This window comes from Manacus vitellinus, unplaced genomic scaffold (assembly GCF_001715985.3).
Source record: "Manacus vitellinus isolate BGI_N305 unplaced genomic scaffold, ASM171598v3 scaffold_1_pilon, whole genome shotgun sequence".
NCBI lineage: Eukaryota > Metazoa > Chordata > Aves > Passeriformes > Pipridae > Manacus > Manacus vitellinus.
Window position 1 is genome coordinate 19,307,030 of NW_021939396.1, and position 59,965 is coordinate 19,366,994.

The 59,965-nt window shown below is 39.5% G+C and overlaps 3 protein-coding genes across 3 annotated transcripts; 1 reads left to right on the top strand and 2 right to left on the bottom strand.

Moving 5' to 3' along the window:
* Positions 1–9,818: 9,818 nt before the first annotated feature.
* Positions 9,819–33,784, bottom strand: DCAF13 (DDB1 and CUL4 associated factor 13). Its single transcript, XM_018077823.2, has 11 exons — positions 33,654–33,784; positions 32,726–32,925; positions 31,361–31,468; positions 29,542–29,631; positions 28,544–28,699; positions 27,749–27,826; positions 23,857–23,939; positions 22,396–22,560; positions 19,163–19,298; positions 11,118–11,281; positions 9,819–10,386 (listed from the first exon to the last, which is right to left on the bottom strand). Exons 1-11 carry the CDS (start codon positions 33,721–33,723, stop codon positions 10,299–10,301), a joined length of 1,338 nt encoding a protein of 445 aa, XP_017933312.1. The 5' UTR covers positions 33,724–33,784; the 3' UTR covers positions 9,819–10,298.
* A 53-nt stretch (positions 33,785–33,837) lies between these two features.
* On the top strand, positions 33,838–52,592 carry SLC25A32 (solute carrier family 25 member 32; the record flags this gene model as incomplete). The annotated part of the gene is given in 8 exon segments (XM_018074548.2): positions 33,838–33,930; positions 33,933–34,029; positions 36,728–36,878; positions 37,926–38,011; positions 40,052–40,212; positions 46,839–46,952; positions 47,500–47,645; positions 49,265–52,592. Coding segments are annotated over 8 exon segments (984 nt in total), but the record flags the coding sequence as incomplete, so codon positions are not given.
* A 1-nt stretch (position 52,593) lies between these two features.
* On the bottom strand, positions 52,594–59,161 carry CTHRC1 (collagen triple helix repeat containing 1). Its single transcript, XM_018078090.2, has 4 exons — positions 59,097–59,161; positions 55,749–55,970; positions 54,244–54,460; positions 52,594–53,058 (listed from the first exon to the last, which is right to left on the bottom strand). The coding sequence occupies exons 2-4, from the start codon at positions 55,959–55,961 to the stop codon at positions 52,916–52,918; spliced, it is 573 nt and encodes a 190-aa protein (XP_017933579.1). The 5' UTR covers positions 55,962–55,970; positions 59,097–59,161; the 3' UTR covers positions 52,594–52,915.
* Between the last annotated feature and the right edge of the window lie 804 nt (positions 59,162–59,965).

Consider the following 59,965-nt stretch of genomic DNA (forward strand, 5'->3'; position numbering starts at 1 on the left):
CAGACAACACATAACAGTTGTAGTATTTTCTATGTAAATGAAATTAACTGATGGCTGAGAATAGGATTTTCCAAATCCTCTAAGCACCAGATATGAACAAATAGAGGAAAAGCTAAATTAACCTGCTTATTTCTAAGTACAGTAGAATACAAATTGCCAGAATTATGCAAAGTACACACATGCGCGTGCAGGCACACACACCCCACACAGAGGCAAAGCCACCTTTCCCCCCATTACAGAACCTAGTACCTTGCTGTGTTGGGTTGCTTAGGAGACTCTGATCCAAAGAGTTATGTCAGCAGGATTATGTAAACTCACGACAGGTCTACCAAGGCTGGGTACATCAAAGATAGAGGGAAGACAGAAATTTCTCTCTTGATTCTTCAAGCGTGGGAGCTGCATGCAAGGCTGACCACCTTCCTCTTTAGAAATATTACTGGCTAAGCCTTTGCTTTGTCTCCATGACAATTTCCATCTCAGTTCCTTGGATTAGTGGATAGCCCCAAACAAATATGTGCAACAAGCATCGGTCCAATCATGCCTCAGCAAGGAGCTCAAACCTTGAAGTAGCTGCTGCTCCAGAGTCACTCCATCCTATATAGAAGATTCTGGCATGTACATACAATGCTGCAAGCAGGAAAAATCAGCTCAAGTTATGAGGGAGATGGAAAATTACAGTATTGATATTCCCAGCATGAGTGGGTACAGATGGTCAGGAACAGATTGTATCAAATTGAAGAACAATAATAAAATCATGAACTAGAGGTTCTCCAGCTGGAGGGAAACAGAGAGTTGCAGTGATTGTGAGTGACACCATGTAAAGAGCCCTGTGAGACAGACGAGGAACCAATTAGTGGCAAAACAGCAGGTACACAGTTCAAGTAGGTGAGGATGAAAACCCTCCAAATGCTACCACGACACAAAACCACTTTCTAAAACATCTTACAGAGCCTTATTAGCAGCAGCACGCCCTCATTGACATGGCTGGGCATGAATGGGAAAGTAGGGAGAACTAATTATGGACTAAACAGGATTTGGGTATCTGGAATTTGTTCACACAGCAGCACATAGCTTATCCAACTTTGATAATTAAGTCACCCCTGATGGCAAGAACATGGTCTTCTGCCCACAAAATCACGTCAGACTGGTTGTAATAAAACACGGGCACAACAGTTTTTGTTTGTTCAATGAATGTTTGGACATATGAATTTTAGGTGCCAACAATGAGTATGACATATATGCTGCCTTTGGAAAAAATAAATTTAAGTCAAATACTTGCAAAAGAAGCAAGTAAGAAAATCACCACTCAAATGTATGGGGTTTAAATGTCAATTCTTTAAAAAGTAATTTTTCCACTGACAGGCATAACTTTCAGGTTTCACAGAAACAAATTTTGAGTATCTTTAGCAAAACATGTTAGCAGAACTAAGAATTTCCTGGTATTTTTCAATGGCTAGAAATAGGAAGGCTGGGTCACTGCAATGCTGTGGAGTGAAAGTATGAGAGAGGGACCAGCAAAGCAGAATTTCCCAAACACTCAGGACACAATGCCATTCATATGGAAAAAGGGAATAAATGTTTATGAAGAAAAGATAATCACATTGGCAGGCAGCAAAAAGGGGGCTCTGGATTTTAATCATAGCTAGAATATATAAATAAAAAACAAAGGAGGAAATACTATTACCATCAAAAAACCCCCCAAACTATCCCAAATTAAAGAGGAGACTTCCACCTCATACTGAAACTGTCCTATCACCTGAAAAATAATCAATTTGGCTAATTCAAATGAGACAATAACCGTGAGAAAATCATCTTGCATTAAGATGAAAGTAACTTAAAAATGAAGAATTGGAAGGCACAGAGTAGGATAAACCAGATCAGATCTGCTCCAATAAGGCAGCAAAAAGGAACACAAAATGATACTCTAAACCTTGAACTGAGCACAGGAAAGTGAATCTACTGTAGAAGAACATAGAAGAAAAACCTTCAAAAGACCTGAAAGACAATTTTAGTGACTGTAAGACTGACAAAGTATCACAGTTTCCCCACAGAAAATTCTTCTACATACTTACATTGAATTGAATTTGCAACATCACTGCATCTTCAGGTACTTTAAGAACAGATTACTTCTGGCAGCCTGATCTTATGCTGACCATATTTTCAGGCTGTGCACCGTCACTGAACAAACAATGCACAGCAGCAACACATGACACATACCAAACACATTGTGGTTGTCTGGATTGTGTTTTCTTTCAGAAAGTTTTCAAGAGGATCTCTTGAAATTTTTTTGTGATTCTGTACGATACCCAGAAAATGTTGCAGTTTTCCTTAGGACACCCGATGGGCCAAGATCTCTAACCAGTTGGCTTGAAGTTAATACTGAAATTCCTGTATTTTGGAGTTAACAGATCTTCAAGACGGTGAAATTCTGTGGTCAGGTCACGCTCATGTAGGTCTGGACATTGCTGATGGTATCTGCTTCCTGGAGACACTGATAAAAAACGTGCTGCTAAAGAACTGTCAGAACTGAATAAAATGTCCTGAAGTCTGAAAGTCAATAAACAAACATGGTGAAAAACAGTGTGAGGGAAGTCTGAGAAGTGTTATTAGCTCACCTACTAAAACAGCAACTTTTGCATGATTGCAACTATGAGTAAATGACTCAAGTGGAAAGCTTTGCTTTGCCATGGCCAGCCTCCAGCAGGGAAATCTAATGCCCTACATAACAAGCTAGGAGTATTTTGTAGCTATGCATTAAACATATACCTGTCAGCATTAGTATTCCCCTTGGTTACTCAGAGACATGGCTGCACAGAGTAAAGCAGGCCCTGATCTTGGACTGGACACGCCTTTACATCATGGCCCAACGCATCTGAATTTTGGCATCCCCAAAGCCAACAAAACCAAAGAGACATTTTCAGCAGAGTACCCACTAAAGCAGCAGTTTTGCAAGAAAATCTGGAAAACTGTGACAGCATTGGCTTCTGATAGTACAGCTACAAGACAGCTGAAGTCTTATTCTGGTGATACGAAAAGTAGGTTGAATTAAGACAGATGGATAAAATGAGAACCTGACTGACTTGCAGTTTCTTCCTTCAGGTATCTCTTGCTGATACTTAACTGGTTAGTTTAGCAACCCACTGCACACTATTTCAGCTTTTCCTGTCTTGTGAATAAAATATTTGGTTACTAAACATTTTAACAAAACTTATTTTAATAGATTTTTTGAGCATTTAGTTCTGATCTGTTCTGCCACATTTTTCTGTGTCTGCTACCATGACTGCATCTCTTAGTGTGACCATACATTTGAATTTTGGCTCAGTCCAAATTCACCATGACAGTTTTTCAATGTAGAGAGCTCAGACAAAAATCTCTCTCTAGGGCTGTACACACAAAAGATTCTCCACAGAATAAGGCACAAAACACATAAAGGTATTTGTCTTTTGAAGCAAATTATTACACATTGTCCATAATTTAAAGAACTGTCACTGAGCCAGATTCCTGGTTTTATTCCTTTTATTCCTGGAGGGAAAAAAACCATCTTTTGACTAAACCTTAGTTTCAAACCACATTTAGACACCCAATTACTGTATTAAGTTTATTACACAGTTTGACATCAATATCATAATCCAGTTACCTACCCCATGCTGCTTTAACTTGTGATAGTAAACATTTTCTGTTCAAGATATTGTACCGCAGCCACTGGACAGCCCTAACTGATAGGATTATGTAAAAACAGCAGCTTATCACGGATGTCCTAACGTTTTCTGATGTTAAATACTCACTTGAGAATGACGCAACTGCAAATATTGCCAGTGGTTTTGTTTGCCAAGGTTATATTTTGCCTTCAGTGATGCAAAAAACCACAGGCTCTATTCCTGAAATAGCTGGTCTATAAATATGATACCTTTAGATACCCAGCTGAGCCAATGATTCTTTTGCCTTCAGACTTAAATGTTGGATTATCCCACTTGTGTGAAAAAAAATAGGCATTTTAGATATTTCACCTTACATTCTTATATCATAAGAGAGATTGAATTTTCCCTATCATCTTCACTCAAACTGAGTGAGAAAACTGTTCATGTGCTCCTTTCTTTTCCATCTGTGCCTTGCAGCTCCCCCAGCTCCTGCCACACCAAACTCCACCTGTTTGGCCAGTTCGCAAAACATTGTTATATTCTGGTAATAATCCTTCCTCTTTGGCTCTCCTGTCTTCTCATCCTCCAAGCGTTTTTGAGACCAGGTTTCCTTTCCCTTAATACATCCCAAATACTATGCAAACCATAGCGTAAGTTCGTAGGCATCTGCAAATGGTTAAAGCAACCATAGGTCTTCAAGAGCCTAACAATTCTCATTTTTGGAGGGATTCAGGGTAATATTCCAGCAGATATTATATGGTAGAAATAACCTCAAGTAAGAGGTATTTCCATTTTCTGATTAGCAAATGCTAAATGATACAGCTGAGTCAATGATGACCACAGAGAAAGCAAGAACTTCTAAGGAGCTATTTTGGGAGGCAGGGATGTGAAGAGAACAAACCCAGAAGAGAATGAAAACCATAATGCTGAAAAATCTGTAACCCTCTAATAAAAACAGTTTTACAAATAGGAAGAAGTGATTTCATCCTCAGGTACTGTTCAATCTCTACCCTAGATCTCAAAGTGCAGAAAAACAGCCAACAGCTGTTCTTGCAGGACAAAGTGAAAGGGAAATGAGTAATGACCAAATGCTGCTGCCTAGTTAACCAGGGATGTTTGCCCCAGATAGCAAAAGCAGGAGCACCCAGACTGGGACTCTGCAGCTGTTGATAAGCTTTGGCTCTGTCATGGACTAGTGGACTTGTTTCATGCAGGTGTTTGATGCGATGGCCTCTCTTAGAAGATATAACAGGTCCCCTATCCCTTGCTACATTCCACCATTTACTTGTACCTTATGCAATGACAGTTTTCATACACTGTTTTGTAAATTAATGACATTTCTCAAGTTGCTGAAAAAAAATTGTCATATTCTACAATAAGGTTCTCAGAAAAAAGCCACATCTTCAAATAATTCCACTCTGGTTGAATACCAGTTAGAGGCTTAGATGTCAGTCTTGCAATAAATACGTGAGTGCAACATGTCTGCTAAATCTATATTAAATCTGTGGGTTTCTATCCTACTATGTTTTTTAATCACATTTTTACAATGACAGTCAAAATATGATCTCCATCCATTTATCTTCTTAATAATCAGCAATGCTCTTTTGTCTGCTGAAAGATCTTTGGTTTTGCCCACATAAGCTCTAAAAGTAGAAAACACGATGCAACATGCTATAAACTCCTGATCATTTCCATCTACCCACTGAACACACATTGTTTGCATCTGCTGAAACTGCTCCAGCCTTGGATAAAATGAAATCATTATTAACATAAGAAAAATTTCAAACCCCAAGATCTTCCACTATATATTCTAAAAACCTCAGAGATCCCAGATCAAACTTTTAAGGCACTGAAAAACAGCAGCTCTGCCTAAAGTCAGCAAAAGTCATTACCCATTACCTTTGAAAATAAGTCCTTAAATTTGTTTCAAACTGCGTATAAAGAACACAATCTTCAACTGAGAGGAAGTATGTATTTTTTTCATTTAACATAGTAAGGAATGACACTTTCAGCAGTTTTTAGTTGGTGGTATTTGAACTATGATCTTTGATTTTGTCCTAGAATTCTTCACATACCTTTTAAAGCCCCAGAAGTCCTAGGTGAGCACATCACAGTCTTTTCTTTCTAATTAAGGTCCCTCTTCTTCAAACCCCTTTCCATCTTTCTCTTAGTGTAACACTGAGCTTATTTCCCAAAACCATTATCCAGAAATTTCTTTGTCCTCAGTTACAAAATCTCATTCATCTCCCTTCAAATATTTTTAGACTTTTGTGGTTCTGAGGAGCAGACAAGAACTTCCAGGAAGTGCAGAAGGTATTCACTTCTCACTGGTTTTGCCCGTCTTAAACTTAATTGCTTCTGTGTGCAATTCTGTGTAAGCCTTGGCAGATATTCACAACTTAACTAGCCACCTTTTGTATCACAATATTAATTATAAAATAAAACAAGGTTTTAAATAATAGTATAAATGTCTGAAGGATGGGAGAAACATCTCCTGAAATAAATAATTATGTCCACTGAGTATAGATCAGGTGTGCAAAGCTGTTCACCATGCCTGCAGTGCAGACATCTAAGGTTAAGCAAGATGAATTCTACTGCATCCACCACATTCTTGGTCCACTCACTGGGATCAGAAGGTACTGCAGAGATATTTTCATATAACAGACCATGTTAGGTTATCTGACTAGGCTAAGCAGTTAAACACAAAGCCATCGCAAGGATCAGAAGAACAATTAGTGAAAACTGAGTGCACAGACTCACTAGTCCTAAAAAACATGGAAGGGGAATGATCCAGATCACTGCTCGTGGTGCAAAACCCACAAAACAAGTGTAGGAAACTCCCTAGCAAACTGAGGGATTACCTAAAGGCTTATAAGACTTCTTACTCGTGTAAGATACAGGGGAATAAGAATTCCGTGACAGAACAGAGAGAAATTAGGGACTATGTAAAATTTATTACAGGTTTTTTTAGGGTATTGCAGCAATGTGCAAAATTTACTCTGAGATGTTTAAGGGAACCACTAAAGGTATGTAAAGGGAAGGACTAAGGTAGACTGAAGACAACCAGGTATGGAGAACCCAAAGACAGAGGATAAAGGGGGCCAGTCCCATGTGGACAGCTTCCCAATTACACTTCACGGCACAAGGCTTGCACTTCACTGCTGCAGTCCATCCCATATTCTCATTGCACCCTAGTTCTAACTGGTCTTGTGTGCATGTACCTGTCAAGGCTAGCAAACTTCAAGTGGGACTAGCCCATGAGCAGGACAATAGGAGTATGAGCCACTGGAGCAGGACCACATGTCTGAGGGACCTGAGGGTCCAGGGGCCAGCAACTGGGAGACACGGGCTGGATTGGCAGTCACTGCCTGGACTCCTGCCTCACACACAGCAGGTACCAGAGCCCCCCAGGCACCACAGGCAGAGATTCGTGCACACAGTGAGGTTCAGTCCTGGCCAGTTGGAGAGAAGAGGGCGCAGCAGCGACCCCGGAGCACAGCCCTGTTTACACAGGTGCGGGAACAGGCACTGCACTCTGCCCCTGTGCATCTGTGCTTGGCAGTGGGTTTGTTGTTCGTATTGCGTGGGGGTGTGCACACAGGTATTGTTTTGTATTGTTACAGGCTTGCTGATACAGAATCACAACAGCCTGGGGTCCTTTGGCTTGGGAGAGGAAAAAAGCCCTGGTCCTAAAGGCCAGGGAATTCTACAATGAGCACAGTGAAGAATGCCCACACCAACACTGGAAAAAAAAACTCCTGTCAAATTTTTTAGTTGTTCTAAAATTTTTACATATTCCATATACCTGAGAGGTCATTTAGTTTGTTTTAAATATCTAGAACATACATAGGGTCAAAGAAATTATCTGTTTCATTACATAGCTTGGTTACAACAAAGCAGGAATAAAACACTGATGACTCCATAGCTGCTCTATCACGAAACATCTAAAATTTACAAATCCTATGAATATTGACTTAAGTATTTCTGCATTAAAGAAGCTATTTCTCTTTCAAAATACTCTTTGAGTATCTTCACAAAGTAAGAATGCGTACAGAAATTCTTTTTTTTTTAATCAGCAGGTCTGTAGGCACTGCACTGATTTAGAAAATAAACCGTCATGTCCCTTCTTCCCCTCAGTCAATGACACCAAAATTCTGAAGGTAAAAATAAAATTCCTTATTATTATTTCCTTAATTATTCATTATATTTTCAATATCTTATGTGATGCTAAGGATTTTATTCTGCATACACTTGGGTACACACACATGTAGATGCATGCATCCATATTCTTTTTACATATAATGATTATTTCAGAGACAAACTGAAAGAGTTTTCAAAAGGGATAAAGCAACTGCAGCCAGCCCAACAGTGTAAAAATCCATGGCCAGGGATCCTCAGAACTGACAGATTGCAATGCCACCTGCAAAATTCCAAATGACTGATTTCCAACCAGAAAGCCCCAACTCAGACCTACATTGGTTTTACAACTAGTATGTTTCTAGAAGTCATAGCAAGATTTGATTTTGGAAAACAGACTTTTTCCTGGAATGCTAAGAGGGCACCCCACTTGATGCCAAGACAGATCTCTATGTATGACTACACCCACTGAAGTTGGAAAAGGAATTCATAACCAAATGCACAGACTCCAAGTACCCTCCTAACTTTAAAATTCCTTTTTTTCAGCATGCTGTTACAACCCTTCTAGCAATTTTTAGCCAACCCTGCTCCTCTGAGTTGCACCACTTGGGTCCTGTCTGAAAGCAACTCTGCAAAAAAGGTCTTGGAGCATAATGAGATCCTTTGGCCATAGCTCATGCCATACTGCTCACATCAATACCACACCATAACCAAAGCTTGGAAATGAAAGCTCTCGTCACATTCAGAGTTCTGCACCAAAGCTCATAAATTCCAAGCAACAGGACTTGCTCAAACCAGAGGTATCATGACTCAACAAATCAAGAACCAACTACTTCAACTCAAGCTAAACTGACAAGGCTGAAAATTTTTAATCACATTTTAGAAGATTAGTCTGGTTTTGCAAATTGTGCAAGACTTGACTACAGCTGTGTCACAAGCCATACTTTGGACCATATATTCTCCCTCAATTTTTTCAGTATTTTAGGAAGGAAATAAACTGTATTTGGCACAGAGTGCACTATATTAGTACAACAGGCACACAGCCAGCATCAGTCTATTCCCTGATCTGTTCCACTCCTTCCCATCATCCTACTTATAGCTCTTCATATTTCCTTCTCTTCCTGCATCATCCCATAAGGTAAGTGGTCCAGAGAGTAAAAGATACATTATGGCCTCTTATCACCAAAGAGCCATAATTTTGCTATGATGATTCAGGAATCTTGCCCAAACAGTACTGCAAGAGACAACTGAAGAGTAAGAACTAGAAATGCATATGGATTAGTGTCAGTAGATACACTGAACAGGATACTACAGGAAGGAAAGTGCTCAAAGTGTTTAATTTCCATACTAAAAAAAAAAAAAGTTTAAAAGTATAAAGTTTATTATAATTTTATTTATTTTTTGTGCATAAACTCAGGGTGGGGAGAGTGTTGTTACAGACTGCACCGTAGTGCAAAGGCTAAAGAAGATCCTTTTGTACAAAAGATGTTAAGCAAAATTATTGTTATTACATATCTCATCTGTCTGAAAGAGAAGCTTTCATCCTAGAAAGCCTAGTTGAATTCCAGCATCATTTTCTGATCACCTTAGTATCTTCAGTAAAAGGTTAAGTTTATCCCACAGGAAGAGAAGCAGAACAGTAGAGGACAAACAGTAGAGGAAGTGTGGGCTACAGGTACCTACCTTGTGAAGCATGAAACTTCTGTTTTCCTTCTATAAATTTAAAATAGAAGGCTTATGATAAATCTCATCTAAAGAAGTTTCTGTGGTTTATACAATTTATGTTATCTTTCATCCAGATTTTAGAAATTTTAAATAAGTTAAAGAGAAAAAATTATTCAACTACGTCATTGTCAATTTTAGGAACTTAACAGTGTGAAGTTTTGTCAAGTTATATAACAACAGTTAAGAAGACAGAACAAAATTATGTTTACAGATGTCAGAAAATACTAAGAAATTCCTTTTGGATAAAAGAAAGATAATATATTGTATGTAAGAAGTATAATGCAGGATATTTGTTAAGTTGGAATAATCAAGATCTAGTCCATTGCCTTAAGGTCACTTGTTTTCTTTATTAAATTTGTTTGAATAAAAATTAAAAACCAGACAGCATAAGGAGAATCAATTTTATAACTCTGTTTGGAACAAGGGGTTTTTTGCTTTGATAAATAAGAATCTATTTCATACTTTTTTTGTAGTAACAGTACCAAGGAATAAGACAGGAACTACAGACATTCTCCACCAAGTTATCTGCTTGTATCAAAAGGGTCAAACTCCACTGCAATACACAGTGTTGTGGCAGTAACGTCAGACAGACAAATGGCAATGAAAGATTACAGTGCTAATTCTCAGAAGTACCCAAAGCAGATGATGACTTCAGAAGTCGGAGGATGTATAAAGCTGAAGAAAAGCCACGTTCCTGGAGCCATATGCTGTCTTACCAACGTCCATCATATTTTGTAGTGTATTCATTCAATAGTGACATTTTTCTTTCATTGTGACATTTTGTACATGAGAAAACAATTATTTCACTACCGCCACAATATGTTTCTTCCTCTCTGACACAAATGGCACAGATCCCGGTTTGCTGTGCTTGCGACGATTCAGTTCCCTAGAAACAAAAATAAAACAGAAAAATGAAATTCAGTAGTCAGCACAAATGTTAAACAAATAACAGCTTCCTCCTCAAGGTATTAATGGAGACATCCTACAAGTGAAAAAGAAAAGAACTGCTCTTCTTTTATCAATCACTAGCCACGTATTCCTATTTCAAGAACAAATACTGTTCCTTTTAAAAGTAACTTTAAAGTTGGCTAATTTAGAAAAGTTTCAAATCAAGCCTTTTCTTGGGAACTCAGCTTGATTTTCATGCGATAGAATTGGCTGCTCAAGTCTGTAGAGTCTTTCAGCAGATAAAGATGACTAAAACCCACTTCTAAGCTTAGCTTTGGCTACAGCAAAGCATGCCACCTCCTGCTCCTAGAAATTCCAATATGGCAATGATCTAGGTGACAGCAAACAATCATCATGGAGTCTCACATTATACAAAAAACCCAAAACAACACAGACCCACAAAAAACCAAACAAAACCAAAAAACCCGCCACACCAAACACAGTCCATTCTGCTTCCATTGCCATGTGGCATCACGTCGTGCTAAACAAAGCATTTTCCTTATAATCAACCCAGTAGTTCGTGATCACTCGTTCAGATGTTAAAAGTAGCTCATACTCGTTCCTCCCACATGGTATCTCTATCATTCCCATCCATTGCTGCAGCAGCAGCACTGCAGTGCTGCATGGTTTAAGATTAAGAGAAAACAAATCCAGAAGAGGGTGACATACTTTCGCCGACGAGCCTCCCTCATGATGCGCTGCTCCTTGATTTGGCAATATATGCTCTTGGGCAAGTGCCGGTGCTGAGCGATGCGCCTGATCTGGGGGTGAAACTGGAACTTCTCCTTCAGCTTCTGATTGTAATTCATTGCTGCCTTCTCTCGCGGTGCAAGCTACAGTGAAAACACAGACAAGCACCTTATGAAAGAACAGGGATTTAACTGTCAATCTTTTTAACTTTTAATTCAAGTGGCTTCCTTCTAGCAAATGGTTGTAACCACAGGATCTTCAGAGTTAGGGTAGGGAAATATTAAAAAAAACTAAAATTCCAACAATATCCCAATGCTCAAACGCAAAAGTTTATTCACAGTTTCAAAGTTGAGTGAAGTAACCAAATTTAACTCCTGAAAATCAGATTTTAATGTGCTGTAGAAAAACAGGAGGGAATATAAATAGGAGACAGTAAAAGCTCATTGATCAGTCTTTCCTAATCTCAGATGATCAACTTTACCTGTAAAACAAAGATTTGCAGGCATTTTAATCACTAGCCAGTTCAAGTACAAATGCTGTAAATGAACTGCCTTAATGAACAGCTTTACCGACATCTTTTTAGGTGGCCTAAATCTTACCCAGCACCTTGATCCCTGAGGAAGCACGGTGCACACATCAGATTTCAAGTATTAGCTTCACTTTATGACACCCGGGAGTTCCCACTTTCATCAAGCTGCTAAAAAAATCTTAGTGGCACAAACATATGAAATTCAGGTGAGCCAGTACTGCCACAAAAGACTAATCTTTTATCCATGTTCAAAATTATGTCTGAGCCACCATTAACAACCCTGGAAGTGAAAAACGCCTTCTCCTGACAACCAACCTACAGAATATTATTTTTTTTCAACTAGGCATTTTTTCTTGGGTCCTAATACTTATTTATCGAAAGGAAAAAAATATGTGTGTGCTGTATATTTGCCTAAAGCATTCACTGCTTCATGAGGAATATCAGTCTCTACGTATTTCGGATTTGCTCAGATCTCTAGGAATTTCAGCTGCATTTCAGTCTAGTGAATTTTCACATAAACATAAAATCTGTTAATATTAAATATTAACAGATGATAATCCCACTCTCTTTTTTTCCTACCCTCCTGCCCAAAATACGCTCTATAGCTCCAGTGTTTCAGACACATTTTCAAACTAGCTGTGGAACAAGTCTTTTGCCCTCTCACATTTATTTCACACACTACCATCTGCACCTAAAATACTAAAAACTCAGACAACTTTTTATTTATTCAGCTTTGAAAATGACTCAGTTTCACTAATTTCTAATTTTCAAGAAAAGACAGAACCCAAGTTTCAGATGCTAAGAGAAAAAAAGCAGTAACAAAACCAACAACTTTATTACACACAGAAAGTTTGGAAATTCCACCTACATTATAAATGGAATGTGTTTTTCCCCTTTGAAATCACCAGTTGGCTATTTATTCTCCACTCTGGAGACCACTTTTATAAGTGACTTCTGTTAAAATATTTAATGAATTCTGAAAAAATAAATATCATGCTCAGAAGATTTTGGTTTGGAATACCATAAATGGTCTGAAAGCAAGTATTGATAAAATATATAGCAATGGAGTTTCTCATTTGGGACAATAAAGAAACCAGGTACCATATGCAGAGTTGCTCATTGCTCAAAAAATTCTTATTCAGGCATCAGAGATACATAATGCTCTTAACCTCTGTTTCACTCTACCCTCTTGTTCGGAAAACCCAAATCTTTTTGCTTTACTTATATTTTTGTGACCTCTCTAAGTGAAACAGAGTAAATTTTACAACCCTAACCCACTAAAGCTACACCCTCTGCTTTTTACTGAAATTCCTTCTAGCAAGCCAACCTGAATAGCTGGTTCACTCTTAATAAATCCCAGGTGTTCCCACTCTGCAGAAAACTGCCAACGTAATCCAAATTAAAGGGCTTTTATTTTAATTAAATGCAATGATTTTCCTTTAATTTAAGAAAAGCAAATTGCTGCCGATTTAGTATAACCTTGATGATTCTACAGACAAGAGGTGAATCTGTAAATTAAAGATAAATCCAGGCTATCTTATTTTAAAAAGTAATATAGATCAAGAGGTTGTTGAGTCTGACTCCATTTCTGTGTGCAGTGTGGTATACAAAAAGGCACACAGTTGGTGACTTTCCATCCAACTATCAAATGCCAGTGGACAAAAAAACCAGGCTGTGCTAAATGCACCCTCATCTACACGATGGTAAAAGAAAATTAAAATTTTGCAGTAATGACAAGTTTCTGTTTATGGGAGATAGCAGCTAGCTAAGAAATCAAACTGCAATAATCCACTGAATTCCAACCTCTCTCTTGCAAGTCATTTTACAAAGGTCAATGTGAACAGCTGAAGAGAACAGCATTACTCCCCATTCTGTTTTGGGCTGGAGAAGATGCACGGCATGATTTAGCAGGAGTAGAGATTTTATTTATAGGGACTAGAACACTGTATAATATAATAAATTGGGATTTATATGACATCATGAGACATGCTCAAAGATGACATATGACTCTTTTTTCCATACATTCAATTTCATACATACGTAAGTGAATGTGCAACTTCCTTCCTACATGAGGAAAGTAAAAATTATGTGGCAGAAAGAGAACTGATTTGTGCCACTTCACAGTGAATACCTAGAGTGAAAAAGGGAGAAAAAGAAATCTTTAAATGCAACCAAGTTGCCAGCAATAGGAAAATGCCTCCTCTAATAAACTGCCCATGTCTCTCTCCTCCCTCCTGATGATGGAGGCTGGTTATTTTTCACATCTAAATGGAAGGTAAGCATTTTTCCAGAGCCCTGATTGAAGAGCTAAAACCACCTTTAAAAAAAAAATTATCCTTTTCAAAAGAGCTGTATTTGTACTGTGCAGTATTTAAAACTCCATGCTGTTAGACTTCCATAATTCAGCATAAGAATATGAAATTAATGTTTATCAGTCCTCTTCAGGTTGCCCTTCTAGATTAGGGCAGGCAAGAGCACTGATGTAATATATTTTTAGAATCGAAACATATCCCAGCAGTTTTCTAAACCATAGCTTCTCTTCATTTATTTTTCCATTGCTCTGCTGAAAACACCTTTCTAAATCTGTTGCCATTAAGTTTATTATTCACTGTTTCCTGAACCAAAAAATTTTGGCTTCTTTACACCTAAATGGATGACAAAAATAAAAAAAGAAAGGTAATGTAAGGCAATGTGGATGTTAAGAGCACAAAATCATAGCTAAAGGGCTGAAGTTACAGGTACACTGAATCAATCACAAGCCCAAAATCACTATGAAAAGAATGCCATGTCACACAGTATCTGGTACTGCTTGTTATCAGCATTACCTCAGAAAATGGAAATACTAGAACCAGACCGAAAGGATAAACAATTACTTCAGACAGTTTTGATGTGCTGCTGCTAATGCACTTTGCTAGATCAAAACCAAGACTCGTAACTGCACTTCCTCCTCTCTTTCGAACTTTACTCAAATCTGTTATTTCTGCATCTTGTAAGAAAGCAGCAAACCTATGCTCCACTAGCACTGTGCTCAGCACTAGTTTTACTGAAATACTAAGCAGAAGATTATCTTATTCAATTGTCCGGTGCTCTGTTTTAATTCAGAATTGTAACACAGCCAAATTTTGCAGTTGTAACTCTCTGAGGTAATGTTACTAAGCATTTATACGCTAAGAACTGTGGGTATAATTTCTTTTTTAGTGTGTCAGTAGACTGAAGAGCAATACAGCTTTTAAAAGTTTTACTGATGGTTCATTGTTTTCGCTATAATTAAAAAACCCCTAATATATCTTTTCTAATCTATCCTTTTATCTAATTTATCTTTCTTTCTATTAATTACATTAATTGTACACTATTAATGGAAGTCTACTCTATAACTGCTGCTTTTCCAGCCTTTTCATTCAATTGAGGTTCTATTTTCCTCTTTTCATCAAAAGTCAAAATCATTTACCTTTCAGAAATCCCAAACTTTTTCAAGAGCACAGGTAAAAAAGCCTCAAACATACTTAACAAGCCATATTTTATGTACAGTATTTGAACAGTATGCAGTTTCTCAAAAGTCTTGTTTAATTGAGTCTTTTGCTTCTGGACATGCAGAGATAGATGTTTACTGCTTTAAAAATAACACCTGTTAAGTCCTATTTAATAATACATATTTGTCAATTAATCAATTTTTATTAAAAACTAAATATTGCAAATTATTTTAAAGCAACTTCTGCAGTATCTCCAACAGAGAGATCTGGGTTTTGTTACCCCTATGCAAAACCCATGCAGGTTCAATTGTCAGTGGTGTAGAGACACAAGATGCCTCTGGCTCCTCAAGAGACTTTTATTCTTTCTTTCATGTTTCAATGATTTTGAATAATGAGTGCAGTGCCAAATAAATTAAAACCCAAAAGACAACATGCATGTCAGAACTGATGAGTGCTTGGACAGCCACGGTTCAGAAAGTACAACTTTCCAACTGGATAAATGTTCACCAGCCACAACATGAGTACTGTATGTTCACTATAACTTCCCTGGAACCCAGCAATGCTAAAAAACAACTAAGGCTAAGTACTCATCAAAGAAAAAAAAAGGTTTGATTACTATTTTTCTTTCTCTTTCAGGATGTTGGTTTCCACTCATCCTGAGCCCAAAAATATCCATCTTAAAATACAATGTATTGCAAGATTTTAGCATTATATCAGAAATACAGTGACCTTTGGATGAGTCATTCAATCAAGTCTTCTCAGCAAAGAAAAATAGCAGACCAAGCAACTAAGCATTTAAGACATATTCTGACACTTCTGACAGAATTACTGAATGCTCAGCTCTGGATATTCAAAACATTCAAAAAATAGCCACAGACTGTGGAAGAACTGGACACTTATAAAAGGAGCAAGCACATGCCTGTGAAGATAAGAACATCAATCCTATAAAAAAAGAAGAAGCAGGTACTGAAGAAAAGTAGTGGAACCTGCTAAATAGCATTAACAATTGCAATGTTAAGAATATCAGGAACTACCAGATTGGATCAAACAAGGAACGGCACAGTTGCCTGAACCCAAACATTTCCAAGGTATATCCAAGACTGTGATAAGCCATGAGGATTCTACTCTTGAGTCCTATTAGCAACAATTACTCTAAATAGCTGAAAAATAAAATTTCTTAGTGCTTCTAAAGAAAAAATTTTAACAACTATAGTAGCTTCAGACATTCAAATTCCATGTCTTGCTAAATTCAAGGCTTCAGCAACCTCATGCTTGAACACACTTCCACACAAGATTCGGGGATCTGAAACATTACCTCTGCTCATTATAATGTAATTCTTTACAAGTTCATTGATGTTCTCCATGAGAAGTGAGAGCAGTTTTTCTACATAATACACTATTGTCCCTTTTAAGTTCTTCCTGTATTTCTAAATAATTTTGCTTTCTTAAGATGTCTTTTGTTGTTGTGGGGTGTTTTTTCTAAGATACCTTGACAAGTTTTGTATTCTAAAGGATGGGATGACTTTCACTTCTGACAGTAAAAAAACCCCAAACAAACCCACAAAAAAAGAATCCCAAAAAAACTAACTCGAAAAACAGGAGGGAAAAAAAAATCAAATAATAAACCACATGTCACTTGACCTGTGTCACAGACAGATATTGATTTAGCTCTCTTGGGAGCCAACAGCCAAAGTGCTTTGACAGAAATGCTTACACACCCTTACACACAGAATGTTACAAAAGCTTGTTTGGTCTGATCCCACAAGAGCAGAACCAAATTGTAGCAACAGCTTCCAAGAGGCATATGAAGTGACAAAACTGAACTTACAGAAAAACAAAAAAGGCTATTTTATGTAGGATTCACTGTCAGACCAAGGAACACAAGTATTAATGTGCAGACCACATCCAACAGCCAATAGCCACAATTAGTAGTGCCTTTTTTAGGCACATCCATGGCCAGTTTTCACTGATGCAAATACTGCAGAAAACAGCAGAATGTTGTTTACCAGTCTACATTCTGAATACTTAAACAATAGTTTAGTTGTCCTTTTGGCACACAGTATTTCTATAATGCAGAAGGAGGTGGGTTTGCCCATTACTTCCCAGAGCCAATTATCCTCAGTCTTTCATAAGAAAATGAGCCAATACCATCTAGTAGTCAATACAGTGAATTTTTTGTTCACATCTGAAAATATCAGGAACCCTTCTATATGAAAATGTTATTTCTGACATTTTTCTTACCCACTTGACCTTCACACAGAGGGCATGGAGTAAAGATGCACATCAAGATTACCAGACAATTCTGTTACAGAACAACATCTTAGAGATCATAATCTCTCACTAAGAATATAGTGAATTAACAGAGAAAGTTTCAGTTAATATTGTAAAATCAGGTGAAAAGTTTGTTGCCATGAGCATATGGATACAACAGAAGGAAAACAGGTAATAATTTCTCCCCAATCCCACACTGGTTAAACAAATTCAACATAAAAAGTTAAATCAAAAAGTAAAGTCTCTAAGGAGCTTTATGGAGCCCCTGGAATTAGCAAGTATGGGACTGATATTTGTGTTTGACCACATGGGAAAATCCCAAGAATCAACACAGAAGAGGAAAAAAAAAGGTATTCTCAAAAAAAGAAGTTACCACGTTTAAAAAAATTCATATTTACAAACTTAAATAGTAGTTTGTAACCACAATTACTGCACAGTACACAAAGCTGTGGGTTTTTTACCTACAGCTCTATAGCAAAAATGAGAATAACAGGACTTCCCAAAACCTATGGTGGGGTCATGGCTGAAGATTTACATGTTATTTTATCTATGCTACTCCATATCCAGTGCTTCACAGTGCACAATAATCCATGAACTGTCCCATTCCACAGAGTAGCTCTAAGTACTTCTACTACTCCCATTCACCTGCCACCTCTCCCAGCTCTGCTCCACTTCCCTCCTACAGATACTATAAGCTGATGGAGCTTCAGGTAATCACAAGCAGCCCTAGACATAACTATGCAATAGATGTCCCCTTAACTGCACAGTGTTCTTCCCTGAATTACAGCTTCCCTTTCCCCACAATCTTTCACAAGATCAAGTAGAAATCCCCACAGGCATTATCTGACAGCTGTGCCAATAGGCTCAGAAAAAGCAATGTAAGCACCTCCAAAACACTGTAACAATATGAAGCTACATAAGGGGATCACTCGCAGCAAAGTATCAAATTCATTCCCCACAGTCACTCAATACTTCCAACTGTGCAGATGAATATATACAGCTGAGAACCATAAAGGAAGATTTTGGCTTTGTCTATACATAAACATTTGAACAAGTGTAACTGAAAAGACTTATTTAATTAGACCGGTGTCTGTTCCTGCTAGGGACACTTCAACCAAACAGACTTACATTGAATCCAGTGGACTTCAGACACCACACCAGTTTGCCCAGTTGGTATCTGAGAGTTACACAGGCTAATGACAATCTCACCTATGCATCAGTGCCAATGGTTTATTTTACAATGCACGGGCTTATCACAGTATGATTTTTTAAAATTTTTATCTTTTTTTTTATTTGAACAAACCAACTTCATGAACAAATATGAACCAATCACATACCAGTCAAAAATTTTAAACGTAGTAACCCAAAACTTCAACAGAATTACTTAAGTATGGTAAAGCAGAATTTATTGCCTTTTCTCTAGTGCAAAGGGATGAATCCTAACCTTTAGCACACAGGTTAAAAACTCAACTCTAGTTTAGATCGAGCTGATGATTATTGTTAAACAAGACCAAAAAAAGTCACCCTGTGTAACAGTGAGGTATGTAATTTCATAATTATTACTACAGACCACAGTAAATGCAATGAGCTGTACTGCACATGTCAGTCTGCAAATTAAACACAAATGTCAAACTACAATTTTACCGTTTCCCTTTAGAAATAAGATTTTTAAGGCTGAACAGGTTAACCAGCTGTAAGAACAACAAAAAACCCCAAACATCTTGTGATAACAAAAAGCAAAATGCAACTCTTACCACTCCCAGTTTTTCAGAAGCATTGGCTTTCCACAGGCGAATATTCATCTCATCTGAGCCACACAGAATATACTTGTTATCTGAAGTCCATTTTACAGTGATGACGTGCTGCATTCGTTTGGTATGATATACCTCCCTAAAGCAAAGAGAAACATTTTAAAATGAGCTATTGTCACTCTTCCCACCAACACTACCTTTCAAATAGCAGAAAGCATTCTGTGCAAGGCAAATTTTTTTTTTACTTTTTGTTGCTGCTGTTTTTAAAAAAAATCTGACTTTTTTAACACTATGCTGATCTTATCTCTCTATACATAGAGATTCCAGTAAAGTGTAACAGACTGATAAAGGACCATCTCGGATAAGATGCTTTTTAAATAAATGCTTTCATAGAAACTACAGTAAATAGTTAAAAAATAACTCTTCTTGCAAAACATGCCATAGGTATACAATATGATATCCATACTGTTCCTGAAATAATTTTGATTAATGTGCATTGGGAATATTACAGAATGGGAATGCAGAAAAACAGGTGCCAAAGAATCTGACACCACCATTACGAATAAGAAAAAGAACAGCAAATAAACACCTATCCATTTATGATATATGGCAATGGATTTGCTACTCCTCATTGTGATTTCCCTCCTTTGCCCAAAGATGGACTTCCTTTCTTTTCTAATTTCTTCCAATCAGAATTTCTCCTGCTCGACAAGTGCTAACACCTGTTGAAAAACGTTTCTGCATGCTACAGTTAAACCAATATTAAATTAAACTCTTATCTTATTTTCATTAAGTATGTATCAAACAAATTTATTCTTTCATTTCTGCTATGAAAATAAAGGACTAGGTACACTTTTCTGGTAATTTTAGCTACTTTTTAGCATTCTGAAAGTGAAGAAAAATAAGGCCTACTTATTGACCACCAATAGCCACTTCTTCAGTGCATCAGACACGCACTACAGCTTATAGACCATTCTCTTTCTTCTACTCAGTTATTTTTATAAGGAAAAAACAAGCAATACGGTAAAGGAAACATGAAAACAACACCTATTCAAGAGCTGTGGGAAAACTAGACTGGAATTTAATTGGAGAGGTTTTGAGAAAAACAAAAGTAATCAATATATCAGCTTAATAAGCTTTAATAAGCTTAATCACCTCTTGTAATTCACTAGCAAGCAATGCTCTACAAGAACAACCACGCTGAAGACTGAGCACAAGTACCTTCAGAAAATACATCAGCTTTTCACTGATGTTGAGTTTAACGGTGTGTGTGCACATCTGCACTTTCACAAGCATTTCTATGTTTACTTTCATTCTACTATGTGACTCAATAACAAAGCTTTTCTTCACTGTTTGGGGAACTCAGTACTTTTCCCTTCCTTACTCTGAATTTGCAGCCTTTGCCTCTCCTGTTGCTGTCATCACAAGCTATTAAATATCACTTTCAGAGACAGGGAGAACACAAAACATGGCCAAATAACCTGGATCTGTCATTTAAAAGTTCACACAGAAATACAGTTCTGTTTACCAAGCATTTATTAAATTTAATCAACTTGATAATAAATCTTATTTCTTAGGGTTAAAGAATTTAATTATTTAAATTTTCATTTAAAAATAAAATAGAAAGCAATTGAAGTTAGGAGTTTTCGTATTGGCAGGAGATCAGAAGTCATAACAGGAATACCATCAGGATCCTTATTTACAGATACTCTTAACTGCCCTCTCAGTTTTCCAAGTAGGATCACATCTATTTAGAGACTTTTCTCCATTCCATGAGATTAATATCAAGTGTGTAATTCTGAAAAAGTCCATCTTCTAAGGAATTTTGTGTGTCCCAGAACACTCTAGTCAGCCTATACAAGGCAAAGTTCTTCATTTGTAAGGCTTCTCCTCAATAGATTTACGGCCACCACACAAAAGGGGAAAAAAATGGGGATAAAGAGTAAAATTCCTTCCACAGGTCTTGGCAACAATCTGCTATAACGTGGAATAAAGCCTTTTACTGTTGCACTATGGGGTCTGCAAACTTCCCCTCAGTGATGTGCTTTAGCTTTGCATATCACCACTTTTGTGAACATTATTAATCCATATAAAGGAGCTGCTAACCATATTGTTTAATAATGCAAGAATCTGAAAAAAAACAAACCTACAAAGGAACTGCACTACCTATTTACATTTAAAATATTATTGCAAGACAAAAAGAAGATGAAATCTATCTGTAGATTAGATATAGAGGGAATGTAAACAGCCCCTCTCTTTAATGCAGCACAGTTACATTGCATACATAATTTCATCAATCAATAATAAAAATATACTCCTTCACCAACATTTCAATATTTCCACCCTCAAACTACGCAGAACCTGACCTAGTAAAAACCTTTTGGGGCACTGAGGTTGGAGAGAGGTAGATAAGTAGAAGTAAAATAAAGTTAAGAAAAGAGAAAAAGGAGGAAGAACTGACAACAGAGAATAATGAAGGGAGGTTTATGAAGACCATTTGATACCACACAGATCAGATAACTTGCTTCAGTTTTCATCAAACTGAAAGGAAAATAAAAAATAATGGAGACACAGTAGATATTCAATCTGAACTTCAGCAAAATACTTAATATACTGCCTTATGAAATCTTACATGAAAACTAAATCAAAATGAATTCTATTCAAAGCACTGTCATATGAATCAAAACCTGGTTAACAAAATGTGAATAAAAGGTAGTAAGCACACTGAAACAGATCACAAGAGTGTCCCAAACTAATTCTCAGGAATTCATACAGCAATACATTTACATAATGTCTTTAGTAATCATCCATATAGGATGAAGACGATCCCTAGAAAACCAAATGCTACAATGCTGTAATACACTGCAAACCTAAGTGGTGACAGATACAGTACAAAGTGATCTAAAAACATTCAAGATGAACAGAGGGAAATAAAATGGGATTCACCTTGGTAAAATACAAATGACTACATCCAAGCACAATAATCCACTGTAATTTTAATTCCATACTGCATAAGTACTGCTACCTGTGGAGTGGTTCTACTTTTGATACAGACTCCAGAATTAGATCAACTACAAGGCCTGCCGGTTTCAAGCTATCAAGAGTCAGATTTCAACATTCACAGGAAGTGAATGCTCCAAGGAAGATGTTAATGAATGAATTAATAGTTTTGAAGACTTGGGAGGGAAGTCACTGAAATGAATGACAGCGAGACAGAAAGGTGTAAAACCACTCACCTGCTATGACCTTTGTCTACAGGAAAAATGCGGATAGACTTATCAAAGCTGGCAGACACAAATTCTTTCCCAGTGGGTGAATAATCCACATCAAGAACAGCAGACACATGATCCATATGCACCATCACAGGTGATTCAAGATAGCGCATATCAAAAGTATATAAGCTTTAAAATAAATACATCAACAGCTTAATACCATAAAAACTCCTTAAGTAAATAGAACATTTTACATAAAACACACTTAAGGATAGATCCATATTGCAGAGGAAACTTCTGAAAGGTTTCTAAATATTCTCATATTGTGAACTCCTTGTAATTTTTAACTCAGCAGGTTTCTCACCCTCCTTTATTCGAGTGAATGCATAGCTGAAATTAAATGTATCTTACTGAATAGTATACCGGCAACTGTTGCCTTTTCCTTTTAAATTCAAGAGAAAGTATGGAGCATCATATTCAAAACTGCTGTTCCACATAATCAGTGAACACTTGCAAGTGTAAGTGTTGATATATGTTGATATATGCATTTGCCATTGCATATTAACTGCTTTAGGCTGCAGGACGACAGTTGCCCCTGACAGTAATAGCTATTGGTTTTAGTTTAGGAAGGGGAAGACCAAAAAAAAATTAATAATCCCCAAACCAACCAAACAAAAAACCAGAAAAACAACTAAAAAGCAAATTTATAAACAAAACTCCAAACTTTCAAACAGATTAGGTAGCCTAGTGGCTTTATCATATCATAACCCAAACACAAGAAAAACAGCACATTGAATATAAAACCCGCTTTCAAGGTCTGAGCCAGACTACATTTTCTTTGAAAAACAGCCTTAAGTGATAAAATTCCTATGTTCTAGAAGAAAACAGTGATCTATTGTTAGATCACCAACTTCCTGGAAAAGAGGATATGGAGCACATTTGCAATGCCCTAGTTTTGAAGAGACAGCTTTTTCAATATCAGATTAGCTGTTCACATGAATAGTATTGTTCAAAAGTAAAAAACTGCTTCGAGACATTGAAAGGATAAGTATTGCAGTCTCCAGAACTGTTTCAGAGAAGATTAAATTCTTTTTTTAAGAAATGTTTTTATCAAAATAGCTGATCAGTACAATATATCAAGCTTTGCAAGAGCCAGCAAGACAATAAACACGTATATTGCCTCAGACTGGACTAATAGTAGTTATTTTCTGGGTCCCATTGCAAGTTACATTTGCATTGGTTCAACTACACTTTTTCTAAGTTACACTGCTTTTTATCCCTCAAGTACTGAAATGCAGAAAAAAAGGTATTCTACTATCAAATCATATTTCTTACAATCAGTAAGCCTGTAATTCTCTAGGCTATTAAGTGATTCAAATTTAGAGTAGTCTTTTAAAAATTCATTTTAGCATGCTCATAAATCACCAAGACACAGATTAAAAATGTAACATGTCCAGAAGTATTGAAAAGCAAGGTCACACTTACTTGTAATCTTCATTTGCTGCAGTAAAAACAAAAGCTTCCATGGGGTTCCAACACAGTGTATTTGTCCTCATGTTCAAGATAACCTGAAAAATATTTACACATTGCTACCTTGTTACACCAGTAAAATATTCACTATAGTTCAAAACTTCCTATACACCACCGGAGACAAATTCCTAAACACACAACCATGCCAGAGAAACAGTGACATGACAGAATGTTGCCTGAGCAGTGTTAGAATCCAAACTCAAGAACCTCCTGTCCCTCATCATATGCCCACTGCTTTGGGCTACACAGACATTAAATTTTCCTCGTTAATCACCTTAGAATTCTTCTAAGAGGTCACTGAACATGGCAACGCACTAGTGGTCTACAAGTAAACCTGGAACTTCTGAAAAATTTCCCTTCTCTATCATATTTACAGGAACCTTTGGTTAAGTAATCTAGAGACATGCCTAATTAAATGGTTATTTCAAGGGATATAATCATTAATTGAAGCTGTGAATCAGCATTTGCAAAGCAATTATAACATTTTAATGTTCTCCCAGTTATTACTATCCCTTCCTTATTTTATCTCTGAAATTGCAGTTCATGAATTCTCCTGGACAGTTGCCATTTCTTGTTGAAGTGCCAAGCAGTGTATACAAAAGTTACTGTGTTGAAATCTGCTCCCTACTATCACAGTATCAGCACTGAGTCATTCGCTCCACATTCATAAGATTTGCTTGCTGCTAGCAAGCATATGGCTAACAAAGGGGCCAGTTGGCCCTGAAGTGGGAAGAGGGCAGCTGATAACAGACCAAGACCCTTCTGCTTTGCTAACTGCAGACTAGACAAGAGGCATTAAGAAGCTGTATGTCAGACATCCCCACCTTGGAGGACAGCTGTGGCAGTAACAGCTGGGCCTCTGTAGGAGAAGGGAAGGCAGGGAGGAGGTCATTGCACACACCATACACAGCAGCTTTGGCCATATTTAAAAATAAAAACTATACAGTATGCCTGACACAAAGTGGATGTGTAATTACAGAGCAACTTATTAACACACTGAACAACTCTAAACAGGATTTTCTACAGTGCTCCAGGCCAGCTATAATCCTTCTTAAAGATCCTGAAATTTGGGTGTTTGGTGCTATGGTACTCCAAACTCATTTTTGTTCTTGGCTTACTACACCAAACACCATACATTTACATACATATTTTAGAATACAGTTGTACAATTATAACCCTTACAGGAATGACTCTACCCAACATCTCTCCAAAAGACTGTGAGCTTATGAGTGTGTGCATATTCTCGTAATTCTCACTTCTTCATAAGTCATTTCTTAGGTGACGTTATCCTGTTATAAAGTCTGTGCTGCAGAACATTGCTCATTTTCAGAAACTGTGTGCATTCAGAACCGAATGTAATCATCAGATGTCTAAAGTGATGTCTAGTTTAAAAAGTGGTCACTGAAAAGCCCTATGTGTACAGTAATATGACAACTGGAATTTGTTCAAGATTTCAATATTGTTCTAGTTACAAACCTTGCACATATATGGGAAGTTATTAATCAAGGAGTGTTCTTTATTCCTCCCTGTACAAGTTTATCAACCATTGCAAAATGAGCACACGATTAATGTTAACCCATTATATGTATAAGTATTTTCCATCATGTCACAAAATAACTTCACTATAGCTGAAAAATCCAGCTCTTTCAAAAGGAGTCAAGTTTGGTCACAGTCCATGCTCCACATCACTATTTTTTCACTGACATTTACAAGCATTCAGTTCATTTCAGCAGTACCTTTTTGAATTAAAATAGTGCCTAAGAAACGGATTCTCTGTACAGTTCTAGGATTATGTAAGGCAACCTGGGTTGGAAGTGATTTAAGTTGCTGTAAACACATTAATAATGGCATTTCAGAACTATCTAAACCTGTAGTGGAGCCATCTTCTGACACTACTTTTAATCTACCGTAGATCTTCTTACGAAATGAGTAAGTGTAAGTCCTTATTAAGACAAGCCAAAATTGTGAAGTCCCTGAAGATTTAGCTATCTTGGTTTATTTATTTTAACTACGAACACTTGCTTACTAAGAGCTTTAGCTTGGAGATGTTAAGACTACTTTAACACAAAACCTGCTCACCCAAAAAAATAATCTGTCTTCTTTTACTACCTACAAGGTATTTGGTTGAAATGAACAGCTAAGAATACAGCAAGCAAGAGAAAGCACAGTTCCTGTCAGCGAAAGTCCATCTTTAAAATATCCTAAGCTTTCCTGTTTCCACAGGTTGCACAAAAATGACTTTTAAAGTGTACCAATCTTCCTCTTGTGTAAAAGTGTAAAAATCTTCCTCTTGTTTTTCAACAGAATTGTTTTCCTTCATCTTTTCCCAGCTTTTTTAGACTAGTTCGTACTTTGCACTTAGGCAGCATCTCACCATCTTATCCCTCCCTCTTTGAAACTTAAGGCTTTGAAACCCATAGACAGGACAAATGGGCAAGAGAGCTACCACTTCATGATGTGGGAAGTTGTATTCCTATTGCCATTAATGAAGGGACTCCCACTGAATCCCAACTGCTTTGCTGATCAAACCCCAAGAACGCAGCAGTGCTGGAAACAAGTGCCTGTACAGAAGTAAGGTACCTCTAATAAGAAGCACCCTTCTCTTAGAGTTACAGAGCTCTTAGCTCTCAATACAGAAATGGACATTTCACTTCCACTCCACAGGAGAATCATCTCTATTCCAGGAGAAAACCCATTACTGTATCCATGGATGCAAGGAAGTACTCATCAGTGTTTTACTCCCATAGCAGGAAATGCACCCGAGCACACTGCTTACATGAGATACACATATACATACAAGCAATTATGCAGGTGTATGTAGAGTTTTATATCTTTAGCATATATACATATGTAAAATTCTGTTAGATTAGAACTTAGTTCACAAAGGCTCAAACTGCATCCTCTGAGTTTGTAACTGCAGCTTTACAGAATTGGCTGCGTTCATGTCAACATTCAGGTCTCCAACTGGCATCACTGACAAGTTTTTATAAACACTGTCTCAGTGTTTATAAATTTTTACTTTATTAAAAATTGCTGGGGCACAGGGAGACAAAGAAATACTGTTATGCCAACAACATTCCTATTTTATAACTAAGTTAAGTACCATTACAGTGTTCTAGTGATCAATGTCATTTCAGAAAGTATGCAGCACAGAAGGATGTTGAATGTATATTCACAAGCCAAAATAACATATTTCAAGAAGAATATTGTTAAAACAGTTCAGAGGCTCAATAATGAAATTGTTTAATATGTGCGTATGAATTACCGGCTTCTTGTTTAAAATAAATACATACATTCTGTTAAACAGGAATCTTCACATCATCAGTATGTTCCACATATAGATACAATTCTGATTACACTGTAAAGGATTTCTGAATATTTATGGTAGGTGCATAGGGGAGAGTTTATCTCCCTGCAAAGGAAAAACACCTTTTCAAATGCAGAGCAAGGCTCTCCAGTGGTGGAAAGGAAATGCCATAGAAGATACCTTGCTTCCTTCTGGCAAGGAGGAGAAAAAAAAATTTAAAAAAACCCACACATACACAGACAGAATGCAATACAGGAACATAAAGTTCTTATTGTGAAATTGCTGTCAGGTCAGGCACTTGATCAAGAATTACAACAGAGTGAGCATGACAGCCTGTCTGAATGCAGAAAAGGGCCCTTCTAACTCTGTATTGTTTCAATCCCAACATTAATTTAAACTCAGAAGACTCAGACAATGAAAACTCAATGAACTCACCGCTCAGAGCATCCTTTTCTCTATTGCCATCAACAGTTATAGGCTATTAACATATCCACTATTATCATTAGTGCCATTAATTATTCTTAAAAAGAAAAATATTACCTTCTTTAATGGAGTTGATTTTCTCATATCATATAGCACAATATTTCTGTCAGAAGCACAGCTTCCCAAAAGGTATGTCTAAAAAAAAAAAAAAAAAGAAAAAGAAAACCAGTGTGTATGGTCTTTGAATGCTTCTAGAGTGTAGTTAACAGCTAAAATTAAATACCTAAGCTATTTCACATAGTTGGTAGTCAAACGGTTTCTTTTTCAGTCAAGGGAATACATTCATCATTTTTTCTGTGCAGCTGATTATCCAGCACAAACATTTTAAATAGCTTTCCCTGTAAGATTCAGAATCCACCCAGTGCCCTCTACTTTAGAACTAACAAGCAATTCCTCATAAACACTTAAGCTACGAACACAGTCCAGTCAAGAGATGTAACAGGAAGTGCTGTAAAAGATCAAATGCAATTGTTTTGCCAAGGAGAGGGTGAGAAGTCTCAGTCACAGATAGTACAATACTGGAACAGGTAACAGCTCCACAGCCACATAACTCCTACACTGCATGACTGAGGTACCAGATCTGTATTGCTGTGGGCAGAATGGAGACTGCTCTGCTTTTGTTTCTGCTCTCCCTGACTAAGAGAGATAAAATACAAAAATATAAAAACATACAGTACTACATTCCAAATCAGTATAGCCATAAAAATCTATGTATACCCCCCACAAATAATCTGTTAAAACATATATCAAAATCTAAATTTGGAAAAAAAAAATCAAGATGATGTAAATAGAGTTTAGATCTTATACTGTTCAAGAAAAATACTGATTTCCAATATATAACATAAACATTACCTCAATGGGATTAAATTTTACACTGCTAATGCTATCAAAACCCCAAGTCAAAGAACACTTGGGACTTGTCCTTTGTTCATCCCAAATGTCCACTTGATGGCCACAGGTGGCAAAAACAGGTTCCTTCCAGTGGTGATCAATTCCTGTATACACTGTCTTTAAAGAAAAAAAAAACAAAAAAGCAAAAATTTACAAAACCAATTGTAAGTATAAATACGCAAGTATGTTCTGTTACCAAAAAGATCAACAAATCATTGCATATGGAGTCTCCCATGTTTTTATTCATTTATATTACTGAAAATCAAGCCACCAATGAAAGAAGAAACTAAGTCTTATCAGATGTGCCTCTACCAGTAGCCAAGTTTTCTTTTTCATTTAAGGTGCATGCATGCATTTCTTGTTAATTTACAATGGAGCTGGCATTAAAAGTACATTTACAAAGTCCTGGTTGACTTTCAAGCAAATGGAAATGTTAAGGGTACGACTATGAATTTTCAATGGGGACCTGAATGGATTCCAAAGACATTACAACTAAAGAGTTTCAAACTATCTATTTACAAAAAGTATTTAATTTTTTTTCTAAAATAAGCTGATCGTAAATTGAAAGTGCCAAAGTATATATTTTTCCTCTGCTTTTGTCAAAAAGAAAGACATAAAGTTAGTATTTTGTATTGAATAGCTGCAAGGTACTGCCATGAAAAGAAATTTAATGCAGATTAAGCCCTGAAGAGAAAGAGACTACAGAAAGATCTGACCAGTTTGCAGGAGAGGGATGATTAGCAGAGACAGAGCTCAGCATCTCTGATGGCATTTGAGATATTCCTTTCTGGTTACACGTAAAATAAATGTAATAAAAAAATTTGATGCCATCACCTTACAACCCTTAAGATAACAGGTAATATCAAACTATATCTCTCTTCTCCAAAAGCTAGATAAGAATTGGTTCAAACTTAATTCAAAAGAAGAGATGTAGGAAAATCAAAACTCATATTCACTACCTTTCCAAGAATTGTATGAATAGGTTCTTCTTCTTCTCCATATTCCGGGCTCTCCATTTTCCACTGCTTCACAGTTTTGTCATCACCAACCTGGAAATATTGGAGAAAGCATGTACAGTTTTATGTAAATATATTGTGTTTATTTTGCTAGATGTGCTTTGCAATTAAATACAGGCAGCCTTTCAAAGAGAATGTTCTATGATATACACAGGTGCTTTCTCCTACCTGTCACTGTTCTGTTTTATACTTCCAAGCTGCAGATTAGCCCTCCTGGTCATAAGATTTTGCTAGAAACATGTACATGGTCTGGCTGGAGTGGAGTTAACATTCTTCATAGTAGCCCATCTGGCACTGTGGTTTGGGTGTGTGGCTAAAACAGTGCTGATAAAGCACCAAAGTCTTGGCTATTGCTGAACAGTGTTTGCACGGCACAGAGCATTTCCCTCTGCTCTCACTGGGTCAGTCATCACCCCTGCCTTCCCCACCAGCAAATGGGCTCAGTGTGGGCAACAGACTGGGGGGGACACAGGTGTGACAGCTGTCCTGAATTGGCCAAAGGAGTATTCCTTACCACAGAACATCATGCTCAGCAATAAAAACTGGGACAGTGGAAGCAGAAAGGGGAGGTGGGGGCTGGCTTCCACAGTGGCTGCTGCTCAGAGATTTTCTGGGGATCTGTCTGCTTGTGAAAGCAGGTGACTGATTTCCAGTTTGTCACTGTTTCCTACCACCACCTATTCAACTGTCTATCCTCATTCACAAAGCTTTTCCAAAACAGATATTTCCAGGGTTGAATAGGCAAAAGGTGAGTTGGAGTGGTGACTATTTTCCAAAAGACACATTTTACGATTCTTAATAACTGGCACCTTAAACTGCAAAGCACTTTCTTGAACTCACTTTGATGAGCATGTAAACAGTTAAAAGGCACTTTCCACCTCAGTTGCTCAGCTGCCTGTTTCAAATGCCATTCTACCTCTTGCACTAATGCCAGCACAAGCTTTTGCATGGCTGTGCAGTGACCTGGATCACGCAAAAAGGCCTAAAAAAACGTTAGGTCTACAAGTTTAACTTTCTTTCCTGAGTGCAGTACTACTGTTTCTTCTCTCCCTCCCTCAATTTTCAGGCAGAGGGATTGTCAAAAGGGGATTCTAATCTGATGCCACTTGGAATTTTTTACTATGACTTCCCCTATATCCTAACTACTGTCCTTGTGACCCGGTATATACTTCAGAAAAGATAAATATCCTCTAGTGAAAATGGCTCTTCTATACCCAGTTCAAAAGAAACAAAATCTCGGGGCACTCTAGGTTTTAAAAACAGTTCTTCTTATTGTGTCATCTTAGGACTGTTTTAATGTAAACAGGAGGACATACTATTTCCAGACCGTTTACATGCAACTGAACCTGCTGGGATTGATTTCAGTTAATAAAGCTTAATTCACATGGAGTGATCTTGACTCAATCAGATTATCTTTAATCATAGTATATGCAAATGGTTAACTTTTTACACTTTTCTATGTCTTTCAATGAACATAATCTATTTACTACTTTAATGAGAAGTAGTTTATTCAAGTTTTAATTACACGACCATCTGCTAGCTATTTTCTGGTCTCTATCCTTTCAATTGTCTCGAATAGTATCCGTATCACAGAAAGAATTTTATCATAAATAGAACTGTCAGGTTCACTGACAAATTTAATAAGCGTATTCATACAATATTTAAAGATTGTATGGCAGGGAGCAAGTTTCTCAGTGGAAAACAGATGGTGAACAGGCACTCTGTACGGCTGCACTGCACTAAGGAGACACACTGTGCTTACCGTGAAGAATGACGTGCCACAGAAACGGGCACACATGCCTCGAACAAAGCCTTCATGGGCTTGGATAGTACGAATGCACTGTCGTCTGGTCAAGTTCCAAATTTTAACCTGTTAAAAACAGAGAGGTAAATATTCTGTAAGCTTCTACAGCTCACCACTGCAGTTCACAATTCAAATACAAGGTAATGAAATGGCACGGCTGGCTTGAACAATGGTCAAACTTCATAATGTAAAAAACCACTTATTATTCCCTTCTTGGAAAAAAAAAAAAAGTGAGGCTCTCTCCTTCTTTCCCCTTTCCCCCACCTAAGCTGTACACATTCTGCATTTTGTATTCTCCTATTTTCGAACTAGAATTCTTGCTAAAAATGCAGCAATTATAAATTAAGGGGCAAAAAGACTCAGTAGACAAAAGCACAAGGAAATAGCCTTTGGAACAAACAGAATGTTTTCAGTCCAGTTGCTGTACTACACTCTATACAGATGTCCACCCCTCAGAGAGGTTTTGGTTTCAAAGTATTTGGGCTAATTAAAGAAAAAAAAAAAAGGAAATTGAGGTCAGTTTTAATATTTGTAGGTATTTATAGCACCCAGTACTTTATTCACTCTATCAGGAGATAAGAAATCTGGCTAAAGTTTTATATAAATTGGTTCCCCTTCTCTTTAAAAAGGTAAATCACTCTTACACTAGTGCATGACATACGCACTTTCTATAAAAAGCAGGAAGAAACCAGCGACCCAGAAGACACCTTTAAATTATACAAGCACCACCAAATGAACACCGTAAGAGTGAGAAAAGACAGAGAAGACAGGTTAGTTTTTTCTACAACTCCAGATTTCGCTAACTAAAGTGTCCTTGGGCTTTTTTTTTCTTGCTATGAAAAATAATCAAACAAATATAAGGTTAGCTTTCTTAGGCAATATGATAAAATAGTATTCAAAAAGTTTTTGGTTGTGTGCCCCTTCCCCCTAGCTCATCTGACTTCATGCAATCTCTTAATCTGCAGCACTTTAACTTCTTCAAGGGAAGGAGGGGGATCATGTGGGCAGCAAAAAGCAATCACTATGGAATGTATAAATTAACATTCACTGTTCCATCCTGAGGAACTGAATGGCACACTCTCTGCTCACAGATGCACAGCTGAAAGCTTCTGCCTTGGTGTGCTGGAAGATTACAACCCGCAGTTTGGGAAACACTGCCCCAGACTGGGAAATCTGAATCTCCTGAGTGAAGGTAAATTATGCGGAACAAAGACATAAAAGAAGAGTAAAGTGGAACAAAACCAACCAAACAAAACACCAGTGAGAAAGAAAATAGAAAATAAGGAAGAAAGGTACCTCGTTTGTTGTGGTTTGTAAGCTTACCTCTCCATCACATGCTCCAGACAGCACTGTAGACAAACTTTTTGGATGTTTGGCCATACAATTAACTCCATCTCTGTGGCCATCAAGTGAGCTGAGAAAGGGTTTTGCAAACACACGCTCTAGCTTTGTTGCATTCAGAGCTCTTGTGTATTCTCGTGGAACCTCAAATGGATGCAATGCAGGGTCATAGTTCCTTGGAACTGCAATAAGAGGAACACACACATTAAAAAATCATGTTGGAGCGGGTCCAGAAGAGGGACACAAAGATGATCAGAGGGATGAAGCACCTCTCCTATGAGAAAAGTCTGTGAGAGCTGGGGCTGTTCAGTCTGGAGAAGGCTCTAAGGAGACCTTTTGGTGGCCTTTCAGTACTCAAAGAGGGCCTACAAGAAAGCTGGGGAGGGACTCCTTAGCAGGGCCTGTTGCGACTCTGTGATTCTATGTGTAAAATCTAACGATTTTTGTCAGTTTTAATAAAGGATATGCAAAAAGCACAACGCGACCGAAACAGCAGTAAGTGCAACAAACTGTTAAAAGTAATTTCGGTAATACTGAATGTAATCTCGGAGTACCAGAGTGGTAATAAAGCCCTACTCCACACTCCGGCTCTGACCCCGAGATGCCACTGTCGGCCGCCGCCCGGCCCCGGGGTACGGCCAAGGAAGTTCTTCTCCGCAGATGGGCACTGCACGAAAATCGCCGCCCAGGACCGGCACTGCGGAGAAAAACTCCCTACGACGGGAGGGACGGAGGGAGCGAGGGCAGCCCACGGCCCGCCAGGGGCTGCGCGGATCGCGGCCGGCGGGCGCACGAGCGCCTGCCATCCTTCCTGTCCTTCCTCCTTCCCTCCCTCCTTCCCTCCGCCGCCGCCTCAGCCCTTCCGGCCGGGCCGACACGACCCGAGCCCCGCTCCGGGCGTCCCGCTCACCGCGCTGCAGGTCCAACTTGGTCTCGCGCACGTAGTCGTCGGGGTTACGGCTCAGTATCTTCACGCGCATCTCGGCCCCGCTCCCAGATCCCGAGCCGAGCGGCTCCACGGGAAGCTCGCGCGCACGTGACCGGACGCGGCGCGCGGGCCGCTCTCGCGCGAGGCCGCGAGCCCCCGCCCCCCCTGCCCGCGCGCCGCCGGCGATGGCGCCTCGGGTCCCGCGTGCGCCGCGCGCGAGCCGCCCGCGCTGGAGCCGCGCGCGCCGTCCCTGCTGCGGGCACGGTGCGGCTGGAGAACCTGGCGCGGAGAATGAGCGGCGGCGTCCTGTCCACCCTGGCGCTGCACCCCCTCGACCTCGTCAAGATCCGCTTCGCAGGTGAGGCCGGACCCGCCGCCTCCCCGCCGTCCCGTCCTGCAGGCGCACGCACGTGCCCCGGCTCGCCGCGCCCGGCCCGGGACGCGCCGCGCTGTGCTGCCAAAGCCCTGCCAGGGGGCTTTATCCCAGCCCCGCGGCTTGGGATAAACTGGCCGGGAGCCGAAAGGAAGGGTCTCCGGTTCTCTTCCCCGCTGTCCCAAAGCTCACTCTTCCCGTCGTTTCTAGGGGCTGTAAAATGTGCCGTGTGCCTCGAGCACGGGCAGATCAGAGAGCTGGGCAGGCCCTTCCCTCCCTTTCGTGATCACCGGTGCCAGAGGGCACGGGAGCGCTGTCTGCTTTAACAGGCGGATTTGTCCTAAGCCCACGTTCGAAGTTCACCTCTATGTCAAGGATTTTCAACACTCAGAGTGTAGCAGTAGTTTTGTAATAACCTGGGTTGTTAACAGTAGTGGTATTGTTTTGCAGAAAACTCTTAACTAGTTTGTTTTTTTTTTCACAGGGGAACGTGGCAGCTTCTCTTAATTTTTCTGTTAATGTGACAAACGCGTCCCCCATTTATCATATTCTCTTTTAGAGAGGTTGAAACATTTTGCTGTATCTCTGGATTGTTATCTTAGACACATGGGTGTTTTAGAATGTCAGAAACAAACAGAGAACTGTCACAGAGGGGTTTTACAAAATTTACAGCATTGCATTTCCAAACTGACATTTTACAAAGTTGGATTTAAACAGTTCCTTACGTATCCTAGGTGGGCACATCCTGGGCTGTGTTATGAAAAGCATAACTAGCAGAGGTGCTTTTTTCTCTCTATTTTCCACTTGTAAGACTGCATTTGAAGTACTCTGTCCAGTTTGGGGCTCACCAGTACAAGGAAGGAAGACAGTGACATACTGGTGTGATTCCAGTGGAGACCACCAGGCTGATAAAGGGGCTGGAGCACATGACATAGGAGAACAGGATCAATTTGGCCTCAAACAGGAAAGGCTGAGGAGAGATATAATTACAATCTATGACAATCTGATTGGAGGACTCAGAGAAGGTAAAACCAGATTCTTCTTGGAGCTGAATAGTTGATAGGGTAAGAAGGAACGGGCACAAGCATGAATGTGGAAAATTACACTTATTTATTTTACTGTGAGAGTGGTCAGATAATGGAGAAGGTTACCCAGAGAAGCTGTAATCTCTTCAGCCTTGGAAACATTTAGGAGTCAACTGGTCATGTCCCTAAGTAACCAGATCTAATTAGATCTGTTTTGAGCATGGGTTTGGATTAGATGGCTTTTGGAGGTCACTTACTTTCACATGCTTTTTTGGGTTGAAAATAACAGCTCCTATGTTTTATCTTCAACCAGGGAGTAAAAGCTGATATTAGAAATGAATGTTGTGAAGATTCTTGGCAGCATCGTTGACTGACAGACTTGCATTCATATCTCTGATTTCCCACATTGTTTAATTTGTTTATAAACCTGGTAAAAAAAATTCAGAAATGTCTTTGAGAAAGGTTTAGCAGCGCTTATTCAGGGGGGAGAAAAGAGATTTTTAATTTTTTTCTAGTTTTGCATGATTGTCAAGGTGTTGAGGCCTTGTCACAATATGCTCAAAAAGCATTTTGTGAAGTCTGTCACTATGTACAGACTGTAAACAAAATTCAAGGAAAATGGATAATTAATGTGTCATTGAACAGAAAACTGTTTACTTGACTTAATCTTAATGGGAATGCAAAAACTACATTGATTGTAAAACTTTGAGATTAATGGGGTTTTTAGTGGCTCCAAAGATGTTCTTTAGGCAACTTGTTCAAGTATTTGGCCACTCTGCTGGATAAAAAATTTTGGTCAGAATTCCTTATATTACAGCTTGTGTCTGTTACCTCTTGTCATCTCACCATGCACCGTACCACATCTATCACCAGTAACGAGCTTACCCCCCTGCTGTTATGGTAGGAGCAATAGTAGTTACCACTGTAAGTTGTGTGGACATCCGTGTTCTACATGAAATCTGTCAAACAAAAACTTGTGTGTTTTTTCTATTTTTGACAGTGATATTTTCTGAATATTTGGACCACCAGTTGTTAGGTTATTAGGTGGGAGAAGTGAATGCATCTGGTGTTTCCCTGCAAATGCATTCAATGAGAATAGAAGAGCACAGGAATTCTTGATGGAAGTAAACTCTGAGTATTCTGATAAAAACTGACTTGGGAATCATCAGGAAGACATGACTCATTGCCTTTTAGAACATTTTAAAGAGGAAGATTGAATTTAAGCATTGTTATTTGGGACTCCTTTTAGAAATGTGTTGTCAAGGCCCCTACCTGTATCATGTGAAATATAATACAAAATTGGAGGGGTGCTAAAAAGAAAACACAAAAAACTTAAAGTCGAAGCTGCTGCTCGCCATAAATGCACAGCAGTGCAGATTGATGGGAAATTTCTTCTTACAGAGATAAAGAGTTCTTTATTTTTTTTTTATTTTCTTCTTCCCTCCTTTTTTTTTAAAGTTCTTTAACTCTAGACTTAAGAAGCTGTAAACCCCAACTCTTGCTTGCTTGTGAAATAAAACTTTTAAAATGCAGTTGATCAGTTAGGTCATATTCATTTGCAGCTTGCTTTGGAGGCTGTGGACTTCTCTGGTGGCTTTGACACAGCTGAACTTTATGTTTGCTGAAATATTTTCCAATTTAATTTCTTTCTTTCATAGTAAGTGATGGATTGGAGCTGAGGCCAAAATACAATGGGATTCTCCACTGCATGACCACTGTCTGGAAGCATGAAGGACTACGAGGCTTATATCAGGGGGTAACTCCAAACATGGTGGGAGCAGGGGTTTCCTGGGGACTTTACTTTTTCTTGTAAGTAGAACTGTAAAATGTGTCATATCCTGCACTATGTAATGTTCAGATATACACTGCTTCTTCTTTGGGGGGGGTGTGTAAAAATGTGCTAAGTGACTTACAAACTTGTGATTCCCTTAGTTAGTCCAGGTCTGTTACCCTTTTTTATGGTTTGCTGTTTTCAAATTTAAGAGACTTTGTTCCTTTGTCAGGTACAGTGCATCACCTTGATGCTGTAAAAATACTTGAGGAATGGTGATATTATTCATGAAGAATTCTCTAAAAGTGCCACTGCACTGTGTTTAAAACCTCATGAAAAACAAAAACTTAAACTGATGTGTTAAGACTTAGAGAACATGATGAGACTTTCTACTAAAACTAAATGTTTAACTGTTTTTTAATCATTTTAGTGACAGTTCTTTCATTGTTTTTGTCAGTTGATGGGATTTGCTTATAAAGCTCATTTTTTAATATTCTACTTTATTAACTCTGTGTGACCTGATTTACTGCTGAACCTTATTAATTGAAGCATACTAGGATATAGTTAGCTGGTATGGCTATGCAAACATCACTTGTCATTTGTCTAGACTCTGTTATTGTTGTACTTTAGTCCTTAAGCTTTGCTATAGATTCCTGTTGACGGTTCAGCTCCTGTTGACAATTTCTTAATCCTCAAGGCTACAAACTAGAACAGGAGAAGAAAGCTCAGTGTATTTATGAGCTAGAAGATAGCCTCCTTTTTATTGAGAGCAACACTGACAAGTAGCTATCTAATTGGTTCTTTTAGAAGTTAATTCTTGAGATCTGATAGCTGTTTCAAGATGCAGTCCCATTGATACTGACAGTTTAATAATACAATTTAAATATGTATTACCATGGTTCATTTTAAAGATCTAAGTACTCGGAGATCAACTAATCAACCAAACAAAAATAGTTTAGGTATCTTTTTTTCAAAGGCTGTGTGCCACCGTGATCTTGAGAGAAGCGTTTTGTTCTTTTGGGGTTGGTTTTTTTATGACGTAGATCTGTTTTCACCTTTACCAAATTATATTTTACGTTTTCCAGTTACAATGCCATCAAAGCTTACAAGAAGGAAGGAAAGATGGAAAGTCTCAGTGCAACCGAACACCTAGTGTCAGCTGCAGAGGCTGGTGAGTTTAAATTCAGAGAAGTTTAATGTTCACTTCTAGCCTTTCCATATGTTGCTACCTGCCTTTCTCTGTCAGTGCAGCTTACAGGTGGCAAGTGTAAGTGTTCAAGCCCAAATGCAATCATTTACTGTCTGTAAATAAAATAGTGAGGTCTAACATTAAAAGATGGATCACTGTGGTCTCTTCAGTTTTGCACAGAATTAGGAGTTGTCAAAACATCATCTGTCCTCATTTTCATTGTGCATAAGCATTTTCCATATTTAGTGTCATACTGGGTTCCAAAATATAACTATGTAGATCTGCTGCTATCAGCTTGTTAACTTGTTAAATGTTTAACACTTGGACCTGAAAAAGACAAGGCCTTTTGAATCACAAACTCATAGAATGGTTTGAGTTGGAAGGTACCTTGAAAATAATCCAGTTCCAACCCCCTGCCATTGACAGGGACACCTTCCGCTAGACCAGGTTGCTCAAAGCCCCATCCAACCTGGCCTTGAACACTATCATGGATAGGGCATCCTAGCTTCTCTAAGCAACCTGTTCCAGTGCCTCACCACACTCACAGTGACTAATTTCTACCTAATATCTAACCTAAACTCTCAGTTTGAAGCCATCCACCCCTGCCTTAACATTACCTGCCCTTAACATTACCAGTCCCTCTCCAGTTTTCGTGTAGGCTCCCTTCATGTACTGGAAGGCCACAATTAGGTCACACTGAAGCCTTCTTTTCACCAGTCTGAACAATCCCAATTCTCTCAGCCTTTCCTCATAGGAGAGGTACTCCGTCCCTCTAATCATCATGGTGGCCCTCCTCCCGACTTGCTCCAACAGGTCGATGTCCTTTCTGTGCTGAGGACCCCAGAGCTGGATGCAGCACTCCAGGTGGGGTCTCACCAGAGCAGAGTAGAGGGGCAGAATCCCCTCCTTCAACCTGCTGCCCACACTGTTTTTAGTGCAGCCCAGGATATGTTTGGCTTTCTGAGCTGCAAGTGCACATTGTTGGCTCATGTCCAGCCCCTCATCCACCAGCACCCCCAAGTCCTTCTCATCAGGGCTGCTCTTGATCTGTTCATGCCCCAGCCTGTATTGGTAGTGGGGGTTGCCCTGACCCAGGTGCAGCACCTTGCACTTGGTCTTGTTAAACCTCATGAGATTCCTATGGGCCCACTTCTCAAGTTTCTCCAGGTCCCTCTTAATTGCATCCCATCCTTCAGATGTGTCATCTGCACCACTCAGCTTGGTCTCATTGGCAAATTTGCTGAGGGTGCACTTTATGCCTTTGTCTATGTCATTAATTAAAATATTATATAACACTGGTCCCAATTAAGTTAGTAGAATAAGTGAATTGGTCATTGGTCTTTTAAAATCTTTTTCTGTGGTCCAAGTCTTCTTGGAAACTGAAGATCTGAAATAAAATTACATCTATCAGCAAGACTTTTAATATGTTTTTTCTAACATATGTTCTTGCACATGCTTCTGTGTTGTATTTAATCTAGTCAATTGAGAAGGCTCTATTATGATGTTGAAATTTAGTGTTGAAATGTAAGGCATATTGTTTAATGTGAAAAATAGTAATGGGTTCTTTTACAACCAATAATGCTATAACAGGTTGCTTGTATTAACCTGTCAGTATGATTAAGCAAATTTCTCATGACTGAGATGTCCATTAAATTTTGAGCAATGTATACCTGAAGAGTAATTTTGATAATCAGGATTACATTAAGGAATTGCTTGCATTTCCTATCTACTATGATTATGCTACTAACTGTGGAAAGGTGAGGCAAAAAGGGGGTGTACTAGGAATATGCACCGTGTGCTCTGCAGAAGTACCCCCAGCAGGAGTAGGTTGGACTTTATTATGAGCTTTGAAGACAGAGAGGGGGAACAATGGAGAGTATAAATTTTGTTTTAAGTAATATAAGTGCTCTTGTAGGATAAGTAGTTTTGTCATCGTAGAAGCCTGTGTTACATTGGACTGAACAAACTGGGACAAGCTTTGGAGTTGGCATAACAATCAGTCTGACTTACATCTGTTCTCAGGAGCCATGACTCTCTGTATTACAAACCCAATATGGGTAACGAAGACACGACTGGTGCTGCAATACAACGCTGGCGTTGATCCATCAAAGCGGCAATACAGAGGAATGGTTGATGCTCTTATAAAGATATACAAGACAGAGGGCATTCGTGGCTTGTATAAGGTAACAAAATTTAAGAAGAATTCCAAAACTGACTGGCACCACTCAGTAGCATGGTGAGACAAAAAAAAAAAGGGGGGGGAGAAGTAATTTTTTGTCATAGCTCACTTACTTTTATTCTGTGAGTTATCCCTGCTGGAAAACTGCAGCAAAAAAGCTTAGTCAGAAGAAAAGCTATTACACTGTTGAGATAGAGGACAGAGGAAATCCTGAATAATACAGTGTAAACTTTATGACTAAGCCATCTTCTATTGGGTGATAGAGAATAAACTGCTTTGAATTTTTTTTGAGTTTTCCTATAATTAGAATGTGGATAAGTAGGGCAGCAATAGTGTAATCTGTCTTGCTGCTAGTACTTTCTTCCATTTCATCCCTTATCTCTGTCTTTCTGACATCTTGTGGAAGATAACATATGACTAAAGTACTTGATAATTTTTTCTTCCACAATGGATGGTTTCACAACTGCTTATTTGCCCTCTAGTTATTGACGTCTGTAATCTGTCATCTCGAGATGCATAAAATTTGCAGACTTCTAAATATGGTCTGCATATGTCTGGGGTTTTTGTTCCCTTTAATGTAGGGAAACAGATGGCAACTGGATTTGGACTTTTTGCCTCCTCCTTCCTTCAGGTCATGACATCAAGATTCATTCATCAGTGCCTGGAAGTTGTGAAGAAACCTATTTTAGTTCAGTCTGGCTCTTCTCCTGCAAGTAATGCTATAGAATCATAGAATCATAGAATGGCTTGGGTTGGAAGGGACCTTAAAGATGGTCTAGTTTCAACCCCCTTGTTATGGGCAGGGACACCTTTCACTAGATCAGGTTTCTCAGAGCCCCATCCAGCCTGGCCTTTAACACTCCTAGGGATGCGGAACAAGACTACTATCTCTTGGGAATTGTCCTGATTAAACAACACTAGGTTCTTTTATTTTCAGTGAAAAAAATATAATCTTTCCTATGCTGAAAGACTAGTATGCTTCATGGCAACAAATGCCAAATTCTGACACCAGGAACAAGGCACCCTACTTATTCCTAAATTGAAATTGTCAGGATTTCTGATTTGCCTGCCTGGATGTCTGCTCTGTTCCATGTAGATAAATTCTAATTTCTTGAACCTCTTAGGGTTTAAGATGTCCTTCCACCCTTCTTTTCAGATTATTCGTGCTCGTAACATGTGTTGCCTTTGGCATTAGACACTTCTTTGTAGTGTTAATCTGCAAATGAGGAACTAAACCAGCTACTTCCTTTGAAAGAGCAAATTACTTGCTTAAATCTGCAAAGAAGGTGACCTAGATAGGTCCTGAGTGACCTACATAAGTATGCACACTGAGCAACTTTCATTTGATGTCAGGACTCTCTGAACCTTGTCTATACTGGGGGAAAAGGCACTTCTTCAGGTGGCTCTTTGGCTTGTGCATACTTTAGCCTTCCTCCATTTTCAGTGTTTGGGGTCGTTTTTATTTTTCTCTTTCTTGCTCTATCTGAAATTGGACAGCTGAAGTTTTTGTATAACACACACACGTCTTTTTTCTCATAATCCTAATTTCAGCAAATTATAGCAAATAAGGGGATCTTAGATAGTACCAACAAAAGTTGGAAATAAAATCTGGAAGGAGTTTCTTTCTGATGGAGATTGGTCTTCTAAAGAATGGCATTTCTGTACGAGCAATTCCATATCTTGCTCTCTATTGTACAGGCGCTGTTACGGGTCTGAGCAAATCCTTTCTGTTGTTTGAGGTACAAGGCTAGTAATGTCAGGATACATCAATCTTTTTAGCAGGGATCAAAGCTGTCTTTAATAGTTCTTCTGGGTATTGGTCATTCGTTGAACTATAGTCTTCTGAATCTGCATTCCTCAGTAAGTTGTTTTTCTTGCACTTGACCTGGTTTTGAAAAGGCAGAAGTCTTTCCTTCACTGATTATCCCAGTAGTCATCCAGTCTGTGATCTTCCACACCCTTTGTCCATTAGGCTTTGTCCTATGGTCTCCATCCCCCAGGTGACTGGGGACAGAGCTGCTGTGCTGCACACCAGGCTGAATTAAAAATCAGTTTGGGGTTATGTAATTTGAACACACCTGTGGATTTGTTGGACATCTGAGCTCTAAAAATTACTTTGTCATGAAGTTGAATGTCATGCAACCATCTTCATGTTATGAGTGCTGTGTAGTTCTTTTCAAGCATAAGGCAGGAGAGACCAAACATTGTAAAGTAATTGTAAGATGGAAGGAATTGGCACTTTTAGGAAAACATAAAGTGTCTCTGAGCTCTTGGGAAACTGCTAGATGTATAGTCTAGAGCTACTGACTGCTAAAGCATCAATCAAGAATGCGACTAACATTCTTCCTGGCCTCCATACTTCTCTATGTGTATTTTAAGTGTCATTTTCTTTTAGCGATGATACAGAAGCAGCAACTGGAAATAGAGCAGTGCTTAATAGACAACAGTAAAGTATAAAGAAAGTGCAGAAAATTTAAGGATATTAAAGTAAAATCCAGAATCATCAAGACTGAGAATGTTAATGCAGTATGTATTAACAGAACAAAAAAATCTTATCAGTAATGTGTGCTTGTTACCAAGTGCAATATATTTGGACACTTCTGTGTTGTCATTTCACCTTTGGTAGGCAAGATTCTATACTCTGAGATTAAGTACTTTTTCCAGTCCTTTAACGTCTAAGGCACTTAATTCTCTTTATTTTGCTATGCTTTGCTTAAACTATTTTTCTTCTTGCAAATATGAAGCTTGTAAGCTAAGTGACTTTTTACATCTTTGTAATTGTACTCAGCAAAATTCATTGAGATTTGGCCATCTTGACTTCAAATTTAGTCTCAAGTTCTACAAAGAGACATAAGCAACTTTCATATAAAAGATGGTATCATTTTTCACCATGAAGGAATCAAGATCCAAGATAATGGCATACTTCAGTGTCTTTCTGCACAAGTTGCTAGAACAGGGCACTCTGATACTACAGGTCTTTAGCACACTGAGAACCCAAATGCAGACAACACTAAGCAGATTACAAAAGGAATTTACTGCATTCTGAATCACAGAATATGCCAGGTTGGAAGGGACCCACAAGCATCATGAAGTCCAACTCCTGGCCCTGCACAGAACCATCTCCAAGGGTCACACCATGTGCCTGAGAGTATCGTCCAGACACTCCTTGAACTCTTTCAGGCTTAGTGCTGTGACACCTTCCCTGGAGAGCCTTTTCCAGTGCCCAACCACCCTCTGGGGGAAGAACCTTTTTTTAATATCCAACCTAAACCTCCCCTGACACAACTTCAGGCCATTCCTCAGGTCCTGTCACTGTCACCACAAAGCAGAGATCAGTGCCTGCCCCTCCTCCTCCCCTCCCAAGGAAGCTGTAACTGCAGTGAGGTCTCCCCTCAGTCTCCTCTTCCGCTGAACAGACCAAGTGACCTCAGCCCTCCTCATATGGCTTTACAGCAGAGGCTGCTTTGGCTTAAGTGCTCTCAAACACTTCAGGCAGTGATGTGAGTACCACATCACCAAATGAACCTTGTTCCCTACTTTACTAAGTAACATAGGCCTTCCACTTTATATATTTGCCTATGTTTCTTTTCACTGGGATGGATGACCTTTGAAATACTAACCAGTGGGACAATTTCCTCTTGTCCTGGATCTTCAACACTTACAACTCTTTAAGCCAACTTTAAAATACTTTTTTTATTCCCACTGTCTGCTGTTCAGGATTAAATGCTTTACCGTTTTAATTTCTAATTATATATTTAATTCTGTCTGTTGTTCTAATCCCCCGAAAGAGAATTCAAACAGGATTTCTTTGAGAAACCATTGATCTTGTCAAGCCCGCATGGCAAAAATCTTTTAATGATACAGTTTTGAATATTAAAGTAAAAAATACAAAGGAGTACATGAAGTGAGATTAATTTAAAACTGATCTTCACATAGATGAAAAGTAAATACCCAATTCTATCACATTTTGTGGCAAGAAAGAATTTTGTATTAAATTATTCTGAGAATAAGAAAATAGAATAGGAATATGTTTCAAAAACTTCCTCAGCCAAGATATTTCAGTACCATGAAGAAATAATTTTGCTTTCAAACATTCTTCCATAAGAACACATTGTTATGTATGATCAATAGAAGCACGGGTCAGCTCTTATTACTGAGACACATTGGCTGACAGTTATCTCACTCCCTTCTTGCATTTTTTAATATTGGCCCAACATTAAAAGTTCCTCAGTCTTTGGAAGCTTTCCTCGTCAGCACAAGACTTAGAGCGTGCCGGGACTCATTTATCATCAATAGATGCTTTAGGACTCCTGGGAGCAAGTTATCCAAATCTGCTGGCTTAAATTTTAGAGTTTAGCACTCTTAAACATTGTTTAACATTCTTCCTTTGTTGGTGGGGAAAGTATTATCTCATTCTCCTATGATATAAATACATCATTCTAATTTTTTCCAAGTGGAGAGGAATTACTTCCACTGTCTTTTAACAGTTTTATTGTCTCGTCACAGATAAATATTTACAAAGATTTTCCCTGCTGTCACTATCCATAAATTTCATACTGTTCCTTGTTCTCCTGACCCAGATAATTTTTTCTTTGATGCTTTTTATAATTTTGTTTTTTCTCTTCTCCTTCTGTTTTTATAATACTGGTTTATTTTCATTTCTGATCAGGTTTTGTGAAAACCACAGTTGTCCATTTCCCTCTGTTGCGGCCCTTTGGCTTCAAGCTTCACAAAATCGTATGGTTATGCTCACAGTTGACAAAATACAGAAACAGAGTTTAATTCCACTTGTTACCATGTTTGGGGAAGTGGTTTTTCAGGGACTTTCACAAGCCCTTAATGCGTTTCATCAGTTCACAGTCACTGATGACCATTATTTTCTGCTCTGAGAAGAAATTTATCCTCAATTGACAAAGAAATTCTAAAAAATCACCTCCTGAATGGCTGTAATATCAAAAACTTAAAAAATCTATAGCATGCAGAGAGCTGATCTCTGAAGTGATGGAAGCTCTGTGCAATTTTTATGCCTGCTGTAGTTTTAGTTGTTTTGGATTTTTTCTGCAGTTTAGAAGTTTATCATTTTGTCTTGTTAACACTATTTCAGTGGACTCCTACCAGGTTCCCTTCTCTTTTTCTTCTTCTTCAGGCTTTTAATAGTATATTGTCTTAATTCAACATTCTGGACTTCCCATTTAGTCTAACACAATGTTTTGAGTCTGGACACATTTTTTTTAATTTCTTTTTCTTGCCTGAATGAATCATAGGAAATCAGATAAAATCGTTCAATATCAGTATATTTTTTTTGGAAACTTTGGTTCTTTGAGTCCTTTTACCCACATTTGCATCCCTAACTCCATTATAATTGTCTCTTTGTAACAGTTTTCAGGAAGTTTTTGGCTCCCTTAAGTCATTTCTGGCAAAGATGATTAATCCCCTGTTTATTTGTATTTTTTCAGTGTAAGTGACCAACACTTCAAAAAGAGAATTAGTGCTTTTCAGAACCCGTGCAGCTGGCAGCTTATTTTAGTGGAGGTAGTCCTGTTCCTGAGGGTACTCCTGTCTTTTCTTTCTTGTGGCGACACTTCAGAAAATACCTGTTTTCCCCTTTCGTTTCAACTTTTTTTGAAACAAAAGGTTGATGTATATTTCCGTATTACACTCTGACTATCCAATACTGCCTCTTACAAATGGGGAACATTTCCCAGACTGCTTTGTCACGTCTTTGGGCACTTCTGCTGGGCTTCCTTGTTCATAGCAGGGTGAGGAATGCACTCAAACTGATCTGACTCTTAGATTTAATTCTTTAATGTAAATCACTCATAAGTCCTTGTATAAGTTAGCTTTTCATCTGTGCCCTTCAGCTTTCCTGTGTGTGTGTTTATGTGTCTGTGTGTGTAAGAAAGACAGTGCTGGAGTGGCTCACCCTCTTTCTTCTCCCACAGGGACGTGGGTGAGTGGTGGACATGGCAGTGTTAGGATTGTGCTTGGACTTGATAATCTTAAAGGTTTTTTCCAAACTAAATGATTCTATGATTCTATATAGACCCACACATTTTTAATGTAGAAATGTATATATATCATAGATAGATATTTATATAGAGACACATACATGCAAACACATACGTATCTATTTCCAGGGCTTGATCACAGTAATTATTTTGTACCTCTACTCTCGGTGGCCCTTCTCACTGAAATGTCAGCATCTCTCATTGCCTTACCAGTCTCAGCTGGGAATTAAACCCCTTAGTGCCAGTTTCTGGAAAAGGGGCAGGCACTGAGCGGCACATTTGCAAGACTGCAGCTTGATTTGTGTTCTGGCAATCCTTGTCCGTGTTACCTGCTTGTGCTCTGTGAGGTGGAGGCCCTGGACCACTTGTTTTATCTTGGTGACTCAGTAGGTGTCTTTAGCCTGTATGTCATTTGGAGAAAAGTAACATTTTTATGTGTTTGTGTGATGCCTACCATTAGGAATACCAACCCAAAGTCGGCTCTGATCATACTGCACAGCAACAGTTATGCAGGCACGGTCTGTAAATTAAGGGAGGACAAGTGATGCATGTTAAGCTGTGCTCTGTCAAGTTGTACAGTTTTTGTGCCTTACCCTTTAACCTTGTTTTATTCCTTTTTTAGGGATTTGTGCCTGGTCTATTTGGAACTTCACATGGAGCACTTCAGTTCATGGCATATGAGGATTTGAAAGAGAGATACAACAAGTATAGAAACAGAGTGTCAGATACAAAATTGGTATGATGCTTGAGAATAAAAATGTGTTGCAGCATGTGAATAAATAAAAATTTATTCCATTTGTCTGGGTTATAGAGCAGCCAAATGTGCAAATTATTGATACATAACTGGAATGTAGAATATATAGAATGAAATAATACTTTTTACTTTTCAGTAACAAGCAACTGGTTAGCACTACTTTTGGAAATCAACTTATTTTGGCAATGTTTTGAGAATTTTAGAGGGAGGAATGTTTTTTGTCTTATTTTGTGGAACCTCAGATGGTGGTATTAAACCCTCAAAACTGGTCAGGTGCAAGTTGGGCAAAGGTAGTTACTTTTGCAAGAAGTGTTTCCTTTGATAGGAATGAGAGGGCACAACACATTTTACGATCAATTACTTGTAGCACTGCATATAGTAAACATTGCCATTTTTTTAATATGTGTATTATAAGGGGAAAAATCTAGAGTATTGTTTAGTTCAACTTTTAAAAATCGAACAAGATTTGGGGAAATGGGCTAGTTTAAACCATACTTAAGGCAAACCCAGTAATTTTTGTTGCTTCTAGAACACTGTGGAATACATAATGATGGCAGCTGTATCCAAAATATTTGCTGTGTCAGCAACATACCCCTATCAAGTTGTGCGAGCTCGTCTTCAAGATCAGCATAACACGTATTCTGGTGTGTTTGATGTGATCCGCAGGACATGGAGGTAGGCATGCAGAATTAAAAGCTTATGTCATGGAAAGTGAGTCTTACAGAATCAGAACTTTCTTTACTGGCTTCTGTGATGACTTGTGAAACTGGGGCAGTTCAGAGCACACAAATTGTTATCTGTACAAAGTTATCTTGTGCAATATGTCACTAATAGCTATAAGCTGAGGACAAAGGAGGAGATAGGAGGGGGTGTACGCCAGCCTGCACATTTCTGTTTACCCTGTCTCTCTTCTCTCTTCCCAAGCAAATTTCACTTACAGGTTAAAAAATAACATTGACTTGGCTGATTTGGGGCTCTTAAACAATGAAGTCTGACTTGAACTGCTTTAGCTTATCACGTAGGACAGGAGCGTTGTGCGGATGGGAGTTGCGGCTAATCCAAATTCCTGGCAAGGTGAAGTGAGCTAGCCAGAGCTGTTTATACTGATGTCCCTGGGTTACCCTGGGGGCTGACTGCATTTGTAGTTTGCCCCAGCTTCCTGTAAGACCTTTAGAGAACTGTGACCTCACACCTATTCATATCTTCTCACAAACCTTCCATCAGCTCCGCAGTGCCTGTGAGAGTTTTCACACAGACTTCTGTAGTTACTAAGGTTGGTCACCTTGCGGTGTGCAACCAATATCCATCTTGCTTTGGACAATGCTTCTGGGTTGCAGCATATTGCAGGACAGATGTGAATGAAGTCCTGGGGTATGAAGAGGTGCCAGCTGAACGAGGGACTGAGGCTGTGTTGTTCAGGAGCACCACTGACTCAGAGGCAATGCGACCATTTCAACTGAAGGCAGCTCAGAGCAAAAATAGCTCTGATGTCTCAGCACTGTGCCCTGCAGTGCTGCAGTCTGTAGGAAGGCTTATTAGTTCTGATGAAGTGTAATACAGCCATTCTGGGGCCACTACTGTACTCATGATGAAACAAATGCAACCTACAGCCCTAGGAAGGGTAGTGTAAACCACACCCAAGCACTTTCCAGGATCTGTCTTAAATGTGCTCATCATTCCATGTGTCCTAGGCCTCTGTGAAGCCTGAAAATATTATTAAATGTCTTCAAAACATCCTAACAGCCCTAACATGAACACTGATTCAAATTGGGACAAGTTAGATTCTCATTTATTTGCCAGGAGAATCAAAATTCTGGAGGAGGTGCTTAAATTTTCAAAAAATAAATGCTGTCTTTCCTTAGTTGTGTTGACTCTGAGCTCACTTGTTTTTACATGACCTAAAACCACCAAACCTTTCACCCCTGCTGGTTTCAGTGAGATTAAATAGGTAAGTGGGTTTTGGAACAGGCTGCAGAAATTTTAACTTATTTTAACCAGTTCTTGTAGCATGAAGAAAGATAGTAAATTGCCCCCTACTTAGATAATACAAAAGAACCCCCACGTAACACCACCCAAGTCCTAGGCTAGACAGCTGATCTCTAGAATATATTCAGAAAAAAAAAAAAGATGGGTTAATATTTTATAAACTTACAACACTGTCTGAAATTGTTATTTCTAACCTGAAGTACCTCTCTCAGTGGGAGTTCAAGAAGAAAAATGCCAGGCTTTGTTTTATGTCTGGTTTCTCTTAAAAGACATTAATTAAAACCAGATGTTTTTCTTTGTCTTTAAAGGAAAGAAGGAATTCATGGATTTTACAAAGGAATTATCCCCAATGTGATCAGAGTGACTCCTGCCTGCTGTATTACCTTTGTAGTTTATGAAAATGTGTCTGGCTTTTTACTTGGTTTTAGAAAAGAAAATAATTAAAAGTACAAACTTGTGTTCATAAGGAATCTATCCATTATTTTTTATATTTATGATCTGGGAAAAACTTAGTTCAGCAGTCTTTTTTGACACTGAATTGATCTAGTATTTTGAGGAAAGAATACAGAGACAGTAAAACCCTGCCAGCATCTCTCCTGTTGAACGTTCCTGTGTTGCTGCTTTCCTCTCTGTATCAGCTGTGTCTGCTTGAAACAGATGTCTGCAACTGTGAAAAAATAGCACTGTGACTGGGTGAAGGCAGCTGTACAGCAACTCAGTTCATCCTGGCCTGCCTGGAATAACCGACTAAGCTGTTTCAACAAGTCTCGAGATAACAGTTGGTCAGATTCTACTCCTGCATTAAGTGGAAAACTTCATGTAAAAGCAATTCTGGTGCCTGTCAAAACTTTTTAAAATCTGAGTCTCATGAAAGAACGAGCAATGTCTTCTGAATCCACCTCTGTGTTATTTGTCAGATTTTAGGATATGGAATGCTCCAGATTCTGTTGCTCATCCAACACAAAAATTCTGCCTCAGTGGGGTGCAGTTTGGAAACCAGTATTGTTTTTTAAGACAGCTGTCCATTCTTGGGTTTGAATAATTGCCAATCTGATGCAACCCATTTCTTGTCTCATACCAGGACAGACTTGCGTTGTGGGTTTTGACTTGGTTTTAGCACCAGACCAAAATGTATGTTGTGTGTATTGCTCACCACTTAAGTCATTTTCTCTCTTCCCTTCTCTCTGCATCTCTGTCTCTCTATACCAGAGTCTGTCTCCATTACTGATACATCTGACCAAATATTACTAAGCAAATATATATTTGAAAGTGGGCTTACATTTTAAAAATGAGGATTTTTTTCTAGTAATCCATAGTGATGCAGTGTTCAAACCACTGTAAATAACAAATATGACCATGCTTATTTCCAGTAATATTATCTGGAAAAAAAGTCTGTAATTAGTCTAAAAAAATCTGGTGCACAGGACTTTCTTTAAAAAAACAGAATGATCCTTTAATGCCTTCTGATTAAGCTTAAGGAAAGGACTGTTAAGAATATATTGATTGCTAATTTAGTCATAAGTTAAATTACAGTACCTCTCATTAAATTTGTATAATAATGATGGTTGGTTGCTTGCCACTAATTGCTGTCAAGGATATGTACTTTTTGGAAGTCTAGGTTTACTGGTTTGGGGGTTTTGTAGTTCTTTAAGAAAATACATTACTGACCATATTATCTGCCTTCTGCTGTTAGTAAGAAGATATTAAGAAATATCTAGAAAGTATCACTTAACTATGAAATAAATTAACAAAGATCATTCAACAGGTAGGGGGAAATTAATCAGTTACATAACGAGCAGAATAATCCTGCATAGTCACTTAAAGAAGTTTCCTGTTTACCAGACTAATTTAAAGCAGAAAGAAGGGTTTTTAATAAAAATTTAACAGATTAGGAAATTGGTTTCATTTTTAAGTTAAAATCTGGAAAACTATAGAAACTACTGAGTATTTTAAATCTAAATTCAGCAATCCACTTGCTTGTTTCTGTTGATACTATTGCCACATACCATATTTTTTGTGTAACTAACTTTATTAATAATTTCCACTTAATTTTCCACATTCCCATCCTCTCTACTGATACAGTTGATAATCTCATCTGGGGTCATTATGGCTGGATTTGGTTTTTATTACTGAAGGTTCCATGTGTATTTAGCTAAACATAAATTTACTGGAAGTTTACCATGCAAATTAGTATGTAGATCCATAACAGCTACTAACTTCTGCCTTTGGAGGGTGTTTACTTGGGTTTGTATGTTTTCTGGTACACAGAATGAATTTAATGGAATGCTGAATTAACTCTGCCAGGCAGGGTCCAAAAAATATCGTAAAGACATAAAAAAAATCATAAAGAAAAGAATAAAACCTATGCACGTACTACCCTGGATCAGTGTGCTCTAGGCCCAAAACAGCTTACTCATGCCTGCAAACACAGGCTGCAAGCATGTGCACAATCAGTTACTGTATGTTAACTGACTTTCTGTAAATTCACTCCATAGCTCAGCTCATAGTACCTTGTTTGTGTTCAGGTACCTTAAAACCCATCGTCCAATCCAATGAAAACAGTACAGCCCTTCAGAGGCAGAATACCAGCTCTGTAATTTGCTGGCTTGCAGCAAATCCCACACATAAACTTGCAGTTGGGAAAGCCCAGTGCTCCCCTTGCTGCAGGTGTGCTCCTCTGGCATCCCCAACAAAAGATCCAGGCAAGAGCTACCAATCTGAGAGATGCCTGGAGAATATCTTACAGCTTTTTCAGAAAAGAAGCTTGAATTTAATCCTAAATAGCTGAAATAAAATAATTATTTCAGATTTAATGTTTTTTTCCTTTTAATTTTTGGGAAGACTGTAGATTTCTGCATGTTGTACATGCTTTTCTTGGGGTTTTTTATTTCATTAATGTAAAATTGATTTTGTAATACAAACATGACTATTGTTTCTCTTTAGAATGTGTACAATTTTTAAAAATATTTGAGTATATCACTTGCAGAATTTGGAAGAAAGTACTTAAAACACTGCAGCTAATGCTCTGCCAGCATGATAGATGTTGTCACTCACTTGTAAACAGCTGTGACGTTGTTTCACTTTACCACTACCCTTTCTGAAGGCCAAGGCATTTCAACCTGCCTTTTTTCTGTTATCTTCCATGCTATTTAATATATCTAGCTTTTAATGAATACCGAAGTGATTCTATGTATCTGAAAGGCTAAATCCAGGAAAATTATTTTATTGGAGCAATGAAATCAAGTTTTATAACTGTAAAATTATTTAATGTCTTCATCCTAATAATGGAGACCAGTCACAGATGTTTATACTGAAATCCAGTCTATCAAGAAGCAAAAGAGGAAAGGAGAGCTTAGATGGTCTATTTTTACTTCGTTATTCAGAACAAGGTATTTAACGCTTACCACATCATCTAGGTCACAGTTACGTCACCAGGAGTTTGTTGAGACAAGACTGTAACAGCAGATCATGTTACTCTACAGTCAGGTTTACAGAAATAGTTATGTGTGTTTTCTGAAGGCTAAAGCTAAGACTTGAATTTACTTTCTTAGAACTTTAAAGTCTTCTAAAAAAATTGTGTACCATAGCACCATGTAAAATACCTCAAGCAGATTAATGTTCAATAAAATAGCCTGGATTATTTTTTTTTTGTAAAAGGTCTTATTTATTTGATACAAAAAGTTACGGTTAATTCTTAGAACAGTGGTGGTATTACATCAAACAAGGAATTTAAAAAGTTAATGAACTTGGTTTTGATATTTATATTCTAAAATGATTATTATAAAAAGCCTCTGCAATGGACAAAACAAGGCTAGACAAAGGCTACAGATGCAAGGCTTGGGTGCCTTTCAGTCCAGTACTTGCATCCAAGTCTATTGAAGTAAATTCTGAAGAAAATAATACAAAATAAAAAAAAAAAAAACAAACTGGAAAGAGATATTATAAAAAGGGAGGGGAAGTTATTTTGGCAGTTCTTCAATGATGATTCGGGAGACTGAATTCCATCCAGTAGAAGCATCTCCCCGTGGATAATCAGAGCAAGTCCCAACCCAGATGGCAATGTCCACCAAGCCGGCATTGATCCCTTCGCACAGACCTTCCACTGGTTAAAGACAAAATTCAGGTTACCTCAACAGGCACAATCCCTTTGTATTTCACAACTGAAGGTGGACACAAGTACTTAAGAACAGCAGTTCATTGCAAGCTTGTGCTATTTAGTTAAACCTGAACAGTATTTTTAGAAATAGAAACTATTATGTAGAGATGTGGCAACATCAGTTACTGTCATGCACTCTGTCCATGCTGCTGCTTGACACCTCTACCTGCAGTACCTGAAGCAGATCACAATCCACAGCATGGCTAAATGGGAGGTATACCTGCTGCTTTAAACGTCCAAATTTACAAAATGGGAGCTGGGATATGGCTTCATACCCTTCCAGCCATCTTTTTAACAATGATGGGGAGGGGAGATGGGGGTGCAGCTGTACCTGGCTTCCACAGCTAAGCCCCGTAAAGGTGATTGCCACTCAGCAAGCTTTGCCACTCCTAATTTACTGCTTCTGTATAAAGTTCCATTCCTGTTGCCCTTTTTTTTGCCCCACTAGCACCACTAGGTGGTGGGTTCATGAAGACAGGTAGGTCCTACCCCTTAATGAAAAAATGCTATGATAGCTCTAGGCATTAGAGTTCCTGCAGTCATGCAGTACAGGGAGGAAAGTGGAGAAAGAGCACAGACTTGTTCATTCGCTTTTCCTAGTGTTACATCCTTGTATGTTGAATGACTTCACTAATTTGCCTTTTGCTTAGCAATTGAATAATATCCACAGATATTTTGCTTCTGTGCCCCACCTGAAATTAAGAGTGGAAATTCCAGGAGGAATAAGTCTCGTTTTATGCACAGATAATGTGCAAATATCAGTATTGTAAGCCAGGATGATACTGTCTACTTGGCAGTAAGGCTGTTTCTCCATAGGCTAATACAGCACAGAATGTCTCTGTATTCATGTTGTGGCAGTGATCAGTAGAACTGTCTGGATAGAAATCTCTTCCATTTCTAAATCTCAGCATAGAGAAAAATACCACAACAAGAAAGTACTACTTAATAAATAATTATTATACTGTTACTCTCGATAGTCAGTTCTGAGGCAGCAGAGTAAGAGTACCAAGTGTTAGCTGGCTGCTCTTCTGCCTCTTCTTTCGGTTCTCTAACTGTCTAAGGCAGGCAGCACTCTGGTACCTGCTGCTGCCTTCTCCTTCATCTCTGCCCACGTGGTCTCTGCGTACATACCTGAAGAAGTTCGGTGTATATTAATAGTAGAGTTCAGCTCTGGGCTTCCTTGATCTAAGTATATTATGGCTTCAATAGGAAGTGGCCCAGCACACTCTGCACCATTAAATGTAAAGTACCAGCGCTGACAACAGGCGTTTTTGCACTTTAGCCGGAGGGACCCACTGAAGAGCACACGGAGAGCGCTGTTGGAGCGCATCTTGGTAAATGTACATTCCTAAGAGAAGACAAAAGTGCTTCAGTTGCAACCTCTGGGTTTGAATGTATTTATTTTCCATATGCTTATATTTAGGAAATATATTTAGGAATCTATTTATTTCTAAATGTTTTTGCTATTCTCTTTAGTCCCCTCTGGGGGAAAAAATAAATAAGAAAAAAAATTGGAGCCTGGCAAATGCCATACAATGCAAAGATGAAAATCAGAAACAGCACCTCCTAGATGGTAATGAAGAAGTGGATTATGGAAATTCTTAACTTTATTTAGATAACACCTGCTGTTAAGTTGGTAGCCTAGTTACCTTCTGGGGTTTATGTCAAGGGTATGAGCTGTCTGAAAGCTCCAGTCAAGTCACAGAATCACAGAATCATTAGGGTTGGAAGGGACTTCTGAAGATGACCTGGTCCAACCCCCAAGTCCTTGCATGAGAAGAAAGTACAATTTCTATCTCTGCTAACATAAATCCTGGCCTTAACAATTATCACAAGATTTCTGAGAGGCTTAAACCCTGATAAAGACTCCACAACTGAAAAAGAAACATTTTCAGGTTTGTAAATGGTTGTTATCCTGTCTTTGAAGTGCTGGATATCATGAGGGGAAAAAAAAAAAGCTAGGGATAGTTCTGAAAGTACAAGGCAGTGAGAAGAGTCTGCTAAAAAAGTTGATTCTCCCTCTAGCCACAGCAATAGCAGTTAAATTACTCCAACCTCTCTGGGCTTTGCTTCATAGCTGGGATTGAGATGGGATTTTTTCTAGGCTTGAACCACTGTGTTTGAAAGTTTTACACCCAGGGCTGCAGTGGAGGACAGACTGTTTGGGTCAGTCTGGCTAACATTCTGCTCCTGAACAATGCTGATCCTTTGCAATAGCATCCTGTAACTGAGTTTCAGTGAACAACTATTTTGAAGCAGGAGTTATAAAGACAGGTACAATTAACAGATTAAAGATGTACATCTTTCCTTGGGATGGAAATAGTAAAAACCTTGCCCTGTTCTGGGCAAGCTGGAGGCACTTTTTCAGTAGTGTGACTAAATATCTGGTCTTCTAAATGTACTCCTACACCAGCCACATCATTCTTTTGAAATCCTATTGCAGAAATGAATCAGGCACATATTGAAACACAGCTGAGAGGAAGCTGAAGTAGCTAAACCTTTGAGAAGTTCATCCTTACACGCAGAAAAAGGTTCCAACGGGTAATCCATATGGCTGGTGCTGCCCAGCTCACAGAGGCAGACCTAGAGGCTGCTGTGGTTGATGCAGTGCAGCATCCCGGGCAAAGTGAACTTACCGCGATCTTCCCAAGGTCGATGCCGTAGTTAAGTGCACTCCACGAACACTGTTTGAAGTTGGGTGTCCAGGACTCCTCGATGCTCTCACGCATGCACTCGCCCTTCTCCCCTTTCAGCCCATCCCGTCCTGGGATTCCAGGTGTCCCAGGGATCCCGTTGGCTCCTGGGTTTCCATCCCGTCCAGGAACGCCACTGGGGCCTTGCAAGCACATGCCATTATACTGAAACACAGAACAGACCTTGCTGCTTCCATCCCTTGACTCCCTTGGCAAACCAAATAAAATGCAAATGAACAACAAAACACAAAACCCCTGCCGTGCCACAAGTTAATGGGCTACTTCTGCATCACCAAGAAAATGATTCCATAGAAGAGGAAAATAGAAAAATGAGTTTTCAAAGATAAGCACCACCAGCAGAATTTGCTGTATATTAAGATGCCATTTTGTTATGAAAAGATACATAAATCCTAGAATTAAAACTTTACCTAGTCCAAGAATTAAAACCTGTTGGAACACATCAGAAGAGTCAAAACATTTCAATACTGAAAAAAAAGTCATATGTTAATTCTTTCTCCTAACCCACCATTGCTTGTATAATTGTCTCTGCTAATAAGATTTCATTATTATTTTTCCTTTTTTTTAAAACAGAGAAAATTTTTCATTCCATAGAGTGCAGAGGTTAACGCTGGCTTTCTTTCCTCTGTCGCTGCTCCTCTGGGACAGAATCACGTCATGATAGTCAAGCCCCACAAGTCAGGCTCCAGGATGCACACACATCAGTGGTGATGCAGATGTGGGAAGCTGCACCCTGGAATAATCCTGAAGTCAGGATTCCCCCATAACAGTGGGAAGGCACACATGGGAGGATGCACAATGCACAGTAACATCCTTCCTAACATCACAATATTATGAAAGGTCAAGTGTTGCTCTCCCAAACTGCACATTAACACGTTGCCTTCCTACTTTATGAAATTTGGGGTTGCCCTTCTTAGAGAGTAGGTTTGGGCTCCTTCCCCCAGCAGCCTGAGTGCTGGGATGCGGGAGGAGCACTGGTGTCAGCAGGCACGGAAATGCTGACCAGGAACCTGCAGGGTCTGGTGGTGGCTTCTACTTCAAATGCTCTTTCCCATCTGGTGACTGACTGTTTGATCTAGCCTTCATCCCAAATCTTCACAGATAACCATACTCTGCTCTTCCACTTTCTCACACTTTTTCATCTTCATCTTCTTTAAACCACCTAATCCTCCTCACCTGTTTCAAAAAGAAAGAGTGCTGCAACTATTGCCCCTCCTGCCAGCCATGCCCCTGTCTGCACTGCAGGAGCTGTAAACTACAGCCCCTGCCCTCTCTCCTTTGTCATACTGGTGAACTTTCTTAGTCTGATGTTGTGCCTTTTCACAGGCCTTGGTGCAAAAACCAGCATAGCTATCACAGGCTTGGCTGGAGCTGCAAAAATAAATCAGTGACTACATGGAGAGGTCTAGTAAGAAGTAAGACGAGAGCTGGACTAACAGTTGCTGGCTTTCCCTTACTACCTTCACCAAAGAACACTGGTTGGCTAAAAGCAGTGGAAACAGTGGAATATTTTAATCAAGAAGGCCACTTTTTAGAAAAGTTAGCTGAAGAGGAGACTGGTTGGTAAAGCACACAGTGACCCAGGGGCCATTAGAATGATGGAACGGCATTTCTATTTCATGCAGCACTGGTTATCTGCTTTTGCTGCTGCTTTCCCATTGGACTCTATTTGTAACAGTGACTGGCTCCTTCTTTTGCATGTGGTTACTCACCACAGAAGTCCTGGATGTGGAAATGGGCAAGAGCTGGGGAGTGGCCAAGGCTCAGGCCCGTTAACCCTCCCATCCCCAGGGACACCACAAGGGGCTGGGCTGCCCTGACAGAGGGCCTGCCACCGCGGTGGCCAGAGCTGCACAGCAGCCTTCCACGGAGAGCAGCTCAGCCATTGCACACCCCAAAAAATTGATGTGAGCACAAGAATTACCCAGGCTTTGGGCTCCATTCCAGCTAAAGTCATCTGTCTTGCCAAATAAAGTCTTTTTCATGCTTTCTTAAGCTGGAGATGCATAAAACATATTTTAAAATGTCTGCTGAAGGCAGGATCCCTTCTTGAGCATACCTTCACTCTGTCCTGGCATGGCTTTAGCTGAAGCAGTCTGTACAACCGGGCGGTGCCTGAGTCAGCTGCCATTGATTTACCTGCGTTTTGTTGCTCATTTTGTTACACCCAAAAGCATGGAGCAATGCCAGAGAAAAGAGAGACCCTCAAATATTGCTCCAACAGAAAATGTAAGCTCCTCCATGTGTACAGACTCCTTATTCTCAATACAATTCAACTTTCACAATGAAAGTGAAAAGGCAATGAAGTGGTGTGAAAGGGAAGGAGCTTTGCCTATAAGTGGTGTTTCCAGCACATCACTTTAGGGGATCTCTCTGAAGATCATGAAAAAAACGGCCATGCCACTGATTTTCTATAGGAGGTGAACAGCAGTCCAGCAGTTCACAGAAATACCTTCACATCTGCTTTCTACATACCAAGGACTGGAAAATCTCCCTCCTCTCAACTATCGCTGAGATAGGATAGTCCCAATGCATTCAGGTTTCTAGTTGCAGAGGAATTTCAAACAGACATGCAGTCTCCACAGCCAAAGCGAGTAATGCATTCACACAACTCCAAGGAAAAGTGGGTTCCGGAAGCATGCAGATACAGTTTTCAGGGTGTCTGCTGAATAGCAGACCTTTTTTTCGTTCTGTTTTGTACTTCTCTCATTATTATTTATGCACTAACCCTTTAGGAACTAAACAGCATTTACTGCTTCTGTTGGAAGGGCTGTAGGATTTCGGCGTTGCCCCCGCAGTGGCTGAGGGCAGGGTCCAGCCCACGGCGCTGCCTCGGGTCCCGCCGCGATGCCCCCCGGCGCCGGGCACGGCGGGGAGCGGGGGCTCCGCCGGCTCCAGCCGCCGCCCCGACTCTTGCCGATGGGGAAAACACCAACACACGCACCCGGCCGCCGAAAACCTGTGGTTTCTGTCAAAGCCCGTCTAATCCCTTCTCGGCATTTTCCTGATTCAGCACAACCAGGGCGTAATTAACAGAACTCAAGAGAGAAGTCCAGCGGCGCGGGACCAGCGCTGCCCTGCCCGGAGCGGCGGCGAGATTTTTCGAAACCCTCTGATTTTTCGCTTCTTTTCCCACATTTTGCAGCAAACAAAAGCGTCCGCGCGGATCCTCCGGCCGCCGCCCCCCATCCGCACGCGCCCCAGCACCTCCGTCAGCCGAGATCCCGGCCCGCTCCCGGCCCCGCTCCCAGCCCCCGGCGCCGCCGCTCTCACCACGTCCACCACTCCCGCTGGCGAAGCGCCTTCTGCTTCCCCTTGGGGCTGTCGGAGCCGGCGGGCGGCGGGGGCCGCCAGCAGCAGCAGCAGCAGCAGCAGCGCCGGCAGCAGCAGCGGCGGGGCGGCGGCGAACGGGGCGCGGGGCATCGTGCGGGGGCGCGGGGTGGGAGGGGAGGCGGGGATGGGCCGGGGGGAGGCTGCGGCGCAGGAACCCGTGTCCGCCGTCTGGGCGGCAGCGCGGGGATAAATGAGCCTTTCAGCGCGCGCAGCCCGAGCTCCCTCCCCGGGAGGCCGGGAATTTCCATCCTGTAACGGAGCGGGACGGCCAGGCAGAGCCATCCCCCCGCAGCCATTGGCACGGGGCCGGGGGCTCCCGCCCCCTCGGGCCGGCCCCGCCGAGCTTTCCCCGGGAGATGCTGGAGCCCCCGGGCGATGCTGAAGACCCCCGCGCCAGGCGGCGGGAGGGATGCGGGGACCCTCCCGGCTCTCCCGGAGCCCCAGGCAGCCCACTTCCAGGTCTTCAGGGATTTGCTCGGCAGCTGGTAACTCCGTTCCGATGAAGGAGCTGTTTCGGTAAGAAACCGCGTAACGCCGCAGCGAGAGCCTGATGTACGTGAGGGGAAATGGTGTTAAAACAGCAGCTGGGCATCAATCACAAATTTCATTGTAACAGAAGTCAAGGTAAGGACACAAAATCCTTCTGAATTGCAGCGGATTTTGGACTTTATTGAAGAACCTAGTATTGTCAGAGTGAACATTGCCAATCTAATAACAGGAGGAAAGTTCTTGGCAACCCCGCGTAAACCACCTCATTTTGCTTTAATTTAAAATTTATACTTTACTTTTTATCACACCAGAAATGAAAG

Coding starts and splice junctions, on each gene's coding strand:
- DCAF13 (XM_018077823.2), bottom strand. CDS start 33,723: ATGCGCGTGAAGATACTGAGCCGTAACCCCGACGACTACGTGCGCGAG. Junction 23,940..27,748: donor AATCAACTCCATTAAAGAAG/GTAATATTTTTC, acceptor AATATTTTTCAG/GTTATCTTGAACATGAGGAC. Junction 10,387..11,117: donor AGGGAGGCTCGTCGGCGAAA/GTATGTCACCCT, acceptor TTTTGTTTCTAG/GGAACTGAATCGTCGCAAGC.
- CTHRC1 (XM_018078090.2), bottom strand. CDS start 55,961: ATGTGCTTGCAAGGCCCCAGTGGCGTTCCTGGACGGGATGGAAACCCA. Junction 54,461..55,748: donor TCGACCTTGGGAAGATCGCG/GTAAGTTCACTT, acceptor GTCTTCTCTTAG/GAATGTACATTTACCAAGAT. Junction 53,059..54,243: donor TATACACCGAACTTCTTCAG/GTATGTACGCAG, acceptor GTCTTTAACCAG/TGGAAGGTCTGTGCGAAGGG.